This window comes from Scleropages formosus, chromosome 15, assembly GCF_900964775.1.
Source record: "Scleropages formosus chromosome 15, fSclFor1.1, whole genome shotgun sequence".
Lineage (NCBI taxonomy): Eukaryota > Metazoa > Chordata > Actinopteri > Osteoglossiformes > Osteoglossidae > Scleropages > Scleropages formosus.
The window spans coordinates 15,603,917-15,676,005 of NC_041820.1; the positions used below are offsets into that span (position 1 = coordinate 15,603,917).

At 42.7% G+C, this 72,089-nt stretch overlaps 2 protein-coding genes across 3 annotated transcripts; one reads left to right on the forward strand and one right to left on the reverse strand.

The window, feature by feature from the left end:
* Window positions 1-10,302: 10,302 nt before the first annotated feature.
* ak7b (adenylate kinase 7b) lies at window positions 10,303-19,785 on the forward strand. Of its 2 annotated transcripts, none has more exons than XM_018727355.2 (18): window positions 10,303-10,844; window positions 13,167-13,355; window positions 13,556-13,664; window positions 13,772-13,866; window positions 14,032-14,142; window positions 14,543-14,626; window positions 14,985-15,073; window positions 15,196-15,286; window positions 15,382-15,459; window positions 15,660-15,809; window positions 16,015-16,143; window positions 16,708-16,813; window positions 16,987-17,115; window positions 17,216-17,281; window positions 17,452-17,649; window positions 17,944-18,164; window positions 18,935-19,093; window positions 19,301-19,785. In XM_018727355.2, exons 1-18 carry the CDS (start codon window positions 10,716-10,718, stop codon window positions 19,337-19,339), a joined length of 2,172 nt encoding a protein of 723 aa, XP_018582871.1. In that variant the 5' UTR covers window positions 10,303-10,715; the 3' UTR covers window positions 19,340-19,785. The 2 variants fall into 2 exon arrangements, with proteins under 2 accessions (XP_018582871.1, XP_018582872.1); XM_018727356.1 differs by lacking the exon at window positions 10,303-10,844 and adding an exon at window positions 11,732-11,817.
* A 3,206-nt stretch (window positions 19,786-22,991) lies between these two features.
* LOC108919410 (protein phosphatase 1 regulatory subunit 37) lies at window positions 22,992-52,823 on the reverse strand. The gene is made up of 15 exons (XM_018727371.2): window positions 52,676-52,823; window positions 51,918-52,015; window positions 46,587-46,632; window positions 45,328-45,428; window positions 45,039-45,158; window positions 44,593-44,740; window positions 40,939-41,094; window positions 40,637-40,749; window positions 38,629-38,770; window positions 37,959-38,125; window positions 33,199-33,408; window positions 26,251-26,401; window positions 25,784-25,875; window positions 23,499-23,728; window positions 22,992-23,031 (listed from the first exon to the last, which is right to left on the reverse strand). The coding sequence occupies exons 1-15, from the start codon at window positions 52,821-52,823 to the stop codon at window positions 22,992-22,994; spliced, it is 1,962 nt and encodes a 653-aa protein (XP_018582887.1).
* Window positions 52,824-72,089: the final 19,266 nt, after the last annotated feature.

Below are 72,089 nucleotides of genomic sequence, written 5' to 3' on the forward strand. Positions count from 1 at the left end.
TTTGTCTTTGGTTCGATCGTACACTTTCTCGTCACTGTAAATAAACCTCTCCATTTGCGTCCACCGCCGTGTTTCTGCGTTTAGGATAGCGAGGAAAGCATTTATTTAAATATAATGCCGACAGTGTGTGCTTTTTGGTTTACAGTAAAAGTGATTTGATTTGATTTAAAGAAAGGAAGTGAAAACAAGAAATGTGAAAAACTGTAAAATTATGAGAAGATGGTAATCGAAATGTGATGTTCCTTACAAACGTGCTTCAGTAAAACTAAAAAGCTGATGGTCTGTAATGCTCTATGTAGTGAGGTGCTGGACTGTACCGGTCCACATAGTGAGGTGCTATTTTGCCACTCCATGCTCTGTATGATGTGTCTCCTCTTGTCTGTTTCCTGTCTCTGTCAACCTTGTCATCCGTCTGTCTCACTGTCACATCTCTGCCTCCCTAAAAATTCTTTGTCTTCCAATCACCACCTGACTCTCCGTCACCTTCTGCCTCCTTATTACCCCTTCCTTCCATATCACCACTTGATTTTTTCATCAGCTCCCTATCTCCCTATTACCCCAGCCTCCTATCACCCTCCGCTTCCCTATCACCCCGTCTCTCCCACCTACCCATCTGCTATTTATCACTCAAACCTCTATTACTTTCTGTCTTCCTATCACCCCTCTGCTCTTTCTCACTCCCTGCCTCCCTCTCAGTCTGTGTCTTTCTAGCACACCTGGTTCACTATTACTCCTCATCTCCCTATCCACGCCTCTGCTTCCCCCTCACCTCTGTGGCTCCTCATCACCACTCTGCCTCCCTACTACCCCACTGCCTTCTTATGGCCTACAAGCCTCCGTCTCAGCCTTTGGGCTTTCCTTCACGGATAATGTCGGCACCCGAAGATGAGCTCCGACGCGCCGCATCCACATCCTGTTTTTTAGAAACGGCCTGACCGATATGGTAATTATGTCTTACACCTGGGATGCAAATCCAATCACAGGGGAGTGTTTCTGCACTTGTGAGCTGTCAAGCTGATGCATGGGGCGGGGTTTATCTGGGGCTGGCGAGTGATGGGGAGTGTGGAAACATGCCGACCGTTGACAGGCCATCATGTAATCTGGCTGTAGGCTGCTGGGCACAATGAGAACTGAAGCGAGACCAAATTGTCTGGGAATCAATTAGCTGAGTCAAGGAAGGAAAATCTTCTAATATCATGTAATCTCTAATGCAATAGAGTGCAGTAGGGCAGCTCTAAAATCATCCTGGCTTTAGTCTGGAAGTTTCTCAGCATGTTCTGTGACTCATCCCTTGTGTTGGAATAAAAGCATACAGGTGTGTGTACAGGAGTTTATGTGTCGAGAATTCTAATTTAGAAATTAATCTATTAAGGCCATGTTACACAGCCGTAACAAATTTTAATCCATTCACTTATTTTTGGTAACATGCTTAAAATCAGTCATCCCAAAACAAGGCTATAAAACGACGATGACACACCAGTCCATCACAGGAAGTTCAAACATGCACACGTTCACTCACACAGTCCTGTACTTTGGACAATGTCACCGATTCATCTGAACAGTGTGCTTTTTGGATTGTTGGAAGAAGACAGAAGTGGAGATATGGATGTAGAGGTTGTAGGTTATTATACGTAGAGTGTGGTAGAGGCAGTGCCCTGCTGCAGCACTGAAAGTGATGGGATATCACCCTATTCAACCAAAACATTGTTTTTATGTGGTAGAAAGTTATTTTAATTCAGTAGTTGTTATCAGTAAATATGTTAATCATTATACAACCTTAATACCAAGTACCCCTCGGTTCTAGTTATGGGTTTTTCCCCGTGCTTTCTGCTTCACAGCCCTCACCAATAATTTTAATAAACCAACAGCATTTAGTTTACTGTTACAGAGAAGCTGTTGGATGTTGAAAATCATTGCTGTATTGCTTTTTTATTAAAAAAATAAGATGTTTGCCAGTATTGTTTGCTTAAATTAGGTTGCTGTTTCTAACAGGGCTAAAACATGTGAATTGAATTTTATTGGGATGTAGTTGCTTTCGCAAGCAAACAAAAAGGACTAAAATTCTTTCAGGAATAAGTTCATATAAAGTATACAATAACTGTTTTATATTAGTCTATAGTGTGTACCAATAGGGGGGTGTGGCGGTGCGGTGGTGCAGCAGGTTTGGCGAGGGTCTGCTCTCCGGTGGGTCTGGGGTTCAAGTCCTGCTTGGGGTGCTTGCGATGGACTGGCGTCCCGTCCTGGGTGTGTCCTCTCCCCCTCCAGCTTTGCGCCCTCTGTTGCCGGGTTAGGCTCTGGCTCGCTGCAACCCTGTTTGGGACAAGCGGTTTCAGACTGTGTGTGTGCGTGCCAACAATAGCCTCATATCTCAATGTGTTTACTGGTACCACAGAGTTCAGGTCATCATTCAGGATTCCTGCTGGGAAAAGACATGGGTTGCCTTTGTCCCTCAGTACGGTGATGTAAGTCTTCAGATGTTAAAGTATATCAGATAGAAAAAAAAAACTGTCTATTGTGAAGTCCTGGTCAACTGCAAATTCACAAAGTAAAGAACATTGTTTCATTGTAGTGTGTGCGTGTTTCATTATGTCATCGAGTTTTCATCGTATTGTATCATCGTATCCCACCTTTGTAACGGTATTACTCATGAGCTTTTACTTCAGAGCCGATACTACAGCTGCTGTACAGCGCGCGTTTGGGATTTTACGTTGCTTTTAACATTTTTTTTTTTTTTTATAAACTTTATTGATCCCACAAGGGAAATTATTAAATTTATTTATGAGTCTAAATGCTGCTAAATAGATTAGTGTCAGTAGGCCTTTTTTCTTGTTCTGCTGTTACATTTTGCTGTTACGTTTGTTACGTACTGTTAAAATGATGAGTAACATTATGGAAAGCGCCAGTAATCAGAATAGCCTACACACATTACTGAAGGCCATAGGAGCGGGAAGCCGGAGGTGAACCGTTAGCACCAACGCCTCTGGAGTGCCAGGTCCTAGGTTCGAGTTCAACACCTTGCTGTAGTACTCATGATGCTTACTGCGAATTACTCTGGATGGAAGAATGTTGCCCAGCTTTATAAATGTGTCGATTACTAGCTAAGCATTGTAATTTACTTTGGAGAAAAGCATCAGCTGCATTAATAAATGTAATAGTAGCGTTTGTGCTGTTCCCTTACTCCGCAGAACTGGACTGGCTGGTGAAAAGGGCGACATCCTTTTACTCGCAAATCTTGTAGTATTCTCACCAAACTAACGAAACTTTTTCTATCTTAGTATCGAATGATTTTTAAAAATATACTATTTGCTTATGCATAGCGGTAAATAAAACCCTTTCCGGTTGAAGGGCTTGGTGCCGTGTCTGCAGCTACATGCTGGAAAATGTCACACCAGCGGCTCTTCGGAGATATCCGTTTGCCCCGAGTTACGAATGCAACCTTTGATAGGTACAGTGCGAAAATTGCGAAATACTTGTTATTTCCCGTAAGTGTCCAGACTGGGGATCTCTAAGAGACTGCCGCAGTCCCGCTGGTTCTGACCGCCGTCTCACTGGAAGAAATCACCTCTCCAGGTAATCAATGGTGTGGCAATGGTGTGCATGCGCTGGAAGTCAAGGAGAGGATGGACTAGCGGCCGCCCGGCTACAGGACCGCAAGACTTAGCAGGTGGTTGTCCTCGTTAACCTTTACACGCCACTTTTTTGATTCTGGAGAAAGTCATTTGTTTTCATATTTTTCAAATTGTCTCATCCAGCTGTCCTGCCAAGGTATTTGCGTGTGATTGCATTTCATTTTCATCTCTCTGATTATCGTCCAGCTTTAACGATGCCCATTGTGCGCCCACACAGGGGAGCGCTGGCTCATCACAGTATTGTAATTATTATTCATAGTCTTTCAGGATGCCTTTGCTCTGCGGCAGCCCCTGGGCCACAGTTGCTGCTGGGAAAATAGATGTTGACGGTGGGCAGGCACTGTGCAGAGAATTTACCAGATTGAGCAATAAGAGACGGCAAACAAAGGGACTCACTGAAGTCACCCACGAGGGAAGAGTCCTGCATGCAGCGATCACATTAGCACGGTATATGTGTTACTGCACGTTTGTGCATCGGACTGCGTTTTAGGATGGATCGCGTCGGTCCGACTGCAAAACCCATGCCTTCACACGTGTTGAGTGCGGTCATAATGAAACAATAGCGTGCACAGAAATGTCGCCGAACGCTTGCTTGTATCAGAGACGTGTCGGATACAGTCACTTTCTATGCCGCATGATAATTTAAAAAAAAAAAAAAAAAATTAAGAAGGTAATAAATTCTGAAACATGCCGCCTTTGTGACATTTCATATTATTGCCGGGATGCTTCGATGATTCTGTGTTGCCAGGAATCTTCACAAGCTGGAAGACCCCTATTACTGAATTAGTGAATTAGTGCCAGCGAAGCGTAGCACTGCCTCCCTCCAGCAGTCAGCTGTGCACATGTACACAACTGCTCTACACTGCCGTTTGAGTGCGGCTACAAAGCTGGCCCTGCCGCACTGCATTTGTATTGATTTTCCTGAAATTATTACTATTTTACTAGCTCTTCTGCTGCTTTCCTCGGAGGTCTCTCCTGGGTGCTCATCCCTACTGCATCACTGCATTGCATATAGGGCTGGGGAAGTAAACAGCTATGGCAGAAAGGGAGAAAAGGTGCTTTTCTTTGCTCTTTTTAAGGAAAAAAAAAAAGGCAAAATAACAATGATGAGGCGGCAATGACACCCATCACAGATTTTTTGTTTTTTCAGAACATTCACTGTCAGTTACCATCCCTGCATGTGCTGCAGTCCTCTGAAACACAGCATCCTAAAGGGCAGGAGCCAGTTTCTGCATGGGGCATTTAATGCCACACACACACAGTGTCTGAAACTGCTTGTCCCACACGGGGTCGCGGGGAGCCGGAGCCTAACCCTGCAACACAGGGCAAAGGGCTGGAGGGCGAGGGGACGCACCCAGGACGGGACGCCAGTCCATCACAAGGCACCCTAAGCAGGACTCGAACCCCAGACCCAACAGAGAGCAGGATCCGGTCCAACCCACTGCACCACCACGCCCCCGGCATTTAATTACTTTAAAAAAAAAAAAAAAAAATCTAAGTAGCTACGATCTGCCACGCCAGATTCAAGCTTGGCTTTACTGTTTTCCTGCGGCTTGTTACAAAGGACACAGTAGTGTTTGCCAAGGTTAGGGAACAGCCACTCAATATGTAACTGCTCCTTCTCCTATTTTTAGGTTGCTGTTGTGACATTAATAAGTTCTCCTAAATTTCACTCCAGGAATGTTGCATTGCTGCTGACATCAAATTTCCCCGCGATTTAATGAAATGAATTGTCATTGGAAATGGTTGCCTTTCAGAATGGTTCGGTAAGCACAGCCGCTCTTTCTGCTCCAGACAAAGTGAGTGTTCTGCCAAGAACCTGGTCCAACCTTTAATAGGGTATTCACTCCAGAGAGAGGGACTGAAACACAATCACAACCAGACCTGCAGTCAGTGATTTTTATCAAGGCAATTTGTTGCATCTGTGGTGTGATGGGCTTAGCGGGGTGAGGGGAGGGTGGCGGGGGGCTTGTTTGCGGACTCATCCGGCCGGCTTCTTCTCCACGAGAATACAGACGAAACTGCGTCTCTGAAGTGTACGTTGTGAGCAGATGGGCCGATTCAAAGCAGAACATTTTTATATTAGAAAAATTAATCGGTCGCATCTCGGAAAGCACAGCACTCAGCTCAGAAGAATGACACTCGAAGCTTTGGTCTTTGCCTTCTTTTGTCTTTCGAGAGTTATTTAGCCAGCCAGGACAGGCTGGAAAGCTAAAATAAAGCAAGCCTTCCAAGGTCCCTCAGCTGCCTGCACCTCGGCTTTAATCGGTGTTCAGCCGATGTACGACGCGCGCTGTGTCATATTTCACATACCGTTTTCTCCAGCAAGAGCGTTTAGACCTTTCTCTGCTAGTGTGGGGTGCGAGTGGAAGGTTATTATTATTAAAAGTACAGTAAAGGCCTCCCATGCTATTGTCTATATACAATACGGAATGGTACTTTCTATTCCAATACTGTCATAAACGAGAAAGAGGAAGGTAGGGAGGGAAAATGAAAGAAGCATGGAAAGAATGGATGGCACAAATAAGGAGTGACGCTCTAGCAACCCGATTTCCCTCCTAAAGTGACATTTGTTGCATCTTCTGGATTTGGATGATTTTGTACGAGTAAATCTCAGTTGTCCTTTGCAAGTTTGTCTGGCTTGTTTTTTCAGCATTGCTTTTATATACCAAACATCATTTAAATACAAATATATAAATATTCTCCAAACAATTGGCCCCTTAGCCCCACCCAGTGGTTCCGAGTGGTTTGCAGAGGGCTCTTTCCTCGGCAAATGTCAGAGATGGTGCGGAACTAACAAAAAGAGTTCTAATTAGCGCCACGTTTCTCGCAACATCACTTTATACTTTCAGCTGAGACAATTAAAAACACATATTTGCCTACACTGTTTGCCCATTGAGCTCCTTTCTGAAGATTGCTCTGACCTTCTCAGCGTTCAACAGAATGTTTAGCAGGAATCACCCAGCTGTACCACATGTGTACCACAAGTCCATCTTCACTGTGTCTAACATTCAGTGTCCTGGCATGTCTTCATGTACTGGTGAGCCAGGGTCTCCAAGTGCGTCGAAAGCACACATACATAGCGGTTAAGGGTTAATATTTGCAAAGTGGAAGCTGCTGCAATGCCAATAAGTAAGAACTTACGAAGAGATACAAATTTTAAATCACTTTTGTAAAAAGCATCAGCTAAGGAAGCCCAGTAATAGCACTAATATAAAATCGACGGTTCCGCCCTTCTGTCAGTTGATCCTGCGCGTTTTCACTCCGGGGAGGCCGGAGATGGCTGTTTCTCATCAGGCTGGAACAATGGACTCTGGACTCTTTCCTAACCGCTGACGTTCATTCAGCAGCCGCTGATGCTCACGGTAAAATGACACGTTCACGTGCGCCGCACCGAAATAGACGCAAACGGGCCACACGAACAGGAGTAAAACGTAACGAAACGAGCACAATGACAATGTCCTGAGCTCGCGCTGTACGAGCTGGGAGGGCACTGCAGATGCAGTACAAAGAGCCAAGTGGTGGTTTGCTTCTGTCTCCAGCTGACTACCCCCCATCGCCGCTCCCTGTCCTCTCTCCCACTAATCCCAGCTGCCAGTCCCCAGTAGACCTGCTCCCCCACCGCAGTAGACATTAACGTTAGGGGAGGAAAACACGAGGATTCCTCTCGGTCGCCTCTGTCAGGAGCTGCGTGTTTGTGCCAGCCGTATACGGTATAAGTGCAGGGAAGGCTTGCGCCGTCAGGGCAGCATCCATCCCGGATCCTGCAGCTTATCTTTTAAACGCGGCTGCTTGCCGCTTCCTTCTCCGTGTAAGAGATGTACCTTCATTCTGCTCATTGTCTTCCTGTCTCCCAGAACATTTGTCTTACACGTTGCTCTTGTCTTATGGTGGGTGTATAATTGATTATTCATTACTTCCATGAACAAATTTGCCCGCATGCGGTTTTTCGCAGAAATGCAGGCATGTGATGTGATGTGAAGCAAGCGCCTGAGAAAAAATGGAGAAGGGAACGGCGGAAGAAATGCTTCCTCTCTGTCTATGCCATGTCCCAGCCAGCAGTGGACATTATCAGCGGTGAAATGAATGGTCTGCCTGTTTTCCGTGTCCCTGAGGTCTCCGACTGCGGCAGCACTGCAGTCGGCGATGATGTCATCCACCCAGCAAGCGCAGCCGCGTGGTGCTGAATAGCAACAAGGCTCGGCTGTCTCGGAGCATCTGCCGGACGAGGAGCGAATGACAATTTCGCAAGATGGGATGCGTTCGTGTCTAGGACAGCGCGGCAACACGGAGAACTTGGGGGCCGGCGGGATCATATTTTCCGTCTTCAACAGACGAATGCAAAGGAATCGGGCATTATGTGGGAAAATGATACCAGGGATGGAATCCTGCAGGCGGCTGCTGCGCGAGATCTGTTCAACTGTTGTACGTTTCCATTCAGCGAGGTGCATTTCGGCTCCCTTTGGGGCAGGAAGGCTCATCTGCATTCCCGGAGTCTAATTTATTACGTTGTCACCGTGCGCTCTGGCCGCTGTAAGCCAGCGCAGTCCCTGTTACGAAACAAATATAGTTCACCGCGGACTCAACGGGGCCCGCGTTGAAGCTGTCCTCTTAATGCGTCTCCTTTCTGTCACAGGGAGAAATTTCTCACGGCCTCCGTGTATTTCCCGCGTTCTCCACGCGGACAGCCCGGGAGAGAGTGTCCCCGTGAGAGAGAGCGTGTATCCCGCGCGCGCGCTCGCCTGCTTTCGCACACGTGCGTGCGTGTGCGGGCATCATCGTGTGCACGTATGCGCGTACGCGTGTTGCGATTCTGTGGCTCCCTGCCGGGCTGAGCCTGTGAGCCTTTACACTACACCGAAGGTTATTAAATTGCAGAGGCACATCAAAATGATTTATGGTTTCTGATCAAGGCTGCTGGGAAAATGAGTGTGCGTCACCGGCTCAAGGTGACTGAGACTGTATCCTGGGGGTGTTAGGAAGGGGGCGGGTGGGGTGGCGCCGCGGAACACTGTGCCGAAGAGGAATCGAGGACTGACTATCTTCGGGATTGTTTCTTACTGCGTTAGAGCTATTGAATTAAGCAACTGAAGACTTCGGGATTAAATTTTAACTCGTAAGAAAATGTCAGGGATTATAGAAAGGGAGCGAGAGCGACGGGAGACTGTAAATGTTCGGGGGCGTGCAGTCAGAGGCTGGGAAGCGAAACATGAGTCATGACTCACTGAGTGAATATGGCGCATTGGGGAGGAAGGGGATTTCGACCCGCTTGGTTTATCATAAACTTTATGCCTATCGCTTTCTCCTATGGATTGACGCGTAGATGCAGCACGTGCTCTTCCGTTACATTTACGTTTTATACGCGTGTGCTTCGCAGGGTACGATAATGAAATTATGCAGGGATACCCTTCCTTCGCAAACACGCAAGTTTACAATCTGGGACACTTTTTTTTTGGCGCGTTCTCCAAACGGAGCTGTTTTAGAGGTCATTTTCAGCACCGCAGACCCCGACACGTTCTGTCAAGAGCTGCGCGATAACAGACTGTGCACGAAACTGATTGGGCCGTAACAAATATTAGCTGCAGTACCAGCAAGCTTTTCTTCCAGATGTTCTTCTCACGCGTCCTCATTGTATCATCAGCATCGTCGTTGTCCCTATATTTATTTGCAAATAGTTGTACTTTCTTCTTCTGCATTCCAGCTCTCCTGCGAAACAAATCACGGCAGTGTGACCATAGTCATTGTCTGAGATATTAAAGCAGTACACAACACCGTATTCATCCGTGGAAACCTCTGATAAACACTCCCCTTTTCTCCAAGTAGGTGTTAAGATGCAAATAGTAATAAATGGAATAGTAATGAATAATTCCGGGTGTCAAATGGCTTCTCTACGCCTTAATTTGCAATACAGTCCTACCATCTATTTAATTCGGTGTAGGAGTCAGACACCACTAGCAGCCCGTCTGCGTTCGCAGTGACTGCCAGCTTTATAGTGAACACAAAATATTTCTATTCCAATCATGGTTTCTCTAAAACACATTTACATGGCATGCCCAGCAGAGCTGAGACAGTTGTTATGGAAACAGTAGTCAAGGTCATGAGTGAAAAGGACTTGAAATGGAGCAACAGCAGGTATTGAGCAATAAGAGGAGCGCTGTAAAATAAGCGTAAATCATTGTGCTTAATGCACTCTTTAATAACACTTTTTTTTTAAACCATTGTACCATCTTGGCTACTATTTTGGCTTGTAAATAAATGGAAGAAAACCTTTTTTTTTTTTTTTTTTTTTGCAGACTGGTTTGTACAATGTGTCTTCAGCCTTTCAGGCAATTTATAGCTTCGGTACTTTATTTACAGCAGCACCCCACTTGGAAGTCATGCATTACATAAACGTGCTGAGGATAAAAACTGTAAATAAACCCATACCGTGCAAGGATGGCATTTTACCAGACTTTTTTTCTTTCAGTCACAAATCTGATTAAAGGCTGTTTTGAAAATTTTACTGATACTGAAACATGGAATGCTAGTATCTGACCAAAATGTCATACTGCAAAATGTACAGGCCAAATAAAATGTCATATTTTACCTAACCCTAATCCCTGGGCGAACACTGCCACTTTACGATTCTGTATATGCAGGTGTGCCATGGCTGTTCGTGAGAGAATGGTGCCGCCCCTGGTGCAGATGTGGAAATGCAAATCAGTGTGATGTGAGAAAGGCTCTGCAATGTTCAAATTCAGGTACAAACGGCTGGCCGGAGTGCAGGCCCTCTGAACCTCCACCTCTGTCCAGAGTGGCCACTCCCCATTGACCCCGCTTCCACGCACAGCCTTTTCATCCCGCTGATCTTCACATCTACTCGGAACCTCGCCACCCAAATGACAACCCCTCCTTTGCAGAGCCTCCCTTCCGTAATGACCTTCTCACCTGTCCTGGGAGCTTTCTCCCATCTCTGACCTCATCTCTAAGAAACTTTCCCCAGCTGACCTCCATGTCTGCGCTGGACCTCCACTTCACACCACACCCATCTGTCAGTAGGAAGTACCTCCCAGTGAGCTCCACATCTCTGTAGAACCGCCCATCCCAATGACCCTTACCCTCCTCGGAGTCTCTGCACCGCAACTGACCTTCACCTCAGTACAGAGTCTCCCAACCCCACTGAGCTCAGCTTCCCTTATTGCCTCTCTGCCTGCTGTACTCCACACCGAGACCGTGGTGAGGCAGGACTTTTAACAGCTATATTATCATTAAATCATGCAGATTAATTGATTTTCCCTTCTGAGTCTCTTTCGATTGTGCAATTCACATGATTCCTTTCACATACCAGTCAAATTCAGTTTTGATCTGGACTGGTACTAGGAGTAGTTTGCCCTCCTGGAGGTTCAGAGGACATCCAGCTGTGGCTTCATACAAATTCATACATGGTTGCTGCAGTCAATCTTTTCCATCAATCCATTGTCAACAACCGCTTGTCCCGAGCGGAGTCGCGGCAAGCCAGAGCCTCGCCCGGCAACACAAGCCGAAGGGAGAGGGGACACACCCAGGAGGGGACGTCGATCCATCACAAGGCACCGGGGTGCACTTGGGGTAGCAGGGCTCGAACCCCAGGCCTACCATACAGCTGGCACCAGCTGAACCCGCTGCGCCACGCCCCCCTAATCTTTTCCCAATAGTAATTTACAAGTTACCTCACCTTAACACACATATTTTGTTCACTTCTTTGTTTCATTGATAGAATAGATTATGTTCTATGGCCACTGTCTGAGACTGAAGCTGGGTATTTTTCTAAATATATATATGTCTCAGACCAGGATTTAGTCAATTTCCTTACTCTGGTTTGTACCGCCCTCTAGTGGTCATAACGACCCTTCTGTTACACGTGGTTTATTTGCGAACATCTCTGACAATCAATGGGCAAGGAAGTAATACGGGCTGGCACTCTTCACCGGTCTGCTTCACTCCTCACTTTTACAATAATATAGTCCACATTTAAATACTTTGATACGGTCTAGAAACTGAGCGCGAACGGAGAAACCCGGAATAGCGACAACACCTGCGGTTGCCTAGCAACGGAAGCGCAACAGAATTGCGAAGAGTGGCGTCCGAAGAGAAACACATGGGCGATCGTGGTGCTAAACGTGTTTTCTTAAACCACATCGATTTATATTCCTCAAAATGGATTGGGAAGGTAAGACACTGCGGTGTGCTGTTACCCTTTGTGTCCCGATTTTAACAGCAATTATTAATATTTTAAAGCATAGAGCCTGGTAATTGTTACTGATAAATTGTTACGAGTAAAAGTACGGTACTGTCACCAAGGAATTATTTTTTGTGGTATCTTCACGTGCTTTACATTGTATTACTGGATGCCGGGATGAAAGTCGACTCATATCTTTGTTCTCCGCGGTTTAATTCAAGGTTGATCGACAGCCTTACTCATGAATTCATGATGCTTCATGCACGTTTACAGTGCCCTTATATAATCTTTTAAAAACCATATTTCACACGCGTGCCTTACCGAGATGCTGAACTGCGTTGCGACATGAGAAGTCCGTCAGTTAGACGCGGGTGGCGCGGGGGAGCAGCGGGTAGCGCTGGTGCCACCGCGCCCCTGCTGTGGGTTCGAATCCTACTCAGCCTGTATACAGTCCCTATGCCCTCTTCGTATTCGCGTGGGTTTCTTCCCCAAGTCATGTGCTTTCAGACTAAATTGCCCCTGGTGTGAGAGTGTGCGACTTTGCTCTGCTGTGAATGGCTGTAGTTAGATCACAGGAGTGTGTTCACTGTGTGTCCTATTGGGCGAAGATGTTCAGGAAATACATGGGCCCATCGAGGGAGCCTGAAGGAGCTCCGTTTACACTAGAGTTACACCGTGCACTCAAGTTCACTGCAGTCGTAGGTATGTGTCAGGACACCGAAAGAACACAGAACGCATGTTGCTTCAACACCAGTCTGCTGTGAGCGTATAGTATATCTATATATCATTTTTCAGCAGGGGTGTGGTGGCGCGGTGGCTTTGACCTGTTCCTGCTATGTGGTGGATCTGGGGTTTGAGCCCCACTTGGGGTGGCTTGCGGGGGACTGGCATCCCATCCGGGGTGTGTCCCCTCCCTCCCTCGGCCCCGTGCCCCGTGTTGCCACTTAAGGCCCCGGCTCGCTGCAACCCCGCTCGGGACAAGCGTTGTAGACATCGCATTGCATTTTTCAATGCTTTATCTTGTGGCAGCATTATATATCATCAGATGTGGAACCAGCATCTTTGCACAATGCTGTCTTTATTAATGTGTAATTGTACTTTGTTAAAGAGTGAAGAAGGTTTCAGATTCCAGGCTTTTGTAACTGGACTATATACAATATATTTCTTAAAACAATAAGAACACATGTAGACACTCGAAGGCTCAGCCCATGCCAGAGAAGGAAAACTCATCCCCATGAAAATACACTGACACCTCCAACCAAGAAAACGTCCCTCTCCTTTGTGGTTCCACTGAGGCTTCGGCAGTGCGGTGACAGGTAGCTCGTTGTCTCTCACACTAGTTTTTGTCCAACTGTGTGGCTGGAGAGTCCCTGGAGGAAGCTGGAGAGGCCGAGGCGTCGGAGGACGAAAGGAGCTCTCCTGACGCTCTGGGCAACGTCAAAGATGGAACTTTTGAAATAGTTGGAACTCTTCTGAATGAAGACAAGAAGAAAGATAAGAAGGCAACATTTGCACTGGAAGAATATCTAGTGAGTAAATGGACTCAGGTCTACAGTATACTTTTAGTTACCTTAGTCCTGCTATTTTCATTCTTCTGTGATTGACCAGGGTATTAAAGCAGGCAATAATAAAGTCAATGAAAGCAAACTTTGTAAGTACTTACGCAGTATATTAAGAGAAATTAAGTAAATCTAAGTATTGCTGTGCCACGAATCTTATTACTTTGCAGGCAGTGACCCAAGAACAACTTCTGCCACACCTTATGAAATGTGATGTCATTATTTACAATATTTCTGAGGATGCTGATCAGATAGATGAAGCCTCCTGGGCCGTTTCAGGTATTGCCCGGCAACGTTTACGTCATCTTTTTCAATACTATATTTTGTTGTTTTCAGGCAGTCGGTATGCCTTGCTAATGATTTGTGCATTGTGCGTTATTATTCAGCCCTTCATGCCGAATTGGACAATTTTGATCATCCAAAGATGTTCATTTTGGTATCTACTTTGCTGACCTGGGCCTTGAGCAAGTCACTCGACCCAGTAAGTTATTGTCTGCGTCTCCGTGTTGATCTTGACTCCTTCGAAGTGAAGAACGAAGTACGCATTACTCCTACTAGGTGCTGAAACTGTTGACTTGAGAACCATATTAAAGTGAGATGCTGAGCTGATTCGGCATCAGTCAGACTCACCGTATGACTTCTTCAGGACGACCCCGACGTCCCCTTCACAGAAGAGGACTATCGGAAGAGACGACCCCATCCCAACTTCAAAGATCATATTTCTGTGGAGAAACTCGTGATCAAAATGGGCAAAACGGTAATGAGGCTCTGATTAGAGTCAATGTAAAATCTACTTCACTGACTAAGCTGGTGCTTAATACCCTTATTTTGTATTTCTTCTTAGTCGTGTCCCTCTGCTGCTGCTGCAGTTGGTGTTTCTGAGAAGAGTTGGGGATCCTGTCCTTTGCACTCATGTGTTGCACTTTTAAGGCACTGGGAGTTCTCTGCATTTGTTCTCTCTGCTGGTTCCTGCAGTTTTATACCACGTTTTTCAAGTTAACACAGTACATAGATGTATGATGTCCTTAGATGGCCTTCTTTCCGCTCCAGCAGCACAGGGACGAAGGGTTGTGATCTTTGACGGCGTGGAGGTGAGATGAGCCGTGCTAGGAACTGGAATGGGATTGTCCTTCAGCACGCTTTGTGTTACCTTTCAGAACAAGTCTAAGCTTTCTACCTACGTTGTGGCTTCAGGACTTCAGTATGGAATGGGGGAAAACTTATTTCATTTCTTTTTTAAGGTACGGCAAAGTCCGAATACATGTTCGGTGGGGCTGAGGGGGGTTACAGTGAAAATGTCACTAGTGCCTGAATACAAAATACGTGGTTCTGAACATAATCACTAAGACTGTAATTACAGGTGCAATTTTTTCCGATAGAGCATTCAGACTGTAATTTTAAGATCAAACTCTTATTAATAGCTTATAGCAAACATGGAAACATAGTTATTGTATGTATGTGCAGGAAGGGTTAATCACCCAAAGTCATCTGTATTTTGTGATTATTACTTACTTTGATAATAGGTTCTGTGTGATCATTATAGTATTTTGTATCCTCACTGGTATTTTTTAGTACATTCAGTTCCTGTTTTTTTTGCAGATGTCTTGGCTGGGAGAAGTTTCCAGGATCCCTGTGTTTGGACCAGGAAACAACATCCTTCCCACAATTCATGTGAATGACTTGGCAGGGTTGGTCGTAACATATTTAAAGAAATGCCACACAAAGGCAGAAGTACCGCATGTGTTGTGTTGTAACGTGAAACCACTGTAATGAGCAAAGCTTTGCGTTTGTTGTCCCTCCTCCTTTGCAGTCTTCTCCAAAATGTCATTGACCACCAGCCAAAGATACATTACTTAGTTGGTGTGGATGATTCCAAGAATTCTTTCGAAGATATTGTGAAGGTGCGGTCCTGCAATACCTCGAAGTTTGAGAGGGTGGTTACCGCTGAAAGCGATGCTCTATGATAACTGATCGATTATGCACTTCTTGTCCGCAGGCCATAAGTTCAGCGGTTGGACCAGGGAAAATCCAGAACGTTCCGAAAGAAGATATTTTCCTCACGCAGAATTTCACGGTGTGCAGTGTTGTGGAATATGTGGTTTAACACAGGATAAACATCCGTGGGATGATTTTACTTTGATTTTTGAGTTGCTGCCTGTTAATCTGAACACAACTGATTGACTGATTTAATCGTCAGTCAAATGATGTGATTTTAAAATAGGACGAAGAAGCAGAACTAGAACGCTGAAAATGTTTCCTATTTTCTTTTTTCAGCAAAATGACATTGATTCCTTGTTTATGAACCTAAGGATAGAGGCTATCTTTCTGAAGGAGAATTTTAATCTGAACTGGGTGTCAGAAACTGGAATTGTTGAAAACATTGACCTCATTGTGGAGGAATACAGGCGCACAAGAGGACTACTGGTAAATGCATGAACCAGCAACAAAAACTACAATTGCGACAATCAATTAGCCTTGGAAGCAGAACATTTCAAGAAACGACCGTGTTTGAATTGATTCATTTGATCACAGAACGTTAGCCCTGCAAAGATGTCTCTTCATTCAAACGATTTTGTTTGAGCAGTTAAGAATAAGCACAGATCTCATTAGTGACTAATTTCTCTTCCAGCCTCTTCGCGTTTGTGTCTTTGGGCCTCCGGCTGTAGGGAAAAGCACTGTGGCAGAGAAGATCTGCAAGCAATACAAACTTCATCATATCAAGCTCAAAGACACCATCACCGAGAGTATTGCACAGCTGGTCAGTTCATCTGTAATGCATGCACACACACTGAGAATAGCTGGCTTCACAGCGTGCATGTTTAGGAGATATACAGAGATAAGTTTAAATTGTGTGATGTAAAGCGCACACGCATACGCTAACTGAAACCGCGTGTCGCGAGGCGAACCGGAGCCTAACCCGGCAACACGGGGTGCAGGGCTGGAGGGGGAGGGGACACACCCTGGGTGGGATGCCAGTCCATCACAAGGCACCCCAAGCAGGACTTGAACCCCCAACCTGTCAGAGAGCAGGATCTGGCCAAACCCGCTGCACCACCGCACCCCCCTGATGTAAAGCAATGCTAGCATTTTTTTAAAGTACTATTTTTTTATACCCTGCGAAGGACCGGCGTCCTCTCCAGGGTGTATCCCCCTTCAGCCTTACACCCAATGGTTAGGCGTTAGGCTCTGAATCACTGCAAACGTGCTCAGGATAAAGCGCTTATTGAAACTGAACTGGACTAGTACTTTCCAGGCCTCTCATGCTGATGCTTCCTTTAGAATATTTTCAAGAGCAGACACCTAACTGCTGGGTTAATTTCAGGAGAACCACATTGGAATGGAAGATGTAGAGAGTGAGAGTGATGAGTCTGCAAATGAAGCGCAAGAGTTCCTGGCGACACTGAAGGAGAACATGGAGCAGAATGCAGGTTCGGAGCAGCGGTGTTCAGCACAGAACTCAACCATTAGTCTTGTTACGGGGTTAATAAGGAAAAAAAACGAATATGAGTTTGGAGACTCTGGCAGGAATTCCTTGGTGACATTTATTTGTGCATATTTCATGTTCCAAATTTCTATGCAAGGCTCATTGCTGTGTTCTTAGGTCGTCTGGATGACCAGTTTGTTATCCAAATAATGGCAGACAAGCTGCAATCTCAGCCGTGCAAAAACCAAGGGTTTGTTTTAGACGGCTTTCCTAAGACTTATGAACAGGCCAAGGAGCTATTTGCTGGTAAACCATTTTCATAAATTTATATCACTCTAAAATCACTTAAATTGCTTTAATTCCTTTTGGTTTGCAAATGCCAATATTCTGCTTATTTCATATTCAGCCAATGAAGACGAGGCCGAGGAAACAAACTCCAAAATTCCCACTTTCAACAAAAAAATGATCCCAGGTTTGTCAGAAATGGGTAAACAGGCAGAAGAGCTTCAGTCTTCCTGCCTTCTGACTGGTGGTGCATGTCGTGTGGATGTTATTAGGTTCTTCTCACAGTGATAGAAAACACTTGTGAAGACCTCCTTGATTTGTTGCTCTGTGTAAACAGTGTTGTGCCTTGTGCTGTAGAGTTTGTCTTCTCCCTGGAAGCCAGCGATGCCTTTCTGATCAACCGTGTAATGAATCTTCCCGAGAGTGTGGTCCAGGGGACACATCTTGCTCAGGAGCCCTTTCTCCGGCACCTGACCGCTTACAGAGACGTCAACACCGAGGATGAAACAGTGCTCAACTATTTTGATGAGCTGGAGATTCACCCTGAGCAAACTGGTAGAGTGGTAATAATGTGAACAATATGTGAGGAAGCAGGAGCACTTGGACTGCTCACACTAGCTGATCTTATCCATTTTTGTTTGAGAATAGTTTAATTCATAGCATTTTATGGTAAACCGAGGAGCCCATGACTGCAGAACTAAGACCAGAACTGGACACTGTCATTCTGTATACTAGAGTACTGTTTCCCGAAACGTTATCATTAGTGTATTTAACCTGTTCCAACTGCTCCTCCTGCACGGATGTAGCCAGTCAGTGAGTTCTCAGGAGGATGTTTCACGGTGTCTTCAGAAATTGCCAGCGATGATGACATAGAGTACCTCGTTGTGATGGAGAAGGTCTGCAAGATTCTGGGAAAGCCTAGGAACTATGGACCCACCAAGGAGGAGCAGGAGCTGCAGGAGCAGAGGGCAGCAGCCGAGCGGCTCAGGCAGATGGAGGCTGAGAAAGCTGAAGCTGAACGCAAGGAGGCTGAAGAGGCGGCTGACAGAGCTGCCCGCTGGGAGGAGTGGGTGAGGGTCGGGAGTGGATGTTGGTCTGCTTCGCATGGGTCCGATTTCCATGCTTTTGCTTTTGAAATGCAACAAGTAAGGTAACCCATAGAGATGTGGGCTTGAAGGTTGCCGGTTCAAACCCAACTCCCCACTATTGCTTTAGTACTCTTCAGCAAGGTATTTACCCTTAGTCTGTTCAGTAAATACACCGTTACAGTATAAAAAGTTGTATTTAAATTCAGACACGTTTTTCAAAAATAATAAACAATTCAGAGCAGATAAGATCGACAACAGAGAGAAGAGCTTCCAGCGCAGGCACGCAACTAATGAAAGTACATATAAATAGAAACGCAGTAATAAAGTAAGTTTATTTTGATAAAAATGTACTGTATGCAACGTCAATAATGGATTATATAGCTGGAAGTGGGTTTTGCATGTAGTGTTCATTTGTGTCATCCTTTCTGCATGACCCTACATTACTCTTTTAAGGGTTCCTTTGAACTGACAAAAACTGTCAAACTTGTCCTGCTCATTGTCAGCTTGTGCAACAGCTCACAGTATTAGGTTAGTTGGATTGGCTGAATTCTCTGTTTTGTGTGAGCTTTTAGCTTGATCATTTACGTGCACCCAGTTTACCACATGCACATTTCACATGCGTTAATTTACATCACTGACAGCGGACACGAGTGATTCTTTCACGTCAATCACATATTATTGATTTTATGAATGTGATTGACTGGAAAGGTGTATGTTTTATACTTGACAATGAGTTCTTGCTGTGTCCCCAGAGCAATCGCCTGGCAGAAGTGAGGCAGCAGGAGGAGGAACTTTTAGAGGCCCAGTCCGTCCCTCTGCGAAACTACCTGATGAAGAATGTGATGCCAACTCTGACCCAGGGGCTCATCCAGTGCTGCAGGCTCAAACCTGATGATCCAGTGGACTTTCTGGTACATTAATCCCCTCCCCTTAAAGCATCATCTGAAGAGAAAGCTGGAAAGCATTGCAAATATAATAATGATCATGCAGAACCTACATGAAGCGGAAAGGGGGGAAATAAATGATATACAAAACAGACAAAATGAAAACAGCAGAAATGATAAAATAATGGTCTTACTGGAGAAGTGATGTAAATGTTCTCTTATGTTTTGTTTCAGGCAGAATATCTCTTCAGGAACCGTCCTGAAATTGACTGAAGTGCCGTTTTCTTGAACTTTCATAGCTTTATACGTACGGCATATTAGCATTTTAGTTCCCTAGTTGATATCCATTTCTATTTAATTGTGACTTAAGGACATTCTCGAAGGTAGACAGGTGAACTCACAAAGTGTCCTTATATCGACTCATCTATCACCAAATTCCACCTGTCCAGGGCAGGGCTGGAGACTATCCTGGGAGTACAGAGGATGAAGCAGGATACATGCTGGATGCTCAGTTGCAGGGAAATCACACACACTCATACATACACACAGCAAGGGAGTGTGTGTCACCAATTCGTCTTTGGACTCTGGGAGGAAACGGGAAAAGGCAAAAGAAACCCATGTTAACACAGAGAGAACATGTACAGTCTACATAGACTGTATCACAGCGAAGACCAGGTGTCCTTATATGTTTAATAAATAAAATTTATAAAACCGTATAATACAACCATATAATTAGTAAAGGTTCAAATGAAATAAAATCATGTGAAAATTCTGACTTGTTTTTCTTCCCAGCCGCATAGAGGTTAAGGATCATATCCAGCTGGTGTTACTGGGGTCTAGAAACTTATCCTGTGGGACCGGAATTAAAAGCCTAGTGTTTAAATTCTTGTAAGGTTTCTGGTTGTTCAGTCAAACGGGAAGCTGTACTGAATTTCTTATACAAGTGCAGTGCGAGTTTTGAGGATGGTGCTGTTTTACTAGGTTTCTCTCCTAAAACAATTACAGAAGAAAAAATTAAATTGTATGTAAATACAGCCCAAAGGATTACTTATGCAAGAGTACCTTAAAGGTTGATATTTGACTCCAATTGTGTCATCTAACATGAGGCCATGTGTTTCAGACTGTCGGGTGAATAGGGATGGGGAGCTGTCAGTAATCCTCCGTTGGTTAGCTGGATTCTGAGGAGATCACCATGTAGACCCAGGAGGCCCAAGGGAGTGATGAGAATTACTTGCACTTCTGCAAAGACTTCTCATTCATTGCTAGGAAATTGTTGATATGGATTTCTAAAAGACCTTGTTGAAGACTGCTGTTATGAAGGGTGCTGCATGGAGCAGTGCTTGTAAGGCTTTTGGTGCTGTCATTGTGGTAGAGCCAGAACCTGCAGGTAAACAACTGTAAAGAAAGAAAGGTTAAAGAAACTGGCCTAACAACTCCAGATGTTACAGAAGTGCGAACAGGCTACAGAACCCATGGTGGCGCCAGTTTCAGAGGCAAAAGCTATCATGTGGAAAGGGCTTGGTGAGACTATGAAACATGTCTTTTGGATAACCCTAAAAGGAAAGTAGAATCTTTCCTGCTCTGTCCTCAGCAAGGGCAGGTCTGCCTTGACCTCAATTAGCTGTGAAAGGAGCACTTTAAGGAGCTTCTGAACCCAGATGGCAGGCACTTCTTGGAGGAGGCAGTGGCACAAGTCACTGAAGAATCAGGGTTCATCTCATGCTGAGGTTACTGCAGCAGTGAGACAATTCCGTTGTGGCAGCACCGCGAGAGTGCATGAAATTTATTCAGAAATACTGAAAGCACTGGATGTGGTTGTGGTTCCTTGACTAATGTGTTTCTTCGGTATTGCCTGGATGGCTGATACAGCACAACTGGACTGGCAGACAAGGGTGGTTCTTTCCATCTTAAAAAACAAAAGCCAGGGTGCCGGAAATGATGCTAGGATAATTTTAGAGCCTCAGACTGAGTAGGGGCACATTCCTTTCTGGCAGTGGAACAGTGGAGCTTTGCACACTGGTAATGATACCCTATATGTTATGGGAATTTGCAGACCTGGTCCATATAAGCCCTGTTGACTTGGATAAGGCCTTCAGTTCTTGTGTTCCAGCCAGCTCTGTGGGAACTGCTACAGGAGCATATGGTGATAGGGCTTCTTCACCTCTAGACTGGCTGGGGACTGACCTGTAGCCCCACCCACGGATTTTCAGGGCTGAAGATGTGAAACATCTCCAGCTTTTGATGGAAGACCTTAGAGGCAGCAATGATTTTCCCAACTATATCACATCAATCAGAGAAATTATCTCGATTCCAGGTATTGGCCTGGACTTGGGACACATTGTTTGCGTGGAAACCTGCAAAGCTTCAAAGGACAGGCAACTGAGGCAGTACAAAGCTGAACAACTTTGGTGGACAGATAGAAGGATCCTTACCATCTGTGTCTTCATGCCTTTGTTCCATCCAAGTGTTCTGTCAGTTGCACGTTGGCCTCCTGCTGGGCCATAGCAATGTGCAAGATGAGTTGGTAGTTTGGAAGAGAGAGAGACAATTCCAGGCCTGTCTGTGTTCGGACCCTATAGCCCCCAATGGACGTCATCATCACCTGGCATCTGTCAACACTGACAGCAAAAGGGTGTACTGTACCTCTTGTACCTATAGCAGCCAGAGTGAGGGGTTCACTGGAATAGAATTCAGGACAATGAAATGCCGTAATTGCCTGGAGATTAGCCACTTTGCCAGGGACTGTGTAGGCTCTCACCGTTGCATTGTCTGTGGCACCGTGGATAATGGAACAAGGAGTCCCTCTCCTGCCATGACCGATTTTCAAGAGAAAGAGGATTCAAATAAACCAAAGAAGGGAAAGAAGGGAAAAACAGTCCAGAATTTGTTGGAGAGTGACGCTCTTCCTGGGCAGGCTGGAAACTCTGGACTCTACGTGGCGTCCCCAAGCAAGGACTCCCTTCATTAAGGAGGTTGTTTAAGTCCCAGTGACAGCATGTGTCTCATGGAAGATGGACTGTGTGAGGTGTTGGAGATGCTGTTAACTGGAAGGGGGATGAAATAGCAAACAAATAATTTAAGTGATTACATTAACATTTATACTTATTCATTTATGAGATGGCTTTCTTCAAAGCGACGTGCATCTCAAGGAGCAATACAGAGAGTGCATTAGGTCAACAAAAGGAGAGGTTTGGATGCAGACAAATGATTCAGTACAATGCAGTTCATTTGTCACATTCCGCCATATGAACCAGCACACATCACATGAGTAGCTGCATAAATGATTAAATTGACACTTTATACTGTTTTATTGTTTTAATAATTTTATTGGATTTATTACCTTCGTTTTATTCACTAATGGCTCATTTTAAAGTTTTAACTCTAAATGTCAGGGGCTTAAAGAATTACATGAAAAGAAGTGCAATGTTTAACCAGCTTGCATCCACTGTATTCAGCGCATGTTTTGTAGCAAGTCCACCCGTGGGATGGGCAGGACCTCGCAGTTGGAGGAGCAGTGAGTTGTGGTGGAGCGAGGGTGGTGTCCACCGCTCGGGCATGAGCTTTTTCTGAGGGACCACACCTTTGAATCAAGATGGATTTAAGGTTGGACCTCATGTGGGGAGGTGATCATGTATGAGCTCTAGGAGTCTGTGCTCCACCGGAGGTCAGGTCCTGCACTGCCCTGTTGGAGGCGTTTGTCTCACTCTGCAACAAATAGGCCCCAAATAACAGGTGGAGAATTTAATATCTCTCATGAAGGCGACCCATTTAGCATTTCATAAGATTTATTTGCGTTTTTGACTTTGCTCCAGCCCCACAGATCCGGGCATCACCTCATGCAACAGGCGTGGTTGCTTGGATTACGCTTTACTGTCATCCTCCGCTGTTTTTAACAAAGTTCCCTGTGTCTCCAGCGGCCCACGGATCACTTAATCTGCACTGTGGCCACGATGTGTCTGAGGCCACTGGGAAGAAAAAAATATTCAAGGAGTACAAACATCTTTTTGTGAGAATTTAATGTTGTGGCAGAAATCTGATGATTTTCACCTGTCTGTGGCTGCCTGGTGCGAGGGGTGTGAGGTGAAAGGCAAGACGCTCACGCTCGACAACTGTGTCGGTCCTCGAGGAGGAACTCCAGGGGATTTGTTCTTGTCATAACAAGGGAGGACTTTGGAGAATAACTGTACACCTATGTTTTTCATAATTTAAGGCATTTTTTCATTAATTTAATAATAAGATGGACTTTTAATTCTTGTACAGAACCAGCAAGCTACGTTTTTCGTAGACACGGCCCAGGTGCTGTAGGTTACAACTAGTTTTTATGAAAACCTTTTTAAAGTTAGGGAAACTGACAAAGAGGAGTTTTACAGAAAGTTAACACTGTGTGTTCCTGAGGAAACCCTGGGCAGCGTAGAGAGCTCCGTCACTTCACCTGAGCTGTGACGTGTGCTTGATAAAATGAGCAGGCATGTGGCGCCTGGGCTGGACCGCCTTCTGGGGAAATCCTAGTCCACCTTTTTTGGAAATCGTGGGGCCGGATGTTCTTGAGCTTGCCAAGGACGTGCTGAGCAGAGGCATGCTCACCAAGAGCGTGCAGACAGGGCTCCTCTCTTTGGTGTTCAAGAGCTCCTCACTGGACAACTGAAGAACATGATGGCCAATCTGGACCATCAAAGTCAGACTTAAGGAGTGCAAGAACATTCGATGACATAGGATTTACATGAGGTCCATGATGCAATTGTCTAGCCAGAGAACCAGAAGGTCCCACTTACTGTAGTTGCGATGGATCTGAAGATCTGAAGGTGTTTCATTGAGTGGACCACCATTTCCTGTACGAAACCTTGAGCTGGGTTTTGAGTAAAATTCCTGGGGTGGGTATGCATGTCTTCAGTGTTACTTGTCATTGTGTGTTTTCTGTCATTAATTTAAAGGTCACTGTCCAAGGCCTGTTTCTGTTCCATAAACGCTACTTGCCATAAAGAGGGCTGTCCTGCAGAAGTCATTTACAATTTGCAAAATCCCTCAGAGCTCCATTAGCACCACAAAGTGGTCTAAATTCCAACACTAGGTGGAAGCATAAGCTCAAATTTGGAATCATCCAGAAGGCAGTTTATTCTGCAAACTGTACGAGTTGTCAGTGCGGCCACAATTTGATGACATTTCCTGTGCAGTTTTTCATTTTCAGTGAATTAGACTGTATTGACTTCCTTTTCTGCACATTTGAACCCACACAACCCAAGTTTTGATTTTCAGATATTCTGCTATTTCCTGTGACTGGAATCAATGCTTTAGAAAAGTTTTGTTGCTTAGGAAGAATGTGAACAGCTAAAATATATATCCCTGTGGTCTGCTGGGAATTGCTGAGTTGAAAAAAGTAAAAAGCAATTTTAGTTTGAATAAAATGAGAATTATGAATGCAATAGATGAGTGCTGAGAGATCAGATTCTATTTGTCCTAATACACGTATTCGCCGATTCATTTTGCTGTGAGGTTTCTGCCGGTGGGATCTCAGAGCAGGATGCTGCCCTGTGGGACTACATGGAACCACCAGAAGCAGGCTTATGGTTTGCAACCATCTGACTGTAACTCAGAGAGATGGAACTCAGAGAGGCGGGGGGAATTTGGCATCGTAACTCGAACCTCGGCTAGCTGTCCCTGCCACAGACGGAGCGGGGTGCCGGCTCAGCCAGGGGCGGAACACACCCCGCTGCTTCCGCACCTCGTAACAGATCATCTGCAGCATCGTCCTGACAGGAGATGGAGCTCATCCACAGATACACAGCTGCCGAGGCCTGGCAAAGACCACCTCACAGGGCTGCAGAATACTTGGAAGAACCCTCTCGTGGGGCAGGGTGCCTGGAAGGACCCTCACATGGGACTGGGTGCCAGGAAAGAGTGTCAAATAGGGAATGGTACCTGGAGTGGACCCCCCAGAGGGGACAGGATGTCTGGCAGAAGGACCTTCACATGAGTCCGGGTATTGGGAAGCGCCTTAACACAGGCGGCAGTTTCCCAGAGGTTCGTGTCGAGCATCTCTTATGTCACTTGTTAAATTCAGGCGGTTTTTCTGTTGGATGACAAAGAAAGGGGTTCGGCGACTGAAGGTTTGCATAGAAGTGAATAACGTGGTAATGCCTGTTAATCAAGGCAGGTGCAGTTGTCTGGATGGCTGCTTAAGTGGTTTTCCCTGTAGCTGTGGGGGGCTTTTACAGTAAAATATGATATAAATGAAATATCTGCTTTTCAGTTAAAACACTGACTAATCCGTTCTCTAAGCCGTTGAGTGAGTGCAGGAACGAGCTGGCCGCCAAAATAGCAATCTGCACATTAACTGTGCTTCCCAAATTTTATTTTTATTTACCACTTATTATTTTAACACAATGAAAACAATGTTTCATGGACCAGACAATGCAGACAATGAGTAACATCTGAGCAAACGGTTTAAACAATGCTGAAATAAATACTATGTGCACGTGTAGTAACACACCATACATTCTGCTCTCTGGGACATCAGGAATGTTGTGGTGGGGACACACATTGCATGTGCCAAACAGAACAACACGCCTTTCTTTTAAATTCAGGCTCAGAGCTAATGTTCTCATTCCATGAAGATTCGCTATTAAAAATTCACAAAATCGTGCTGAGCTGAAAAATGCTCAATGAAATGAATGTAGTAATAAGGGGTGGTTAGTGGTGGACAGCTGTACACAGACCCACCAAGGACTCCAATTCCAACCTCACCCCGAAGCCTCCACCCCTGTTAGAGTTGCGCGAACGCACGCCATGGGATGTCTTTAGAAGGACCATTCCTAGGTGGAGGAGACACCCAAGCGTGCTCAAAAAATTTGTTTTATGGAACGTGAAAAAATCTTTTCAGACTGAATTAGACTGAAAACAGCGGGAAGATGCATTTCATTACAGACTGAAGGTCCGCATTTGTAAGCGATGCGAGTTCCATGGTTGCCACGACTGGAAGTGGAAAAAACTACGGTAACATAATGGCATCGACTGCACGTTCCAGGCCGGCAGTCTGCGCAGCTGACATTACTGGTCTAAAGTCACTATCATGGCTGGCTGGGCTTCCTGGCTTTGAGATATCTGTGCTATCATTCCTAGCATTGCTGGGGGGAGTTCTTGTTCTGGGGCGGCTGAGCTGATGTGGTTAATGTGGTTGGGTGTATTACTTGGATCTGAGAGAGCTCGGTTAACAGCATCGCTGTTGCTGGGTGGGTGGCCTGGTTGCGAGGGTGTCCGTTCACTCCCGCCGGCGTTGTCACGGCAGCGGTCAGATATTACACCCAGAAGGTTCTTCTGCATTGCAACCAGGAACTCCTCCTACGAAAGATCCAAGACAAACGAAAGCAACCGGAAAAGTTATTATGATATGTAACTATGCGTTCGCTTAGCTTTCGGAGCAGGTGAACGCATCAGAACGGGACGGCGCAATGAATGAGACTGAGCGGCGCGACGAGACGTAGCCCGGCCTTCGTTTTGTCACGGCCTCCTTCGACCCTTGTCCTTGGAACGGTGGTGGGGGAACAGCTCCTGTCTGGCAGCGCTAGCTACCCGCCCGCACACCCTGTGCCCCCGGCGGAGGGAAACCTGCTTCACAGCCGTGTTCGTACGGAGATTGATTACGGAGCTGTCAGAGAGTGGCAGCTGGACAGGCTCGCTCCCCATGAATGACAGAGGGCACGTTTCACTCCCCGAGCCAAGAACAGCAACGCCAGCGCTGGGTCGCACCCTGGGCCAGCGCTACCGCAGGGTCCGGCCAGCGCGCAGCTACCTTCTTCTCCTGCCCCAGATTTTCTTCCCTTTTCTCTTCTCCGCTCGATATTCTGTCTAGGTGGATCAATGAATTCGCATTATTAAATTCATCATTTAGGGATTCAGTTCAGATTACCTTTTTTTTTAAAATTTCTTTCCATATATCTAGCAAACTGCAAAGCAATTGCGCTTCATGTAGAGTAAACGATTCCCTTACATTTTATATTATTCCAAGCGTACGGTGTGACTTTGTCTTATTTTATTCAGTATGCTGTGATGTGACTCCATATAATTATTTGACGTAAGTAGATCGTGACAAAGGGGACGCTTTCATTTCTGCACAAACACGTTACGTGACGACGTCCAGTCAGCGGGAAAGTGTTTCACTGCAAGACCGCGGGAAGCGTGACGTGCGGCGAACAGAGACTTTTCTCCCGCTCACCTCTAGATGTCGCTGTTGCTCTCGGAATGAGTTCGCGACGTGACCCGCTGAAGTTCGTGGGTTCCGTTTCCATTGTTGCACTGAAACGGACCCGCTCGGTGTATATACGCACACACACACACGCACAGGCACACACACACAAACACACACAAGGTGCGCTTTGTTTAATATGTCAGCATACGTGGCCATATTATGAGGCTGCATCTAAAATCGACTCTGCTTTTCAACTTTACAGTATCTGAGCTTCCCCCCTCCCATCACTGTAATTTCTTAAATATATACACACGTGTGCGTACCACCATCGTTGTTTGAAAAAGTAAAGCCGGCGTAATTACTCCGAATGTATCACTTACAAGACATTTCTCATGAAAGAAAAGGTGATGTTGTTGCTTGCACTCGTAGGCCTCCTGCTCTGAATGGGTGAGCGTGGCGCTGCGGAACATTTTTTTGTGCAGCGTTACAGCTCCGCGAGCTGGCAAATAGTGTGGTAAAGTGCAGTAATCTGCTGAACAGTGCCTGTGTTACACCTGTGTCACGAGCTGGTGACAAGTGCACGGTGTGACGCTACAGTGAGTGGGTGAACTCTCTGTATGGTTTCGTGTTAAAATGACTGGGCAAAAAGACTATCTATAACAGAAGGGTGAGCTGTAATCATGTCAACCATGAAGATTAAAATGGTGGAGAGCTGGTGAAAAGGCTGCGCTGTTTATGAGTATGACGTGTTACGAGCTACTCGCTGCTGTCTCACAGCGCCTGGGTGGTGCGAGAGGACGTGGGTTCGATCCCCGTTCAGTCTGTGTGGAGTCTGCATGTTCTCTGGGTACTCTGGTTTCCTCCCACACTCCAAAGTCATGCTGTTCAGGTTCCCCCATAGTATGTGAGTGACAGATAAAGTGTGCTCCACTGATGTATGTATGAGTGACCCAGTGTAAGTAGTGTATCTAGCAGTGTAAGTCACCATGGTGAATAAGGTGTGTGGGCTGGTAACACTGCATAGAGTTCATTGGAAGTTGCGTTGGAGAAAAGTGTCTGCTAAATAAATAAATGTAAATGTATGTAAATTTGTGTATTATAATGAACTGTTAGGATACATAATGGAGAGGTTTTTTTTCAGCTGTTACATGTCTGTGAGGCATAAGAGCAAGGTGAGCTAGGCAGTGTAGTAAGGTGAGCCTGTGTATGGAGCACACAGAAGAACAGCATGGCGAGTGGATGAAATAATTCATAACAGTATAGAGAGCTGGTGAACAGAACAGGATAGTGAGTTGGTCGGTATGGAGAGTTAGTAAGTAAATCTGTACAGTATAACAGTGCGACGAGCTGGGAAACTGGCTGTGTGATATAAAACTAAAGTAAATAACGGGCTGGTGTAACAATATTGTACGCTGGCAAATTGTCTGAATGGTATAAGTGAACTGTGAACTGATGTAAGTCCTACATCAAGACCTGTTGTTACTTTAATTTGAATAAAACATCCATCCATCCATCCATCCATCCATCATAACTGCTTATGGAAATCAAGGTTACAATGCAAACACAAATTACTCTCTCAGTCACTCAGTATCAGCAACTGCTTGTCCTACTTCATAGTCATGGTGCGTAAGAGTCTGTAGGATGTGCTAGGCTAGGTAGGGTACACCATGGATTACATGCCAGTCCATTACAGGGTACTAGCATAAATTACTGAAAATATCTTAACATGCAATCGGAATAGAAAAAAGAAAAAACTGCTGAACTTGCAATTGATAAATGCATGTGTTAATCTGATAATGATAACAATTTAACCCTCATGTAGTTACCACTGTCCCGTCTGCCACTGGGGCTGTTTAAGCTTATCAGCTTGATTAGTTCTAACATGGATCTTTAAATTTATAATCAATTTAGATGTATCGTCACTTTAACAGCTGTGTGAAAACTCACACATACCTATAATTAAAGTGGGCTTTCTTGCTGAAGAGTCTTGATTTGGAAACATTACCAGACAAGTGTGCAGCCCACCACTGACACCTCCTGGGCATCTTCAAGGGCCTTTGGCTGCCTTGGCACTAATTTAATAGATTTTCACAGCTTTGCATTTAAATATCAATGTACTGAAAGGGTCTTGGCTTCTACTTTATGGGTTGCCACACCACAGGGAACTATATACAATGTAATTAAAAGCACTTGTTTTAGCTAATGTGTCCACAGAAATGGTTATGCGTGTTGCAAGGGCAGACAGGCCAACGCTGTTACAGGTGGAATGAGTGACAGTCATTCTGAGTTGGTGTCTTGCATTTTCAAATACTGGGATCATTCTGATGACCTATACGTACTACTAAAATGCTCAGCGATGAAATACACTTATGCGTGTGTACTGGGGGTCCGAAATAAAACACACTAAATGCTAATCATGGCAGCTCTATACCGAAATACACTATTTACCAGCCATAGTGCCACTAAAGTGAAACGCACTGTTCGGAAATTGTAATATCACGCCTGTGAAACCTTGTGTACACCAACCAAAGCGCCTCCGCACACCGCAAAAAGTACAACGTGAATGTCGGAAGAACTGCAACTTTGGCACGACTGCATCGCTGACGGCACATGCTCAGAGGAAAGCAGCGGATGCAAGGAGTGATGAAGCAGTGTTGAAACAGTGAGGAGCACCTTTGCTTTGGGATGTGCCCACTGAGCCGGTAAAGAGAGCCACCCAGCACTTGCTGTCGTGCCACAGTGCCATCTGCATGAGAACATGTCGACCACAGTAATCCTCTCGCTGCAGGTTGTCATGGAGACTGATGGTGAGGTGGGGTCATGGCAGGTGTGTAGACGGCATGGAGGGAGTCACCTGTGTGGAGGCCAGAGCGCTTCCAAGGGGACTGGGGTTAGTGGCGAAGATGCTGAGATTGCGCAGCCTGTTCAATACCTCGTGTGACTGCTATACTGCACCCATGATTCACCAACTTGCCATACTGTTCGACTGTACACACTCCTCACCTAATTGCCATACAACCAATATGATGGCCATAACTTCTAAAGGCAATGCAATTTATTTACAAGATGGTCAACAAATATGAACACGTATGTGATACACATATGAGACGGATGTAGGTTTGGCTACAGAATCCAAACTTGGATATGTGAACTAAAGACCTCTGTTTCTGATGTTCTAAAGTTGTTGCAAGCCAGTGATTTTTTGATATGACTCTGTTTGGTGAGATATTTATGTATGTAAAAGACCTTTGCAGTGTATGGGAGGGAACAGCAAGTTGAGTCCATGCCTGGATTCCCACGAGCTCTTCCTGATGTGGTAGTAAGCACTGAAGGACTCCCCTGAGCTCCTCACGCTCTCCATGAGCTCCTTGGGGTGCCCATTAGCTTCTCAGGGTGTCCATTAACTTCTTGGGGTGTAAGACTTAATGCTGAAGTTCTGTTGCTGCCAAACTGCGCATCTTTACTAGCTAATGGCGAATGACTGTCAGGTTATTAACGAAATTGAGGTCTTTTGCAGAGCATTATCTGAGCGACTGAGAAAAGGCATTTCTGTTCAGCCTGTGTAAAAAGTTATCTACAGTTGGAATGTTTTTGGTCCACTTTGCTCATTAGGTGCTTTTAGGAAAATAGAAGAAAGGGAAGTAAAGAGAACACCAACTCTGGCTGAGAAACTTGGAGTACTCCAGATCATTCTTCCCCCAGCCTGCACTACTGTGAAGCAAAGAACCAAAATAGCTAACCATACCCTGATCCATCTTCAAATAAGCGCCTGTGCCTCAGCATTTAATAAATACCAAAACAACAATAGTTATAAGGCAGTGGCGGGGCAGGTAGAGCTTCTCGTCACCATTTACTGCTGAGGAAGTTCATGCATATTCTGGATATTTCAAGGTTATTTGTATGTGCCACATTAGTGTGACAGTGTGTTGATAGTTATATCAATGGGATTTAAGCAAGTGGTTTATTTTGCATGTTTAACTAGTGATGTTTTGTTACCTTCTCTGAATGTCTGTGTTCCGTGTTCCCCTTCCGTTTCTTTCCGTTTGATAGGAGGGTTGTGCTAAGTGCATGTAATTTGCTCATAAAGAGCTGCCATGAAGAACTTCCCTGAGTCATCTGTCGTCACAGTAATAAATATAGCCCCAAGCAGCAATGTCAGGGTCATTAAAATGTGGGAACCAAATAGATTAAAGCACTTCGATGATAGTTCTAATAAGTGTCAAGTGTCATTGTGTTGCACTGATGTACTGCTGCACACTCTTGACTTCTTTCAAAATTAGACATTTTAAAAGGGCGTTATAGAGGCATTTCAACTGATTCTTTATGTATCATTGGCTTGTAGTGGCCAAATTCATTCAAATGGGTGCATGATTTTGATAATGGTCTTATTTTTTTCCACATGAAAGATTTGTGTTGATATATTCATTGAGGAACAGAATGCAAGATAGCTGCCATGGTAGCCAGATCGTTTTAGTTACAATTATGCTTATTAGATACTTATTCACTTTAAAGCAGTAAATGCAAAGAAAAAGAAATAATAATTGGAAGATGAATCCTGGGAAGCCTAACAGTCTAGGAGCAGAAGTCATCTGAATGATTTGGAGATGGCTGAATGTATAAGCAATTTTCATTTTGGCTGTAGTAACCATGTATTTATATGCATAAAATTGAATCTAGGCTCTGAATGTGATTTCACTTGCTTGTGTGATTTTTTTTGGCTTGTGCAGCATTGTAAAAATAAATAGCGTTGAGACTTGGCCCAATTTAAAAATTGCAAAATGTACCAAAAATACTGTTAATTCACAAGAAAATGCTTGCCTGATTGTTTAACATAGCAATCTTGGAGTTTTATTTATACATCAGATTCTCAAGAACAATGTAATTTGAAGTCATATTTCAATTTGTAGATCCAGTGTCAAGAGGAATCCGTTTTTATGTGACCACTGTAGCCCAATACCGTATGGCCATGTGAAACAGTGGAACAAAGCAAAAAATCCAATACTTACGACTACATATATGTATGTATGATACAAAAAGATTCCCAGAAACATTTTGTCCTTTTTGTATATTCTTGTAGGACCTCTTACAAAGGCCTGACAGTTCAAATTCTAAGGAGTTGTAGATTTTGAAACTGCAGTTTTTCAGGTTCCATTTGCTACCATGTTTTCATCATATTTTGCCACATTTTTTTAAAAGTCCGTAAGGAAACAGGTAAGCTATTCAAACATTCCACCAACTGCTTGCCATGAAACTTTTATGGAAAGTGAGCCAGTGGTGTTCAGAGATATAACTGGAGAAAGAAGAATAAAAAGAAATAAGAAAAAAAACCTGAAAAGACAGTTGGGTGAGAACATTATTTTCTCAACAATATTTTCTGCCTGGTTATAAAAAGGCAGTAGAGTCCACATTCCAGAATAGCTGTACGTACGAACGTAGCTGTAATGAACCGATATTGATCCCAAACAGAATGTGGACATTTCTACTACAGTTGCTGTGGTGTAACAGGTGTAGTACAGAATCTGTACACATTTAAAGGTATCACCCCTCCACGCTGCTGCTCACCAAACGTCGCTTGGATCACACACCACATATACATCTCACATACGTACTGATCTCTGATATACGGCTGTCTACGTCCAAGTGATAATCTGGCCATGGCTGCCAACTCCTACCTGTCATCTAAGTTGAACGTTCTTCTGTATGTAGTTGGACAACTGTAACGAGTGGCTTCTATCTATACAGCACAAATCCAGTTTCTCAGGAGCCCATATATTATTCCTCTGAGCAAAAACTACATTTCCCCATTTTGATTCACTCAGCAACTGAAAAGCAACATGTCACAAGTTCCTTGTAAAAATGAGTTGTACCAAATAAAAGCGAATCTGATTGAGTGATGGCCCGTTACTGGACCATTCCTTCCTCATGGCTCAGCTCTGCTAGTGATGCTCACAGCAAACTCAGAGGTGCAGTGAACAGCTGGCCAACCCTTGCCTGCCTGGACACAAACCCAGTCTTTATTAGTGGTGCCAGAATGCCAGCTGATCTGTTCTCTGGGCCCTGTCACAGTGATGTCTTCATCACTAACCACAGCCGACGCCAGCTCCTGGCAGCTACTGGAGGTGACAACAAATCCAATTATCTCCCCTCCATGGCGCCCAGGCTAGCAGGGTGCAGTAACAGGGACAGAGATGGCTGCAGTCCCCCAAGTGTGAAGCGTCCTTACTGACCCACGGATCCAGCTGGAGGGACCAACAAAGAATTCTGCCCTGAAGTTCACTGTGGCTAGAACAGTAGAACTTTGCCCCAAAGTCCACTTTGGCCATTGTGGACGGAATGGCAGAATTCCCTCTTGAAGAGCCTTTTGGCTTGAATAGCAGGACACGGCCCTATGCCGCGTCTGGAATGACAGCACTTTGCGCCAGAAGTCCACTGTCACTGAAGAAATAGAACCTGGCCCCTGAAGCCTGCTGTAACCAGCAGGATGGAATGTGACCTTGAAGCTCGCCTTGGCTGGTGAACACCTGTTTTGGAGAAATAAGTATTTCATAGCAATTTTGACATAGTCATGGATGAGGGTCAGAATATGAAACGTAGCTCAGCAAACACAGCTCACACCAGTTGGTGTGTTCCTTAAACTCCTGTTACTGATTAATGACTGAAAGTTAGGCCCGGTCTCAAAGAAGTCGACACTGCGGTGCTGGACTTTTCTCATTCATGAGCAGCACATAGCAATTGTCTCAAGACAAACGTATTCCTACACACATAAACTCAGGCACAAAAAGACACACACTCTCTCTGAGGCACCCACACACTCGCTGATACACACAAACAAACATATTTTCTTTGTCATTCTCTCTCTCTCTCTCTCTCTCGCTCTCTCTCTCTCTCTCACACACACACACACACACACACACACACACACACACACACACACTTCCTGAGCTGCTGTGAGTCACACCTCTGACAGCAGGAGAAGTGCAGCTATTAAACTGACAGAAAGACAGATCAAATGTGACACATCAAAGAGTGGAAGCTCAAGAAGTGAGCAGCGCGGCAGTACACCCACTGCGTGCAGGGAAAGGGGGCCCACAAACACGCTCCGCACGGTCAACAGCACCACCCTGAGCCCGCCCCCCCCCCCACCCCCACTCGGAGCCCCCCAGGACCGGCCCAGCCAGGCCCCTGTGCTACACGTCCAATGATTGCACTTCCCAGCACAAGCACTCAGAGGGGCTAATTAATGCCTCAATATGGAAATGAGTAGCGCAGTAAATTACACAGCCGGCAAATGGGCCTTTTTCTTTGAAAATGTGTCAAGAGTGCATGAAGACTCCACAAGTATTACATGGGGGCTCCATCCTGCAGCTTGGCGGAGCTCAGTCTCCAAGGCGTGCGAGAAAGGCTTCGCTCACCCCCAGCCCACCCATAACAACAAAGCTTCCATGAATCCGCCTTCTTTTTCTCTGATATTCAGTGCAGTGCTCCATGCAAACTTTAAGTGTGAATATTATGACCAGGGTGCTTTTCATTCTTGCCTGCTTACTGCTGTTACTAAACATGCTCCTTGCTTACTGAGGTGCTAAACATGGCAGTGTGGTCCTTGAGATGTGCACTAAGAGGCACTGGAGCCCCAGCCAGGAGCCTCTTCCTTCTCCCCAACAAGACCATTCAAACTTTTCTTTGCACACATTATAAATATTATATACATGTATGTTACAAGCATATATACATATGCATTCACACGGCCCTGCAGTAGGTGGAAGAAACGAATTAGCTTATCTAAAATAGAAGAATATAGTTTATATCCATATGTTTTAAAGCCCAGATGTGAGCTATATTGCATAGCATGACACGGAAACATATTTAACCTTCTTCTGTAAGTAGAATGCTTGGAAGTGATGTTTAATATGTTGTTCATTAGTCAGGTTGACAGGCCTGTCCTGGGAGGGACTCAAGCATGTCTGAGCGGCAGGCTAGCGGCCTCCCAGCGTTGCTTCCATCAATATTTCAAATGAGTAAATAATTGATCATCACACCAAACCGGATGAAGATCAAATGCAGCAGCTTAGAGACAAACATTACAAACAGAGATGTAAACAAAGACACAACAACCTAAATGTAGCTGTGGTGACACATTTTATCGAAACTGCAGATTAACAATTGAGGTCCACAAAAAAGTGTCTTGAGAAACTAAAAAGCCTTAAATTCCCAGGAAATTTTTCGAAGAACTCCAAGGAAACTCCCAAGCATTAGACAAAACACCAGTAGAGAGGTTACCTGCAGTTTTCTGGAGTTAAAACTTGATTTAGAATAACTGACTCACTCATAATGAACGATGACGACAGGAACACATATAAGTTTACAGCTGCCAAGGTTAGGTTAGGGGAAAGAGCTTTTTCTCCAAACTTTTTCTCTGAAGTTGTGAGCCCCTTGGGTAAGAAAAGATGCACTGGCTATCTTGCTTCTTGTGATCTCCTACTTCATATTTAATAACCTCTGCTGTTCCGTTCATCCAGGCCATTTGGTTTGAGTGTGTCTACTTTTTCCAAGCCCTTTTCCTTTTTTTTGTGTTGGTTTCTTCTCAAGGATTACGGAGTTCATGTGTTGTAAACTTTATGCTTATCTATTTTCTTTTATGGTATATGTGTGTTATGTTTTTTTGCCAGTCTTGTAAATGTGACTTCCTTATGTATGTAAGTTTGCATTCCTAACAATAAATATCATACTGTATATGGCAGTTTAGGATGCATGGGAAAATTACTCTGCCCCTGAAGTAGGTCTCTCCTGAATAATGAAAACAAATGTCACAGTTAAGAACTGAAGTAGCTCTTGCAGGAAAAAGAATTGTAGGTAGTATCAAGATTGAAGAAAATAAGCATCATTAGAAAAACATGTTTCAGTTTGCTGTTTTTAATGCTATCAGTTGTGGTATAGTATAGCTCTTTTTGGGCCCTGGTTTTATTGTGGTGGAATATATGCCCACATACGTTGTCTGAACCACTTGTCCCATACGGGGTTGTGGGGAGCCAGAGCCTAACCTGGCAACACAGGGTGTAAGGCTGGAGGGGGAGGGGACACACCCAGGATGGGATGCCAGTCCATCACAAGGCACCCCAAGTGGGACTCAAACCCCAGACCCAGTGGAGAGCAGGACCTGGTTCAACCCACTGCCCCACCATGCCCCCCTCCTATGCCATCAACTTAGAATTTATTTTGTATAGAATTACCAAAAATAATGAATGCAAACTTAACGATTGCACATTAGCATGAACAATACAGGAAAACATGTTTACAATTTGTCAGACAACTAAAAAATTTGTCATAGGGAAATTGTGCACAAAATGACCAGAAGTAGCTATTAGTTAAATTATTAGTAGAAGAACTAGCTGTCTTTTACCTACCAATAAATATTCGGAGAGAACTCATTCTTAACCTTCCATAGGAACTGGAATTCTTAGAATATTCTGAGAATATTTAATCAAAAAGGCTAATTCAAGTACACTGGGTCCTAAATTTCAGAACACAGTTGGGACAAGAAATCTGTTTGTAACTCGACTTCGTACAAACCACTATGTCACAATTACTAATATAGCCATCCCTTGATTTATTCTCAGGCTAAGTTCTGTATTAAAAAAAAAAAAAAAACCTCTAAAAATCTATAATGAATTCGCTTGCATTTGTTTATTCCATTTTTATCAGCCACCTGTGTGACGGGCTTCTGTGTTCCATAAAGTCCATTACAGGACTTTTATTTTATTATCTGTTATTAACTTAATAAAACTGTCTTCTTTACCTACTTTTTGTTTTCAGACATTTTAATCTCCACAGCCTCTATTCAATGTATTCAACTTCTATTCAATGCCGACTGATTCATCACATAAACGTGTGCAACATTCATCAGCATCAGACCACTTTCAGATTGCTTCATTAGCTATATAATCAATACAAATGTAATCAAGACATATGTCAGCTGATTCTCTGGGTAAGTTAAGTATTGGATATAGCTAAAACAAATACAAATAAAATAAGACTTTTTCACATTTTTATTAATTGAAGCTATACTATAATTTAAATACACACACACACACACACATTTTCTGAACCCCTTGTCCCATACGGGGTCGCGGGGAACCGGAGCCTACCCGGCAACACAGGGCGTAAGGCCGGAGGGGGAGGGGACACACCCAGGACGGGACGCCAGTCCGTTGCAAGGCACCCCAAGCGGGACTCGAACCCCAGACCCAATGGAAAGCAGGACCCGGTCCAACCCACTGCGCCACCGCGCCCCTCTTTAATTTAAATATATAATCATAAATATAATAAAAATATATTATCTCCACAAATTCAGGACCAACTATTGTTCACAAACACGTGCAATGTTCATCATCTTGTTATTGATCACAAACATCAGGAACACCAGATACCAGTTTTTTTCAAGGTGGAAGCAACTCCAGTCCCACACTTATGTTCCGTTTGGTTGCGCTTTACTGTTAACTAAGAGCTGCATGTAGAAACACAAGGTGTGCTTGTTTCACAGCAAATTTTTTAAAATGTATAACTGAAGAAAATGCTATTACAAGTACATAAACTGAAAAAAAATGTTTGCACTTTCGAATATTCATAACTTTTATAATGTGAAGACCCAGTGTAATAATCAAAAAAAAAAAAACAAATTAAGGAAAGTAGATAAGTGATGTGATTTAAACTAACCTCATTCTCTTTGGGTTTGTGGTCCACAGCCACCCTCACCAGTGAGTGATTGATCTTCAAGGCCAATGACAGGGCCATCAGACCACCAGTTCCCACTAAGTTTTCCTGAATATCCAGTTGTTGGATTTTCCGACTTTCTGCAATGAACTCAGCCAAGGCCACCACACCTGACATGAAGATCAAAGATGTGAAGAACCTAGTTTTATACTTTCAGCAAGCAATTGCACACTATACCATAGAATTGCTCATATAAATGCATTTTGAGTTTCTTAATAGTTAGCCTCAATTAGTGCATGTTTTTCCACAAAAAAGCAACTGATAATAAGGTTGTATTTTTACCAACTTTTCACAATTATGCACCCATTTACATAGCATTACTGGAGTAGTTCAAGGTATGTACTTTGCTCAAGTGTACTGCAGCAGGAGAAGGATTTGAACCAGAGACCTTCATCCACTCTGCTACCTGCTGCCTCCTGAACTGTTATGTATGGAGGGCTATAGTACTTCTAAATAATACTAAAACAGTTTTTCACTATGGTTTATGCATAAATGTTAGTGGTCTCTCAGTGCAGCTCTCTGCCTGGAGGTATGTTCAAATTAGTGAAATTCAATAATCCCCCAAAAACAATGTTAACTAATCAAGTATATACATCATGGTAAAACAGTGTACCTTCACAGGTGATCTGCGTACAGGCCAAGCAAAGCTGCTGGAGGGAGCAGCTGGCAATGAGCGAATCCTTCAGTCTTTGAATTCCCTGGTTCTGTAGATTGTTATTTCCGAGGTTCAGTGTTTCCAGCGTTTTTATTCCAGGCTAGAAGTTCACATGTCAGATATGAAGGCCTACATTAAAAACTGAAACACTTTTTAAGATTTTACAATCACATGAAAATGACAATGTGTTCACATTTCTTTGAGGACAATTTTTCTTAGTATTATTGTTAAATTGTGTCAGCCTATACTTCACTGGCCTTAGACGAAAGATGTGCTCTAAAAAGCACATGTAGGTTGTAGGAAGCTGCCACACAGGGTTACGGTAGGAGTTAGGGTCATGGTCAAGAGAGGAAAGGTCCAAGAGCCCCTACACTTTATAATACTGCCTTTGTCTGCTTCCAGTGGCCAACCTCAAGATTTTCCTCAGACTTTGTTTGAAGCAGGACATATGCAAAACCATTTCAGGCTTTCCCCACTCTAATGGGGAAGCACCATGTTTGCTTTGAGAAGTCTGTGTCTCCCCTCCCAGTTAGCAGACTGATGTAATGTTCCCCAGGAGTGGAGGCTTGACAGAGGCACTGGGGACAATACAAAGCAATTACTGTCATGCCAGCATTGTCAGGTCTGGTGCACACTCAGCACCCATGAACTGCTGGTATGGGGATATGGCGATAAAGCTACCCTCACTAAACTAGGACTGGAGCTTCATGCAAATACAAAGTCAGCCTCTTCAAAGGGAATGCAGAATTAAGCATTCCTCATCAATATTCCACTAATATCCCTCTTTTCCTCTTCTGACAAACATATATGCTCATGTTTTCTCTATTTTTAATCTACAAGCTATTTATTTTCCTCATTTCTTTGTACAACAGCATTCCAAGGATATTTCACAAGTATAGCAAGCTTGCTGGAATAACTAACTGATAAACTTAGTAGAGCATTGCTTTTAAGGACGTTTTATTCCTTTCGACTTTGTGAAAAACTTAGTAAATATCGAGTTCCGATAATGCACATGGGCTCACTTGGAAACTGAAATAAAATTTTGTGTGATTTTAAAACAATCGTTATAACAGTAGGAACTACTCATTTAAAACAGATGGAAAATACTGTTTTATGATCTGATCTTATTTAATGAAGTCTTCTGACACTGTGACAGTACCATTTCTGTCCCTCTAATCGGCTTGTGCTTTCTCTATTATTTTCTTTTTTGAGGAAACCCCAAAAAAAAAGAGAAAGGTTAATAACAGCCCTTCCAGCGTCATATTCAGCGCGACCAACCATTGGACTAATTACGATCATTATGGTCGCAGGGATGTCTAGTTATCCTTCTTAATGACAGACCACAAGAGAAAAACTCAAGAACACATATCTATTATTTAATCAAACTGTTCCCATTTAGTGGCACTGAAATGGAAAGAGCAGCTTTATTTTTGTCCCAATGGATCAGCGTGGAGAATGCAGAGGCCGAGAAGGAAGACAGCCAGCCTTTCATTTTTATCCTTTTAACTTCCACTACCTTTCGGAACAGGTGTAGTTTATTCTGACAATCAGAACAGCTGAAGAAAAACTGATATGATTAGAGGTGCTTTAAAAAAAATCCAGGGGAGCTCCTTCAGTCTTCGTCTCTTCTCATGGAAACATAACAAGGAGGGCTGTTTTCCATCAGCACAACTGGCAGCTCAGTAAACAGGACAGTCAACAATACAAGGATCACTACAGTCAACAACTCAAATAACAGCTCTCAAAAGCTTATCTTACCACACTACCAGTGTCTTTACCAAAAAATCAACCAACATCACAGCCAGCAGCATATCCAACAGCAAAACCAGCAATGTGGTCAAATGCCCAACCACTGGTCCACTCATCAGCCCTAGCCAAAACAATACCACAATTGAGGGCACACAGCTGAATTTATAAAAAAAAAAAAAATTCATTTGGTGTAATTGTGTGGATGATGAACTCCTACCAATACGGTGGCCAAGTGGACCATGCCCTGCTCTGTTAAATAGTTGCCACACAACAGAAGCGTCCTCAGATTGCTTTTCTGAGCTCTTAAACCTTCACAGATTTCCTCCAGACCTGCTGGGAAAAACAGACCATTATGGTGAAGACATCCACAAATTCAAAGTTTGAAAAAGTTCAGCTTTCAGCTTATCAAAAATTTAAACTATTTTTAATATACACTTTTATATGTCATACAGCATAGACATTCATGTTATACACATCTTTTTAGTGCATATAAGCAAGTACAACATATAGTATTGTCACCTGGATCAGATATCAGATTATTGCTCAGGTCCAAGTACTGCAGACAATGGTTGTATTTCAGGAGGTCTCCCAGCTGCATTGAGTCTTGGAAACTGTTGAGCTTGTTGTTGGCGAGACAGAGCTCTTCTAGCGAAGTGTTTTTCTTAAGCGTACCAACTAAAGCAAAATATTAAGACAGGACATGCAGTAGTAAATGGCCTCTAAATTACTCTCATAGTAGAGTTGCAGTGTGCTGTAAATGTGTAGGTATAGGATGCAAACCTACTGTATGTGTAGAAATATAGACGTGTAAGTGCAGCAGCTGATGTGAAAGCATCAGTGTAAAATAATTGGCAGCCTACACTACGGGTATATAATTTGAGGTATGGGAGTGTATTATGAGTTCAGGAGTAGGTGTACGTGCCCAGTATGTAAAAAGAAAAAAGTACACATTTCATCCGATTAAAGAACATATACACGTACCATGGCTGAGGATGGACAAGCCTGTATCTGATCTGGATCTATTGTTTTGAGGAACACAAAGGCTGTGGAATGAAAGGGGCTTGCTTCATAAGTGTTTTCTTCTGGCCTAGTTTAGCATTAGTCTGTGCTGTTTGAAATGAAGTTATGTCTTTATTGTAAGTTGTTCAAACCTATGACAGCATTTATGCTTGTGATTCTTGGGGTCACACAATTCAGAAAAGTACAATATATGTATTTACTCTATTTATTCTTACTATTTCTGCATGTGTGTCCCTTTACGATTGCCTGCTGAGTACCACTGTTTTAGATGTATCTGTTTGTGGCCAAACAGCTCTGGAACCCCTGATCAATGGAGTTTATTTTCCGTCAAGCCTTTTGGTTGCATGTGGAATGCCAACATTGTCATCATGCACAGTAGGAACCAAATGGACTGATCGTTGAGATTGATTCTGGTGACTCCACTGTGTAGACCGCCAATTCGGCAATCAAGGCCTCCCGATCAATGGCAATGATCTGCGGCTGACCCCCATGGTGAAGGAGACCGCTGAGCAGAGCCCAAATAGAAAACGGATCCAGACACTTAAAGAGACAGGCGACTGCTTCAGCCTCAACATGAACATTCCCTCCACAGGCATCAGCACGTTAGCACGTTAGCACATTACCCTTTCCTCTGACTTATTTTCGCAACTTCTTCCTGACTGATTTATTCATCTTCCTTTATATAGACCTAAACTTAACAGACTCTTCAACTACAAGATTAAAGGAAGATAAAGGTGTTAGGGCTGATATAATGTTCCCAGGTCAATTTGGACATGTTCTTTTAAACAAATGAAGGGCATACTGACAACCTCAGCATCTTGGGTTTTGTAATATATAAAGTATGTACTTAAAATGATTTTCCAATTCTCTTTTTCAAGATGTTGCCTAACACAGTGGAAAATCATCTAAAGACCAAAGAGCGTTTGTACTGTGTAATGACATATAAAGGCATTATTAATTCAACACCTTCTGTAACAGTAATATTAGCCTTAAAAATTACTTCATATCACACTGTTAAATCAGGTTATGAAGTTACTGGCTACCGCGATACATGCAGATTGGTGCAGCAGTGTGTAAAGTGACAAGTAGAAGATTAGAACATCTAATCCTAGGTGATTCTTGCTGTGAGGTTAGGGGCCAAAATCTGGCATGCCTTTCCACGCTACCCGTCATCTGTTCCTGCTGGTCAGGCCGGACCAGGCCACAGATCATGTGCTGTCTCAAAGACCAGTGAGGGCATTAGTACTTGCCTAGAGGACTTGGTTCAGGCATTTATTATCTCATCTTCTGACATTAGATCAATACTATTTATATCACCTGTATTATAAATTAATTGTAATTAAACAAAGAATGAAAGAACTTCAGCATTAAAATCTATTACCTGTGACTTAAGAAAGACTTAACAATACTCAAATCTTCACTCGTAGTAAAAACATACAGGCCATGAAACATGCCTAAGACTCTTATTCATCACCCAAGGCCTGTCTTTCAATTTCCCTGGGACAGTTCTACATTGTCTTTGTCCTTGTCTTGGGCTTCTTCTTAAGTATCCTTTACTCACTCAAATTCAGGTGATATAGACAGGGCTGGAGTGGAGTTACCTGCTGCAGACTTGGCCATAGTGTTACTGCCAAATGAAGAATGAAAAGCTAATGTATCCGTCATACCACCATACACAAAACAAATAAGCTATTCCACGTGACACTTTAAGCAACGATGCATAAAAAGAAAATAACGCATTAAAGAAAAATCAACTACGAACCATTTAAATTTCTGAAAACATAATTTGAAATTACATCTGGAATCTTACGTCACATGGTCATTTGTTCAGGAAAATCTTGACACATAAAGATTGTACTACATCAAAACTGAAGTAGTTGCCTCAGAAGGCCACTGGTTTCTGGTACCTTGTTGATCACCTCATCATCGTCCAAGGGCATAAGAATCTTTCTCTGGGTTATGCACATGATTGCTTCTAAGTGCTCCTGGGTAAGAGAGTTCTATAGTCTGTTATTTTTATAAACTTGAAAGTGGAAAATTAGTAAAAGTGCTGCTAAACTAAACCAAATATCTCTGGAATACAAAAGAAAAGGCTTATATTTGAATAACTGACTGCAATTATATTTTTAAATGAATGAAATAAGAGGGCCTTAAAGCACTACTGCATATCTTATCAGCGTTTGTACTCTTAATAACACTGTACTCACCTTAAGTTGTCCTGTCATGTTTTACAGCATAATTCTGTAATACTCCAGCTTGCATCTATTAATATAAAGTAACAGCATCTAATGCCTTTGAAGTATTAATTTATTGTGCTATATTCACAGTCAATGGCATGACTGTGTTACTATAAAGAGGAACAGAAAAAAACGCTACCATATGACTAGAGAGATAGAGCTATACTTAAAATATACCTAAAATAAAACTGACTGATGGAATTTTTCCCTCCAAAAAATTATTGGGAATATTGCATAGATGGTCACCAGCATCCAACCTTTGTATGATTGTTTGGGTTACCTGATATTTGAATTGTGCACCTACTGTAACACACTGAGTGCAAGCTGCACTCTATACTTTACAATGTGTACCTGTTATGACTCACCGATTTTTAATTCAGAATATATATATATATATTTGTTATTTATATATTTATAATAATATATTTGTTATTTTGAAGCACTTTAATGCATCTCCCTTCAATGATTTTTTTCTTTTTAATCCTGACTTTTTGGGCAAAACCTTTATCATTTCTCTTCATGCTGCTGTTGGTCTCTATCTTTAATTTAGCCAGCAACTGGGAAACGTCCTCAAAACATGAAAATCTCACAGCATATCGTCACTTTGTGATCAGTAGCTAACCAATCGCGATTCAGTTTTAGCTGTACCAATTCGAGAGAGCCCATTCCTTACTCGGTTAAATTATCGCAAATACAGACCTGGCTGCCCAATGAATTTAGGCTGTGACTCGTGTGAAACTGTGCGTGTGTGTGGGTGTGCCTCAGAGCAAGAGAGGCAAAGGGGTTGATAGTGAAATCAGAAAGGCCTTTGCTCGTGTTGGCCTGTTGATGTGAAAAGTTCTGTCTCCCAAAACAGTGGCCCACCAGGAAAAGTCCTGAGTCCCGATTACCACTCCAGCACTGGATGCAGGCCTACCCAGAGTGAAGAGGGGCCTGCCACTCAGACAGCTGTTCTCTAGACACAGGACAGTCAGCCTGCTACAAAGGAGGGCGCCTGACAGCATTCGTGCGATGTCATCCAGGAGAGGCATGTTGCTGACATCCAGCCTCCGCAGGCAGCGGCTCTGCAGGAGGAGTATGTATCATCCCACTCTTACTACAAAATTATTCCAAACCCACTCCACCTTTATCCCAAAAGCATCCCCACCCTCAAAAAGTGCTCCACTTACATCAAAACAGCTACCCCAACATACCAGCCCATTATAACCGCAGTGCAACCTCAGCCAACCCCCTGCACCAAACGCACCACTGCACAATACTTTGAACTTACTATTTTTATACCTAATGAACCCCAGTGGATTTAGGAAATGCAAATCTGCCTACATAATAATAATTAACCAGGAGTTAACTGTTGAACTGTACCTGCTGAATCAAATGAGATAGAGATTGCCAGCCCCAAATCCCAATATTTGTATTGGAGGATATATCAAGATGTGTTGTTGATTCATAATATGAAATCATATCCAACAATGAAGATGCACCCTAGAAAAAAGGAAGACATATTTCACCAACACGGAAAACTAGTAATCAGCTGAAAGGTCAAGAGATGTCCAGGGGTGAATAGTGATGCTATACTGCAGTTGTCCCCAACAATATATATTCTCAGCATCTGCTTAAAAACATTTTCACCCAGTTCTTTGCATGCACTCACATTCTCCTCCAGTTGAGTCTCCCGTAGATTGATGAAATCAAACTGCAGTAATTTTAGTATGTCTTCAAGAGACTCACACGAATGGTAATCTAATCGTTCACCTGAAAAAAGCAATCAGAATTTGTGTAATTACGATTTCTTCACAGCCAAATTGCCCATCTCAGTGAGCAGTCTATGCTTTTAGAAGTTGGAAAGTCAGGATAATAGCAAGCCAGAACAGCTCCAAATGTTTGCGCTGACTTTTCAATACTTTAGCTATCTCTGCACAATTCCCTGCAGAGAAAAGAAGTCTGTAAAAGAGGTTTTGGATTGTACAAAAGACACACCCATGTGTAACCCTTACATCTGATACCCCCACCCCCACCCCCACCCAAATTGCCTAAACTGAAATTAAAGACCAGATGATTATTCAAGAACAGATGACTAAACAAGCCACTTTAATGGTCACAGTAGTCTTGCATTCATTATATCAAAAGTTCTCTAATCATAAAACTCTGATCTTCATGACTTGGGAGATGACCAGCTTGCTTAGAGCTGTTCATTAGAAGATAATTTATTCATCACAAGAATATAACTAATAAAATGAGTGTACAATAATCACTTATCTACCAAATAGGGCAATATGAGATTGAAAAAAACACGCTTCTCAGGGTGCAGAGAAATGACACATTTGGCACTTTGTAAAACTTTAACAACTCTCTTTCAATAGACCAACAACAACAAAAAAATCATTCTAGTTTTCTATGCTTTGTACATGTACACCTGAAAATGGTTTTAAAAAGATAGCTGTTGCGCTTCCCAAATAGGTTTTGTTGATATGGAAATAAATATTGATCTTGAGATTTGTGTGACTGAAACCTAGAATACTGCTGTACAACCGCAGCTACAAACCAGAAATGTAAACTATTATTGGTAAAGTTGCTGCACTTCTTTGCAAATGATTAACAAAGCTGTTGTTTAAAAAACTCATTTACTAACTGATGTACAATTGTATTGTGTTTGATATGCATTATTTGTTTGCATATACTGCCCCATTTGTAATGCAGGCAGAATGTGCAGGAGGTGAAACTCCATGATTTATCATCTTTGAGTAGCACTAGACTTTCATCTATGAAGTATTTACTGTGCCATCTGTATCATGAAGAGTCCAACACTATTAATGGTGTGGTGTTTGCGGTTAGAACTTCATAACTGTGTTAACTGGTGGCTCAAAAGCATGTACATGTAGAGTCTTTCAGAGAAGCTCACTGGTTTCTTACCCTGCAAATCCAGCTGCTTGGGGTGGCTGCATTCTGCAGTTCCTTCCTGGAAGCAAAGAAGCGTAAGACCTGACACTCTTCAACATTCACAAGCATATTTCCAACAGAATTGCATCCTTGTAGACTTTTCAGTGACTTTTTGGTAAACACCAAGAAATATCTGAAAACATCAAATGACATATTTGTAAGAAAAAGATTTGGAAAGAACAGCAATGCACAACTCTGCAAGAATGCTAAACACATACATTCCCAGTTTCTTCAGTTATCTGTCATAAGTTTGTGATATAAAAATATTTCTAATACTTTGTTTGATGATAGTTGATTCTTATCTACAAAAGAAAAAAAAAAAAAAAAAACATTATTCAGCTCTTGTATGTGTCTATAACCAAAAACTGGTACAATGGCTTGTGAAAAATGTATACCTTTTTCATACAGCAGGGTTATTATTCAGTGTAGTGACATTTTTTTAAAGTTATAATGTTGTGTTACTGCCACAATGGGTATTTTATTCTGTATGGCTTGTACCAGACGTCGCTGGGGCTTTGATTTGAAACAAAGCATACTCATCTCATTTCTGTCCCGCAAAATGAACAACTTTACAAGCTCTCTTTTCAAAATTTCGGTGTAACGGCTGGTGGCTTTTGATACCCAATTTTTGATTTCTGGAATGAAAAAACATTATAACAAAAGTTATCCAGAGTGTATCGGCTTTTAAAAAAGAAAAAAAAAAACGCGCACGTGAACCGGAAGTACAGTTATGTTCTGTAATTGGCTTCCTCTTCCTGTCACGTGTTTGCTTTGTGCAGTTGTAGTGCAAGGATGAGTGCTGAGTAGTGCAACTCGCAATAAACTGTTCTCTTCTTCGCTCGGTGAGAAGTTATACGTAGTTCATTGTAGTAAGTTTTACTGCGTCGATACAAGATTGTTACCTTGTGCAAAGATATTACTGCAGAAATGCGTTTCAAACCCAAGACATCTGAGTCTTTAAGAATAAATTATAAGTAACTAAATTCATTGTTTAAGTCTTATAAACAGCTTTAACATGAACACCATGACACTGACATAAATAAAGCCTTAAATTCACAATGAAATTAATATTGTCTATTAAGCATCAGTTAACAAAGCTAAGCAGCGTACTTTCCATGTACTTTTCAGAGTGAAAGACACAGGCAGTGATCATTTGAACATTTTTTTATGTCTTAATTATGTCTCCTTTCACAGTGTGTGTTCACTCTCACCTGCATTTTGAACAAATAGGTATTGATAATAAGTGAAAGAAAAAATAACAGTAAAAGACAAGGCAGAAAAGATCATTCTTGTTACAATTATTATAAAATATGTCGGTCTTTTCCTTGTTGTGCCTAAAAATACCTTTTATTTTGGTATTTTAATTAATTATTGGTGGCATATTTTTCATTTGGGAACCAATTATTTTTTTTCCATAAGAAATAATGGTAATCTGGCAACCTCACAATGGGAATTTGCCTAATGTGATAATTTTAGGCTTATATTAACTCTATCATGTCAGAAAAAGGTGTATTTATACAAGAAAACAAAAGCGCACTTACGTCATCAAACTCAGTTACACCCTGCTACACATGGATGTACCATCAAGTCGAATTCGTATCACTCACTCGCATGGTCTCCAAGGAAAGGGAGGAACAGAAGTGGTTTACCAGTGCCTTCTTCCATGCACGTCAGGGGGATGCAAACACGGATTGAAACATGCAAACCCCACACCCACAGATCCATGCAGGAGCTGTGAGACTCCAGTTAACCCAGTGTTTAACCCACGACATTCTTGTGCATGCAGCTAGATACTAGTTAAAATTTAGTTAATATTTGCTGTAACATAGCAATTGAAAACATCAACGAAAAGTGGCTTAACCATAATGTCATCACAACATGCTAAACTGCTGTACAACAATATTTGGCTTTTTATTATTATGTTTATGTGCAATCAAGGTCCTTGAAATCCTTTTATTCTGGTGTTGCACTATTGCATTATCTCTTGTCATGGTCTAAAATCTTTTATAGTATTTTGAAATGACCGATATAGTGTATGAATACCTGGATACAATTATTTTAATTTGGGTGAATGACATGTAACTTGGATTAGGGCTACAGCAAGCTGCCATTATGTTTTAGAGAGCTTTGTAGGAGTCATCCTGTTTCTCAGCGCATCTAGCCATAGTGCTTGTGTGTTTTAGAAATGCCTTAGCATTTCTAAGAGATGGTGACTATAGAGACAGCCACAAAACTGTGTACTGGGTATGAGAGAATAGTAAACAAATAAGGACACACAAAAGTAACACGTAATGGTTAATAGCAGGGTTGGATACCCCTGGCTTATGTGCTTGACTTTCATGCATACTTCCTGGAGCATCTGTGTTGTTGAATTTTGCTCAGGCTCTGTTCATTTTGGGTGGCTTTGTGGCTTTGTAAGAATTACAGAAGAGCTTTTTTGCCACTTATTAAGTTTTAAAAAAATCATTCTCAGAGCACTCTCTGCCGTAAAAGCTCCCAGGGGTTAAAATCAGCTGCATATTTCCTTTCAGCATCTTTTCAGCAATAAAGGATAAATTATTTAAAATAACACGACCTTTTATCTCACACCCTTTGAAGGCAGTAAATTAAAAATGTAAATTGGAAGCTAATTAATATGCAAATGTATTCATTCCCAGTTAACAATTAGCAATTAAACCTGCAGTGTCTAGAAAGAGCATAGACAAAATTAGTAACTTAATTTATCATTAAAAAATGAAAACGTACACAAAATTTTAATTGACTTTCAAAATATTTTCACTTTTTTCTTTGTTCATCTGCCCTGATTTTAAATTCAAGATAGTGCTTTCCTAGCTAAAAACATTAATTGGACCCGTAAAATGTGTTATAACCTTAAAAGGTTGATGTATATGTGCATTTTGGTTTCAGTGGACTGGAGTAATGAACATCCCAGTGTTTTTTTTTTTTATCAGTGACAGCATCCACTGGGTCCAGCTGACTGTATGCATATTAAAGGTTATTGAAAGACCTAGAGTTCCTCATATCACAGGGTCCCAGAGGAACAAGTTAAAATGCCATCTTGCATAGGATCTTACACAAGATTCTGAATATATCTTGCTGTAAGTGCAATGTCTCTCAGATAAGGAAAAAATGTGCAGCATCAAGAGAGGAACAGTCTGATTGCATCACAAACATTAAGCACAATATTATGCAGTAGTTAGTTAAATCTGAGAACCATCTGACTGTCATGCTTCTCTCTTTAGTCACGTCCACTGTCATTAGATATTTTCCCTCTTCATAGATTTGTCCACTGCCAATATCCACTCTTCTCCACGAGTATGACCTCTTCAGTGTGAATTTGCACATGTAACGGTGTATTTGGTCAAACATGTTCCTAGAGTGGCCAAACAGTTCTGACTAAGCCAACCATTTGTGTTATACTCGAATCAGTTAATCATAAATGACTAGTACAAACATGATGTTGGAGTCCCCTATGGTCTAGAATCCAGTCTTCTCATGGGAATCCACAATCAACATGGCTAACCACAACTAACTTTGTGCCATCATTGTTATTACAATACACTAAAGTGCAAATTTCTTGCACTATGTAGTACGGCTGCACCTTGTTGTCTCATCCATTTCTGAAATGGAACAACATTAATGCTAATCAGAGCCCATAGAAACAGTGCTATTAATGGACTTACTAACATTTATGCTGCAGTGTTCTTGTGCTGCACCCATTATAATGGCACAGGAAAGAATCCATGCTCTCAGTCCTTTGCAGGAATATTTTTTAACCCACTGGAGAATAAAGTTACGTACGTAATTGATTTCTCTTCAGTTCATTCGGCTGAGTAATCAGTAAAAATAATAACTGATATATGGTTCATTAAATGAGTCACAGACAAGCAGCTAATTTCACAATTTCCCCTCTGCCAACAATGGAACATACACACTAAGTACAGATAGTTCCATCACTCTCATTCCAGTCTGAACTGTAAAGAGCCATCAATGAGTTCGCACAGTTAAGAAACACTATTTCCATTGAATGTTCCCTTTTAGAGTACAGCACCCTAAGAGCGCTAATAAAAATGTATGCTATTTAAAGTCATCTTATAGGTTTTGCAGACATAAGGAGAAAATCTGTACCACTGAGAGTCACACACTGTTTTATCCAACGTAACGATCACTGGAATATGCTTTTTGGAGGCTTTATAAAGTGATAGTAGTCCAGATCTTCAGTCTGCTAGCGTAGAGGGCAGCTCTAGGTCTGCAAAAATTCAGAGCCATAAGCTTAGTGCTCAAGCCCATTATTGTTTACCCTCTTATGAAGACGTAACCAAAAGCAATACTCTTTTATCTACTTTCCACATTTCAAAGGAAAGTGAAAGCCCAGGGGTACAATAAATGCTTTAAATAATCTTCCATGGCCATCCTCCAGGGAATAGCTGCTTCCAAATACCTAATTTAATAAATATGCTCTTTAAGCTGTGATTCCCATTTTGCATACTCTTATTATGAATTCACTCTCTGCTTCAGTCTAAATATTTCTCCTTTTAGCTACTGCTTAACTGTAACATATTTTACTGTTTTAGGGAGACCACCTACCCTACTTTGCAATGCATCTGAGTTCATTAGCACCTCCAAGAAAATACTCTATGTGCTTAATGTAAGCTGTTTAAGTCTTTCATTTTTCAACAAGTAATTCTCCTTGATCTATTCCCTAATTTATGCAGATCAAAAATAGACAAGGCTGGTAAAAGCAAAATAAAATACATAAAATTAATTAAACATGTGTGAATGTCGTAGCATGGGCCTGTCTCTGTTAGCTTTGTTATCACTTAAATAATATTATTAATTTAATAAAATAGCCAAGTTACCTCATTTTTATCGTTTGGTTTGTGGCTTGCAGCAGTGTCATTATACATCATTTCCCTGCAGTGATATGTATAACTGTTTTGTCCTCAGTTTACTCGTTTTGATATATCAGTCTAATCAAGTATCCAAAAGATCTCGTAGTGTCACAGCATGTGTGTCTGGAAGCCTGCCTATCACTGTCTTCACATAACATGGACCATCGAGCCGAGGAGTTACTGTATGTGCTCCTTTGTAGAGCAACACAATCCTCTTGCTAGCAGCCCATGACTCACAGCAAGTGATGGAGCAATGGGGATGTATAGCAATGGACATCAAATTTGCATACCTGATTGCATACTATGCTTTGAAAAGTGCACGCTAACCACGTGAGCAATGTGAGAAGTCCCCGACATAATGTAATAACTGGGATGTAACTAACTAAGGTAGTGTGTACTCTTGGTACCGTACCTCAATCTGCTTCAGGACTTTGGATTTTGGGTCCACTTGGTGTTTCAGACATCTCTGTTTGTAAGCTGACGTCACCTCTTTCAGTGTCACATTGTACACTAAAACAAGAGTACCTTCATTAGCAGGGAGCTTGTTTGCAGCCTGGAAGATCAAGGTATTAGGTTTCTTAACTGTTACCATTATTGTTTCATTACTTTTATTGAAGCCATCTTTCCAAATTTGACCTCTTTATACAGCTAGGTATTTTCATGAGAGCAATTTAGGATAATTATGTTGCTGAAGAGTACTACAGCAGTAGCAGGAAGTGGGGCTCAAGTAACAACCTTCAGTCTACGTGTCCATGTCCTTAACCGCTTTCCTACTCGCTGACCCAGTACAGATGAAACTTTTGCGTGTGACGCATGTCCATAGATTATGTCACTAAACTCAGCGGTTCAGTAAAACTGTATCCATAAACAATCCGAAAAGTTCCAATTCAAAATCATGTTAACCTAAATTCAGTACTTTAAGGTGTTATACACTATTAATGTATATTTATCCAAAAAATCTGTTACTTTCCATACATTAATACGATGGCGAGAACATATGCATGCAAACTCCACATAGTGAATCGGATTCAGAGCCATGTTCAAACCTACTGCTCAGGAGTGTGAGTCACCAATTGCACGAGTCACAAGTTGAATCTACCAGGTATCTTCATCTAATTAATAAAGTGGGAATGAAAACACAGCGGTGGCAGAGATGGAACGCAAGCTCACCAGGTCTCTGAGTCTCCGAGTGCTCCACAAAGTCTGATACCATGTCTTCATCTGGGGGGAATGTCACACGCTTTTTGCCTTTACGTTTCTTTGAAAAGTGGTCCAGAATGGAGAGATTCTTTTCCTGGCTGTCCTCACCTTCATCCATTCCTCAACTCACCACATGTAGGTATCAGTTGGAGTCCATCTGAGCTACTAATAGGAACTGTTAAATCCAGTTGAGGTCTCAGCAGCCTGTCATGTCACTGTGTCAGTCCACCTTTACTTGACCAGGTATATATCCTTTAAGTTAATTTGATAAAGGGTTCACACCTACAGTAGCTAATGAGTAGATATTTCCATATTCTCATGACACTGATGATAAAGTCTAAAAATCATTCGGTCTACAGTGAGCTTCCAAGTCGCAGCTGCAATAATGAGCCTGGCACTAGGTATTGGAAAAGTCCTTGCCTCTGTTCAACACTTTGTTAGCCTGGTACAGGATGTCACAACATTAATTATTTATCAGTCCGTCTTCTACCATGCATGTGAAATTCAGTATTTCCATATCAAATAGCCAGATAAAAGAAACCAAAGCTAAGAAGGCATAAAGTTCATTTGCACAACATATCTTGTATTAAAGGAACTTCCCCTAACAAAGGCTCAGACAGGCCTGTGAGGTGTATGGGGAACATCGATGGGAAAGGCTTCTTAAGCACCAAATACTAATTATTAATACAAGGACAAAAACTAACTCTTCGAAGTATTGTTAATTGCTCCACCAAATATAGAGCCTGTAATGAAGATGTTGAATATGTAAGATGAGAGCTTTGAACTTTTAAAACATAGAAAAAAACTTTGACTTATCTGCTTATAGGGGTCATCAAGCTCTTTAAATATAAATATTCTTTTCCTGGACTCATTTTACTGTATATACAGTTATTTACCCTTGTATACAGCTGGGTAATTTTACTGGAACAATTTTTACAGCAGGTGCCTTGCACAGGAGTACTACAGCTAGAAGTGGGATTCAAACCTGTGACCTTTGGTCCCAAAAGTAGCACCTCTAACCACTGTGTCACCAGCTGCTCTTGTTTCTTCATTATGTTTGATTTTTGAGCCAAATGATGTCTGTTGAAACAGGGAATTCATAACAAAGTATACAGTAAATATGTACAACAATGTTGTTTTATAAAAATGATTTATAAAAATATTTCTGACATCAAAAATTGCCTATGTAAGCTAAGGTTTTAAGTGTTGTGCCCACCTGTATACCTCTGCCCGTTTGGTGGTCCTATGCATAAACGTTCCAAAATCAAAAAGCACAACGGTTTTTGGTTCTGGCTCCGATGTGGTGGAATGCCCCTCGCCTTTCACTCAGAACTACTGAACCTCTCACCATATGTAAGAAGGGACTCAAAATTCACCTCTTTCGGACTCACCTCTACCCTGATCTCGTAAGTGCTCTGTAAATGTCTATATGTTTCTTATGTTTAACAATTTTAAATAGCAATTTAATGATGGAAAAGCCTATATGCAGCTACTCGTGTGATGTATAGTGGTTCATAAGGTGGAACCTTATGTGCCAAAGAATCATGTATCTGCATCCAGATCTCCTTCAGGTGATGTAAAGCACTAATTGTATTTTTCACTGAGATGTACGTTGTTTTTGAGAAAACCGTCCGTCAATGAATAAATGTAAATGTAAATGTGAAAAGCCAGAGTACAGTACAAGTCAGAGGTACTACGAAAGGGGAGATTTATGAAGAGTTTTCTATACTTTCATTTTCATGTTTTGATAAATGACCGTAGAGGACAAAACTCAAACTGCTCCAGTGTTTCGTCTTTTGAAACACAAAAATTCCTGTGATCAAAACTGTTCTGAAGGGGGGCGCGGTGGCGCAGCAGGTTTGGCCGGGTCCTGCTCACTGGTGGGTCTGGGGTTTGAGTCCTGCTTGGGGTGCCCTACGATGGACTGGCGTCCCACCCTGGGTGTGTCCCCTCTCTTTCCAGCTCTGTGCCCTGTGTTGCTGGGTTAGACTCTGGTTTGCTGCAACCCTGTTTGTGATGAGCGATTTCAGAAAAGATGTTCTGTATTACCTATATATCTAGGCTAATCCCCACTGTGATACTTCATGCAACATCTTTTAATGAGCTTTATTTACGATACCGTGTTAATGTGTAATTTGTTCCTTGTGTGATGTGTGTGGCGCACCTTTGCAAAGCCCCCTGTAAAATAGCATCTGGCAACATCTGGGAAGATGGCAGAGAAAGACTAAACTTTCAATTTTTTTAATCAGTGGTGACTGATTTCTTGCATGGAACTCAATGTAAGATACATACGTGCATTTGATTTTAATTTATGTTAATCAACAACTGAGCAGTGTAACATGTCTAAAACATCATTTCTGAATTACACGATTTAGTGTACATAACACTTCCCCGAGGGCAAACAGGTGTTAACGATGAGCCCCACAAGGCCTCAGGCACCACGGTAACACAACTGCCCCTCCTTTCCCCCGCCACTCCAACCAATCAGATTGACACTTTGGAGGGAAATTGAATGGTAACACTAGACGCACTGCGACAAGCCAACATTTTTTATCCGAACGAGCGTTGGTCTGACATGGAAAGTTTTGTGTGAAATTTAGGTGACTGAAACTGCTGGGAATAGCATAATTTAAGGCCAGTGTGCCAAATAAACATGAGTATTGTTCCACGTATCTTAACAAATCACCTGAAGGAAGCAGTTTGTTCAGCAGTCGGACCCATGGCCAGGTGGACCTTATTGACTGATACCTCTGTTATGCAAGTACCAGTCACGATATTCTGTAGCAACAGTCAAAGTGTTGATCTGTTTTGCCAAGTAAACGTTGAAAAAAAATCTGCTGGTGCTGTGTTACATGTCCTAGGTGAAAAAATAATATTGAGGACCTGCAGGTTGTGCTTAACATTTCTGAGAAGGGCATCACCACATACAAGGTTTACAGGTTACATAATATGCAACCTGGACAAAGTCTTGGACTTATTTTAGAAAAAGCTTACCATTAATGCTATAATTATGAAATGTACTGTTCTGTGTGTAAAAAGGTGATGGAAATAACATTGTAAATGCGCACTGTCATTTTAAAAATGTATGTGTAACCCTTGAGAAGTGGTTAATGGGTCAGGCTGTGGGCTCATTTCCAACTTAAATAAATTTTGACTTACATAAGGCTTTCCAGAATGGAACCACAGCATGAACCACAGCTTAATACTTTTATTTAACCTAATTTAAATTCCTCTCTTCTCTAGTTGCTTCTTGTTTGCCTTCAGAGGAACCCACATGTCACGGTTGCTCAAGAAACCTTCTGTGGACCGTACTGAGTTCAGAATCACAAACCAGTCTCCCTCATTTTCTTTCCAAGACCCTTAAATGTGCAGTACATAATTGGCAATAATTGGAGATCTGCTCTTATTGAGCATAGTTGTACCTTGAAAACAAACATCTGCCAAATGACCTGCCAAAGCATTGCCGAGCTCCCATCTCCACTCCTAGTCTCTCTCAGCCGACTTCCTGTAACTACTTCTACCAAGTTCAAGAATGTGGTTACATCCTGTGAGACGGTTTAAGGATCTCCTCCTCAAAAAGTACCGAGCCTGGCCTTTCCACACACACCAACAAGACTGCTGCACTCCTTCCTCTCTGACCAATTGGTGTCCTCACAAGAGAGCAAAAGCTGAAAGTCTGCAGGCTTTTGATTTTGGCTCCATGTGGTGGAATGAATGCCATCTCTCCTTGAAACTGCTGAATTCCCTTCAACGTTTGAGAAGGCCTCAAAACACATCTCTTTTTTTGATCCCCTTCTCTCCTGACCTCCTAAGTTCTCCATGAACTTGCATGATCACCTTTCTATTTACTATCAGCTCTGTGATATTGAACAAACTGACTGCTTCAACAGTCATGTATCTGCATCTAAAATCTTGTCGATTGTTAAATGTGCTTTTGTTTTTTGTGAGTTATGTATTGCTCTGATGAAAAGCATCTGCTAAATGAATTTAAGTGTAAATGTCCTTTAGGGCAAGATTTCAACGCATAGGTTATGACCGACAATGTGTTTGTTGATATGTCATCCTGAAAACCTGACTTGATACTGTAAACAGGTTTTTATGGTTTATAGGGATTAGCAAAGAAGTTAATAGTGTGTGATATTGCTACTCATCTTCACATTTGTTTATAGATTAAGGAATGGCTTCCTAATACTGGAGTAAAGTCCAAGAGTAATTGTTATGACTAGTTCCACAACTTGGGAAAATGCTTGTTTAAAGCAACAGATGTAATGTACTGTATATCCATTATTTGGCTCTGATTGTACCTCTTTTTTGTGGAGACACTGATTATACAACAACAATCAACTCGAAATTTCATAGCTGCAAACAAGGTATTCTGAGTATATAGAATGAGTTGGAGGTAAATATTTTACTTGGGAATGGATGTTTCAGTAGTCACATTTTCACAGGTCTTTTATAACACAACTATTTCTTCATGACAGTTTATCAGGTGCCTTTTTGTACAAATTCCAGGGATGGTCCTTGTTCTTGGAATTCACCAAATGGATTTTGGTGTAAAGCTTATGTTGAGTTTTTGGACGACTTTATTTATTATCTACTCATTTGTCCTTCGACAAATATAAGAAGAATATAAGTTAAAGTTACAGACAAAATGTGCCATTGTCAAGTAGAGCAAAATTAACCATGTTCTTGGGATCCAATAGAGAGGTTAGCTTTGTTGGTCTGTCAGCACCCAAGATCACAGAGCTTTGGCAGATTGGCTGTTAAATTATAGTTTGACAGTGAAAAAGGACAATTTGCTCTGCTTTAAGACAAATGAATTTTTTTTCTAACTTGAGCTGTTTTACTCTTAGAATTATTTGCGTTTAGTGCGTTGACACTGTGTCTTGTTGCTGCAGTTTATTACTTACCACTCGGTGACTTTGTGGCTAAAATTTGTGAGCGATAAATAAAATTAAAGTTGCTTGAAAATAAACTCTAAAATAGAAAGTGATTTTTGAAGACATGGCAGCAATACAAGCATGTTTGTGCCCTTAGGCTCTTGTCTGCTGTGTTTATGAAGCCCTGTGGTTAACAGGGGACATGACCTGGCACATTAGCTACTGCGTTCACAAAAAGTAAAGCTGAGTGTGACTGTTTTCGTGACTGACTGATGTGCGGCAGCAAGCAGCAATGCACCAGTATCACTATTTCTGCTCTTCGCTCCGCATGACTCACTGGATACCGAGGAAGTAAGAAACTCCTCTTTTCTCACTTCGATGTATCAGTTCAGTCACCATTCACTTAGATTTTTGCTTTCAAGAATAAACAGATATTTAATTCAGGTTATTTATATATGGCACTCTTTCTAAAACCACTGCATCGGATGGCTTGTTATATAATGAAGGCAATCAAAAATTCCCAAAATATAACTCAAAGTAGTCAGCAGTTGGGCAGCGGTTTTTGCAATGAGATTTGGGTGAAGAGACAGGCTGGTATGAGTGACCTCGGCAAAGTTCCTCTGGAATGTTTACTTTAAGCTGTGCTGTGAAAGGAGATGAAACCCGTTAGGACCTTTTCTGGCTAGGGAGACTTTACAGCATTGACCACTGGTGCTGACACATTCCCCATCAAGGTCAAAACTCATGTTACATGTTTAGATGATGTTTTCCCCAAAGCGGCTGACAGTACATGCCATGATTTACACAACTGGAACAAGTTAAGGTCACCTTACTCAATGGTATCGTAGCAGGAGGTGGGAAATGAACTTGCACCCACCAAACCCAGAGGCAGTGGCACTAACCACTGCACTACCTGCCACCGCAACCAAACCTCATCATGCTTTTTGCATTCTGACTGGTTAGCAGTGAGTATTATGTTTCAATGGCTTTGGAAGTTTAGCCTTCAAAATGAATCTATATCAATTGCACTTAATTTTTTTGGTGTCACGATGGTGCAGCTGGTAACTCTAGTGCCCCACAGCTCTTGAGCTGTGGTTTCCAGTCTGGGTTTGAATCCAGATCTGTCTGTGTGGAGTTTGTATCTTATACCCATGTTCATATTGAATTTCCTCCACAAGTCCAGACACAAGCAGAAAAAAATGATGGTAAACCACTTGCAAGCTGTCCCTCACAATGAAAACCATGTTAGTTGTTGCCATGAGATGATATTGACTTACTCTAATTTGTTTAGATAGCAATGATGGCGTTAAGATGCCTGAACACTGTAAAAGACTGATAATGAAGAATGAAGAAAAATTAAATGCCTGCCAAATGACTTCTGGTAGCCTGACTGGTGTTGCCTGCTCTTCCAGGTGCCCTTTCAGCTTTGACTGCTTTGACTGCTTTGACTGGTTAAGTTGCTTTCATTACAAATTAGGCTGACAAGTCGGGTTCTAGGTGCCTGTCTAAATCAAGAACTGATTATGCTGTCAGTTTGGTATTTACATGCAACATGTTGAGGTTCTAATCTTGGGTTAAATGGGTTAAAATGTCTGGGAAAGCACTGGTTGGCCACGTGGTGGGAGAGGAAACAATGGTGGCACCTCCTGGTACAGTATTAAGAAACAAACCCATGGCTGCAGTTGTACACTGATGACCACCAGATCAGCTGCCTGAAAATAAGACTGTTGCTTTTACCTTAACTGACTATATCACCTTATTAAAGTTGTCTTCTTAGTTATAGACACTGCCTACACATATCTACTGGAACACACTACAATGACCTTGAGGGGTCGACCTCCACTGGTAACTGTATCCCCCCAGAAATTTTTGTTTTTTTACCACTTTTGGGTTGGGAGTCTTTTGTTTTTCTCTCCTCACTTGACAGTTGGCTTACTAACATACTGTTAGCAGTCCTTTGCAGTCTTAGTTTTTGTTGATCAGTTCTGCATTGCTAGTGCTCAACTGTTGAAAAGAGTGTTACCTAAAAATAATTGAACTGAACTGAATTGAACTGAACTGAACCGGACCGGACCGGACCGGACTGAAGACCTCCGGTCTGGGAGGATATCTGCCTAAAATGTAAGGCGTGCATTTTATCATTTTTTTCTGATATAAGTTGAACTATGTCCTGAAATGGATATTCAGTTTTCAGGAAATTTGATCAACATTAATGGTAAATCTGATTTAAAATATAGAAATAAAGCACATTTCTTACAGTATGATTTCACAGTGGGATCAAAGTGTTATTTAATTTAGGCAACAATTCCAGTAAATGTAAAAATATATAGCCAGCATTTTGGTTAGATTATTTCTCTGAGCAACTCAACCCACTTTGTTAGGCTAACGTTTCATTTTTAACAGGTGGTTCTTTGGATGACAGTTTAAATCTCTGGATATTGGAAGGCCTCATTGGAAAAGAGTACCATGTGACTAGCTCGATCTACAATGTCTTTATCTCGTTTTTGTCTCTTCCCTCACCTCCCTTTTTCTTGCGACAGGTCTGAGTGTCTGTGTTTATTCCCTGCTAATGTATCACAAATTTGCTGACACGGTAACCTTGGAGTCGGCGCGGGCCGACAATCACCGAGTGCCATTGCCGCGGGGAGAGGCACGCTCGGTGCTACCCACAATGCTGTTTGCATATGGAAGGTGGCACCAGGGAGCTGGCCTCCGCGAGCCCAGGGGTACCTGCCCACTGCAGTTAGTGTATGTAATTATCCAGCCAATCTGTTCAGCTCAGTGGGGGCCGGACTGCAATCATGAGGCAGCAATTGGCAGATACGAAGAGAAAGGAGTGGAGAGGAAAGGTAGCTATGACAGTTCAACCTGGGGGGGCTCATTATATAGTTGAGATGAGGAAAAGAAAGGTTTGATTGCTGCCGTTAAGTGCGTCGTCGCTGGTGCCTTGTTGATTTCATGGCTTGAGTTGTTTTATACTCCCGTAGCCTACACTGGAGGTTAGGGTTTGTAGTTTATAGAATGGTTAATGAAGTATTGTGAGGCAGGGCTTTTATTAGATACACCAATTCGATGTTTAAGGGAGACAGTTGTGAAGGTTCTTCAGAATTTCCATTGCAGCCTATTCTCCCATAACATTATAGCAGCGGGGGGTTAAGTAATTGTGTACAGGAAGGTTGAAGCTTCGGATTCAGCGGAGGGAACTATTGTTGTATCCATGAGTAAGGTAACCGAATTACTCCAGCACATATCGTGCTGTAGAAACAAAATAAATAAAGAGCCAAGCAGATGTAAGTGTTCCTTTATAAAGAAGTGGCTGTGATTGGTGTTATGAAGCATGCTGCTGATTCATATTTTTAGGTTGTAAATCTTTATGTCGGAGTTAAATATCAATGGCTCTGCAGTGTTTGAGAGCGGGGCATGTTAGATGCATATTATTGGAGATGCATATTTTTCTTTTGCTCAGGAAGCCTTTAATCGCTTAATTGAATCAGTCTTTGTGCTCATTAGATATCAGTGACACCGTGTTTCAGGTGTCTGACATTTTTTTATTAAGGATGCGAGAAGTAATGCTGAAAACCAGAACTGGGCCTGTTATACTTTGTGATGATATTTTTTCACTTCACTTGATATAGATGGAGTACTGTACTCACTTCTTCCCATGCTGAGACCTCAGCTTCCACCTTCCACCTTCCACCTGCAGTGCATCATACTGTACAATGTAGTCTACAGCTTTGATTTATCTATTTTTTTGTAGACTGATACCTGGGTTTGGCATAAACCCAGAACAGGCTTAATTCCAGTTCATTAAACTGTTGTAAGTGCAGTTCCTTGCCTTCAGTGGTCTTTGTTTGTTTGCATAGACCTTGGGTGAAATGAGTTGGAAGTAGCTAACAGATGCTCAGCATATTCCATTTTACTTGTTCACACTCTTCACTTAATGTTTTGGAATTTATTACTGATTTTTTTTAAACTGAAAAATCAGAGCAGGATAGCATGAAAATAATGGTGAGCGCAGAGCAAAAGTCTTTCTGATCCACTGTCAGAATAATATTACGAATTGAAGTATTAATTTGAGCTGCGCAGATTTCGGAACTGCGGATTTTTGTAATATATAAACTAAGTTAAAAGATGTTTTACCTGCTTATGGTTCTTTGTGGCTCTAATACACTTGCAGTGAGAATAGCAGTGTATTTATTTTACTTTGTCTTGGCAATGATTTGCAATTTTACTGTAAAATTTACCCAATGAAATGCGCATACGTGTCGGAGCGAGACGGCATCCGGGACCAGGTAGGAGTGGGTATGGAACTGTCCTTACAGAGCTAGATGTACGTCAGATGAAGACAGGCATGACCTGCTAAACTCATCATTAGAGGAAGATCTAGGGTGGCTGGGAAATGAAAATAATATTTGATAACTGAATTAAGCCACACTCTCTTTGTAGTCTCAGTTTTTTTTTAGGTGTCTGCATGTGTTTATTCTTCGCTATCTCTTCCAAAGTATTTACCATACAGCGCGAGGGCCATCCGCACGGTGCATTCCCAGTTCAAGCACGGTAATGAATGCAATGTAGGTTAGGGAGGAGGACCGATGAAGGTGGCTCTGCAGTGGGCTCTGGTGCGGCCCACCTAGCTCTTCTCCCTCCCGCCGTATCCTGCCTGATTGTGCGTGAGCTCTTGTTTCCTCCTCTCCAGGAGACGCAGCTCGTTCTTTGATACCTGAGCTGGAGCAGGCGAACGTGTGGCAGGCCCCACTAAACACGCGTCACCGGAGTGTGGTTCGCTGGAGCTCCTCCACCACTGGATCAAACGCTCCGCTCAGGCGCTTCTGTAGTGTCACTCACTTCCCCATCATCCCGCTTCCTCCCCATACACACGTCTGCTGGGACTGTGATTAAAACTCCAGTGCTGTGATACTTGCCAGAAAGTGCTACTTTGTTAATGGTTTATCTGGCTCACTTTCCACATTTTTACAACAAAATAAACAGCGAGGGCTGTTTTTGTTCTACCGTAGTACTTTGGTTGCAAACCCACAATAGCAAAGACCCCCGATGTCGCCTAGAAAAGTCATACTCTGGTTTATCTTTGTGTCTGACACCGCTGTGAACTGGCCTGACAGTTCTTGCCAAATTCCTCATTTCCCGATTCCGTCTCCAGGAGGCATAATTAAACGTGATGTACATAACCCAGATGAATCTCTATAATTTGTGGAAGCGTTACACATTAGAGCGCTTTGACAAACTTTCATGTGTAAATGTGACGGTGGCGTGTTCAGGCTTATGGTAGTTAACATGTATAAATTTAAACTGAGGGCTGAATCAGGCATTTTAAGTCCTTATGCTAAATTATTTTTAATGTTATACGCAGCTGTTCATTTGTGTGTGGTTTTTTAGTAATCGTCAGTTTGAAAAAAGGAAAGAAGAAATCACTGCAGTGACACTTTTTGTTTGTATTTGTACACACACACACACACTCTCTGAAACCGCTTGTCCCATACGGGGTCATGAGGAGCCGGAACCTAACGCTACAGCACAGGGTGCAAGGCTAGAGGGGGAGGGGACACACCCAGGGCGGGATGCTAGTCTGTTGCAAGGCACCCCAAGTGGGACTTGAACCCCAGACCCACTGGAGAGCAGGACCCACCCAAACCCGCTGCGCCACCATACCCCCCTTACTATTTGTAAATGAAAATAAAAGAGAGTATAGAGCCCTTTGCACAGGGCTGTGCTGTAGGCTATGGCCTGGCGTGTCCCCTCGGTGCTCCAGCGCTTTGACAGGCTTCTGCAAAGTGGTGTACGTGCCCCAGATGTGGCAGAGTGTGAGTGTGAGGTGTATGTCTTCATTAGCATGGTACCCTTTACTTGTTTTCCTCCTGCTGGGACCTGTGGCTCTACCCCGTGTTGCCCAGTAGGGGGCACTAGCACACAAAGATTGCCAAAGGGGACAGTCACCTGTGTGTGAGGGCGCAAATCGTTCCTTGGGCCATTCAGTGTCCGGCACCTTTGCCTAGTCTATGTAACCCTTGTGCATTTTGTTTTATCCCTTTTTTTTTTTTTGTTTTGGAAGGAAAGACTGAATACCCTCGCAGTTGTGCTTCATCTGCTACAGTGTCAAAATATCGGTTGCTGCGGTGACCAAGCTGTTTCACCTGATACACTCATCGCTCCTTCCTGCGTTCACAGAAGGGGTCAGCTTCTGTCTCTGGGTTCAGATGTTTAATGTTTGACTGGTTAAAGATGCAGGATATATATAAATATATATATATATATATATATATATATATATATATATATATATATGCAAGGTGAGGTATGACCATGTTTACCTGGGTCACCAGCTTGCATGTACAAATGCAGCGATGTTGGGCTTCATGTGTTCGGTCGGGTCCCCTAACCATCCACAGCCCTCATCTCTCTGGATTTAGCAGAGCCATGGAAGCTCTCAGGAGAACAAGGATCTTTTTTTTCATCTCTCAGGACTATACCAAAGGCACAAATATCGAAGGAATATAGATGTTCTTCGTGAAGAACCAATAGAGGTGTTTGGGTAATACTAAAGGAACCACAAGTTTTCTTTTTTCAGGCAAGAGAATTTAGCAGTTTATTTAAAAGTCATTATTTTAAGCCATTTCTAACTGTGTTATTAATTTTGAAAGTTGTTTTGACCATCAGAACTACAGTATGAATTGAATTAATTGAAAATACTCTATATATACAGTGTATGTGTGTGTGTGTGTGTGTGTGTGTGTGTGTGTATACATATGTGTATATATGTTTGTATATGTTGCATGCCAATGAAACAAATAAACTAAACTTGATTGAGGTTGCAGGCAAATTTTCCAGTAAATTTTTTTTCACTGATTTCATTTCAATGCTCTAAAATTATTTAAAACTGTAGAGCAGATCAAAGATTATTCGTTTGCTGGGCATAATCACTCTTTATTCTTTTACTTTATATTTTTCCTTTTCTCCAAGTCTGTTGAACATGAACATCCATGTGTCACCACTATCACATACTTGTAAGAATAATAGTATATTTGAAAATGAAACGTCTTGAATACAAGCGGCATACTTTTTTCTTAATCTAATTGCACCCACTGACTTTTGTCTTTCTCATTCTATGCTCCCAATGCACATTTTCTCAGTTTTTCTTTGTTGTCTTTGTCTGTATTTGATTGCACTGCTGCCATTTTCTGCATCCATTCTCTAGGAATTTGGAGATGATAATGGAGGTAACACAAATTTCACTGTTATTATGTTCTTATTTATTCTCTCCCCCAAAACAGATTTTGGGTTAAAAAGAGGCTTTTTTTCCATTCCGTTATAGCGCATTTCTTATTGTAGTTGTGTGTAAATATTAGAAAACAGCAGGTTCTCACACTGCGAGACAAGGCGGAGCAGCAGGGCCGAGACGCGCTCTTATCGGCGGCATGTTCACACTACGCGTCCTCCTGCTGGCTCTAATCTCACAGCGGCGCTGGGAACAAAACTGGACAGGCATTTATTGTCCCAGTTGGGGGTGCTTGACGAGAGAATGTTAAACACTCCACTACCTGCAATTTTCCAAGACCACAGTCGACATGATAAAATACAGATATGCATTTAATTCCTGTTTTAGAGGAAGCAGAGGAGAAACACGCAGCAGTAAGCAGCAGGACCTGGGTTCTGTTTCTTTCTTGAGTTTTGCTGCGTTTCTCACTGTTTATACGTACGCTGCTGCGCGCGAGCGCTTTTCGGGAGAGCGTGCGTTTGGGCATGCCGCGTGTCCGGCTCTGTGCGGGTGCGCCCCTGCGTACGTACATTCTGCCCCTGAAGGTGTGCGGCGCACGCCTCTCTGCAAACTTTGCACGCACGTGCGTGAAGCAGACCTGAGAGGTATTGGAGTGTGTGACGGCGCCCGAACGTATATGTGGATCAGAGGGTGAGATGATGTGTGTGTGTGGCTGCGTGGATGAGGCTCTCCTCAGTGTGATGCGCGTCAGATGTGTGCGCGCGTGTGTGTGTGTGCGAGAGCATGGTACGTGTGTGATTGCATGTGAAAGGTGTGAGGCGCGTGCGTTAGCGTGAATATGACAAGGAAGAAGGGTGTGTGTCGGGGGGTGGGGGGGATGTACTCAGCCTTGGTGTGGCCGGTGGGAGACATGGAGTGCTTTCTGCTGGAATTCGTCCTCCAGGCGATGGCCTCTCCAAGACGAAACTGCCAAAGCCAGTCCACAGGCCAAATTGAAAGACTTTAATTCGATTTACCCTTGGCACCATCGAGAGGATTTAGTGGTCATCAAACAGACATGTTTATCAGCGCAAGGGCTGAGGATGAGCCTCCCTCCCTCTCTCGCTCGCTCGCGCTCCCATCCTTGCGCTCACAGCCCAATTCGCTCATCCTGCACGCTGCCTATGAAGACTCTTCCCGTTCGGACAAGCGAGGACCGCTAAACAAGGCGAGACAACCGCCAGTGACATCGGAGAGGCAAAAAACGGCCGTGGTCTTAATTAAAGTGACATCAACACATATCTCCTGTACACAAAGCAATGCGTGATGAAGTGGTGGTGGATGTTCTAATGAGCACTGAAAGAGTCCTAAAGAGGACACTCAAACTTGTCACGCTCCATTTTACCAACTGCCTCCCCTTAATTGTTGTCTTGTAGCAACTCAGCATGCAACGATAAATATCAGCAGTGATAGACATGAATTGCCATATACTCAATTAGGTCACAGTTGCCTGTGACTCCACGCTGGTAGGCCATTATCCACGTAGAGAGGTTATTCCTTTACGAAATGTTACTTAATCACAAGGGTACGAGGGAGGAACGCGATGCAACCTGTTGGAAATTTAAAGTTCGAGGGTTGCGTGTTGAGCCAAGAAGCAGCAGACTTTGTGAACCCAACACTGTTAGCCACCATTGACCTGGAGTGAGGAGTGAGAAACTCTACGCTGTTTAACGTACCTCCCAGAATCACGGTTGCGCGCTTCTTTTTCATCCTGTCAGTTCTCTACCAGGTTTGGGCCGCAAAGCACAACCTTTCGAGTTTTGAGTCGAGGTGGAAGTTTACCGTACCCTGTTGTCTCCAACTCAGGCTTGATAAGGTTGCGTTGAACTGTGCTGATTGTATTGTAGGAATTATGTGCAGCCACATGGTTAAGGTGGGACTGTTTGGTGCATCATTCACTACGTTTACTTTACATTTATTCATTTAGCAGATGCTTTTCTCCAAAGCAACGTACATCCCATAGAAAATACAATGCGTTCGTTACATTAGCAGAAAGAGAGACTTAGATGCAGACGTGTGATTCTTAAGTGTAGTTAGTTTGTTTCTTTCACCATACGAACCAGTGTTCATCATAGGAGTGGCTGCATAAAACTTTATCCGAATTATAATATAATAATTGAATAAATATAATAATTACATAATTGTCATATTATATTATTATTATTATATTGCACTATTTGCTGGCATAGAAAGACTATTTGCTATTTAAGAAACGGTGACAATAACAATGGTAAGTTTGTGTATTTTATACATGCAACAACATCATTTTCTTTCAGAAGCAAAAATTACTATGCAAAGTGTTCAGGGCTTTTTTCCAGTCAGTTTGTCTTTAGCTTTGAGGATAACACTGACTATCTAGGGTTTTGATGTTTGGCTTCCCTCATAATTTAAATACGTAATGACATCTAAGTCTATTTATGTAATGAACTATTATTATTCAGCCTTAAAAATGTTTACAGTAAGTGACAACATGAGTTCCACATGTTCCTTTTCAGCTGTCGCTACAAGAATTTGATTTGTCCTGCTTTCTTTTTGGAATGGATACACATTTGATGTGCTGGAAAGACTACAATTAAATGAGCTTCTGCTCCTTCTGGTTCAGTGCTCTAAATATCAGGGATTTGATATTATACGGAAATTCAGCTCTCTAGTTTGAGTTTCAGTTGCCTGTTCGGGCAACTTGGGGTGTTGTGCTCAGGGGTGGTGTTGCCCACAGAGAGTGCTGCCCTTCCCAAGAACAGTGGTAGCCGTAGACAACAGTGCCTCAACAAGTAACCGTGGTGCCCGTGGACAGTACTGTAAACTTCTACAATTCTTTGTTAAAGGTTATTAGTAGTTCTGAACCAGAACTGGTAAAAGGAGAAATTGGTCATTCACCTGCTCTGCTGTCTTATAATGGGTTATTCATCTATGATGAATGCATGTCAATGCATCTAATGATGATGGTGATGATGATGCTGACATCTATCAACCAACAAAGTTGTCCTAAATAAAAATCAATTATTACAAGATTCAACTTTCTACTGAATTTCCATCTCGATGTTCATATTTTCCATTTGTCCAAGCCTAAAATAAATCACATTGAAAATTACTATGTTTTTAAGGTATGCTGTAAAATGTTTTTTTTTTTTTCTTCCCAAATCCACTGTTACATTATTGGGCTTTCACAATGCTGAGATTTTGCACTTTCCAAATTGACCACATGTACCATGATGTGGCTCTTTGGAGAGTACTTCTCTGGGTGACCTCAGACTTCAATGGGTCCTGGTCTTCTTGTTCTTTGTGGGTGTAATTAGACATTGGCTGTGGTTCAGATTTCATCAGAGCCCATTCACCAAAACAAAAACCTTGCAGTGCTGTGTCTCACCCTGACTGGAGTAGTGGACTATCTTGTTGAGGAATGGGGTCGGCACCAAGCTTGTCCATCTGTCACTCATGGATCAAATAATAGGGTTTCTGTCTTGGAAGTGAAGATAATTACAGTCTCTCTTCCACTCCTGGCCCTATGATATTAACCTTGTGCTCCAGATCCCCAGTGGTGCAGGGTTTGCCAGATGGCCTGTGTTTGATATCTGATCTGGGATCAGGTCAAGTTGAAGTTCAAGCCAAAGTGAAATAATATGGATATAATTCAAACTAGGACGTTCCTATATGTTTTTAAAATGACATGAATATTTCAGCAAAGCTGAACAGTTTCATATATAGAAGAAGATGGTAGCCAGGAGGAGACAGTAACCTATTTATATACATCAGTTGCCGCCTGGGGAGTCAGTGGTGGGTAAAGTTTGTGGAGCTTCCAGGGTGTGAGAGGTGTTTTCTGTTATTCAGAGAGTATATTTTGAAGCATAGATGAAAAAGGAAAGCTATTGAAAGACTAGGCAGATGGAACTCTTTTCACTCCTTAGCCATTATAACATGCACGGCATACCTTGTACTGTGTCAGTGCTAAGTATAGTGACAACATGCGTGCCCGCATATCGGAAATGGTGAAGATACGTACCCCGACGCAAAGGCGGCTGAGAAGATGTGCATTTCCACATGAGTGCAGAGTACCGAGCACTGGTGCCGCTTCCTGTTGTTTCAGATGAGTATGTCTTTTGAGGGGTGACACTTAGGCATGCCACCTATCACACGGTGACTTCAAACATGATTACATGGAAACGGGGGTCCAACATGCCCTCTAGAGCTGCCCTCCCCTTGTTCCTATTGCAATGAAATACTAGACAGACCTGGGCATCTAGAAATGACAAAAGCGGCCAACTGAGGGAACAGTTGGACTGACAAGTCACAGTGATCCCTATGGAGGATCTTCACTAGAATGTTTGTGAGATGGGCTTGCTGCACCTTTCATTTAAGCTGAAGCATACCGTTCTTTTTCCATATCTGTTAAATAATTGCATCGCCTGAAAGGTTTCAAGTCTTCCATGCTACAACAATGTCTCATTGCACGTGTGCTTCAGACAGGTTTAAGACGGAAGATAGCTCCGACATTTTGGTACAGCCGCTGCTTTTGATTTTCAATCGTATATTGCGGATACTTGTGTAGATTGTGTTTTTTCTGGACTAGAACCAGTCTCAGGACACTGCTGTTCAGAAGTATGTTAGGTGTTGTGACGAACAATTCGCTGAATCACCAGTGCCCTTCATGTGGTAACACATGTAAGTGCAGGGATCAGCAGCGTGCTATGTGCGCCAACACGTTAAATCTCCGCAGTGCCCTGCGTGTGCTGCGGGTCTCCATGCCAGCAGTGCCCTGCGCGTGCTACCACTCTCAGTGTCAGCAGTGCCCCATGAATGCTGCCAAACAACAAAACCTAGTCTCCTAGAGAACAAAGCAGACCTCCTGTGGTGCTGCTTCTCGTCTTGCTAGCAGGGAGCTGTGGGAGGTCCTGGGGGTTTGCCACGGTCTCACTGCTTGCTGTGGTGGCCCAGGTGTGGCTGGAACCTCCGAAGGCATGCCAGCATCACACGCGTTGCATTAACGTGAGTTGAATCTGATTAATGTATTCTCATTAATAATGGATACCGAGGTAGCACCTACATGTTGCTGGGACCTCGTATGAAGTACTTCATAACTCTAGTGAGTGCTAACAAAATCCTGCATTTGTCAGATTTGTCACTGCATAGTCAACATGCTGGCATTTTCTAGCATTTACTGGTTGATTTTTAACATGTAGGGTGAATCCAGCTTTTAATATGGTTAAGGGTTTAAATAGCTATGGCTTTGGTCACGTAATCACATAGTACTGTAAATTCTTGTGCAAATGGAAATAGATATTATATATATTTAGTTTCTTGTGTTTCCTCAGAATAAGGTTTTATAAAACGAAACAGAAATTACTTTGATTGACCTAAACCCACATTACGAGAATGCAAAGGCCCTGAAATGGGAGGATGGGTCTATGTATGTTTATGGGTGAAGGGGAAGTAGATTGATGACCTCACTCCTTTCCGTGGCTTTAATGAAGTGGGGACTGGGGGACTTGCTCCCACTGGGCTCTGGGGCCTATCTCCAAGCCAGTGCCTAGCATATGTGTGTCTCTGACCTAGTTGTTGGTCCGAAAAGGACATCGGGCTCTTGTTTGTGAGGCAGGAACATATCCTGTACTCTGCTTTGTAAACAAGTACTTGTTTATGAGCGAAAATGGACGCGAGGTACGTAAGGGAGGATGCTCGGATTATTGCCACCTCCTGTTAATTATTTCCTAGGCCACTTGGCTAAATGCTAGCCCCTTTGAGACACTCCCCAAATAGCCCCCCCCACCGTACCCTGCCCAGTGGACTCCTGAGCAACATCAGTTTTGCCAGCGTATGCTATCCACGCAAGCACCGTTGCTGCTCACAGTAATTGGACACTCAGCCCCCAATTAGGTCCCTGGCCCAAAAGACGACCATGACAAAAACAAGGCCGTTTTGCAGTGTTTCAGTGGGACTTCATTAGTCGGCTGTGCAGGGGATCCCAGGGGATGAGGGGACACAAACACAATAACAGGCCAGCTCCGCCAAGCAGGGCCCTGGTGCCCAGAGAGAAGAGAGGCTACCACTCAGCAGCGCTCTTGTTTCAGCCCTGCCATCTACGTGCCGTTCATTAGCAGGATCAGTTTGTGTTTTAAATGAAAAATGGCGAGTGAATGAAACATGGAGTGGCTGTGGCTGCATGTGTGCGCATGCCCTCTCGGCCACTGGATCGGCCTCTCGCTGCTTGCTTGGTCTCCGCCATATGCCTCTTAAGTAATCGCATGCCACTTGATTTTCTTTCCGCTGTATGTATGGCACGAAGATCACTTTGAAATTAGCGCCCAGTAATAAGGAAGCGTTCCAGTTCTCCCATCACAAAGACTAGGGGCTGGCCCATCGTACGTCTGCTCGTCCCATCACGCGCCATTATTCAGCCTTCACTGTACACTGCTGTAACAGCACCGAATTAGACACAGAGTTCTTTTGAAAAATGAAAAGAGAAATAGCTCCTTTTCATTTGAAATATGTTTAGTCCCAACTCCTGTTTCTTTCTATCACCATTTAGTTATTTTCATCGGGTTTGAACAACCAGATGTTAGTTTGTATGTCTGCATGACTGGTCAGGAAATACTGTCAGGATATATTTCTGAGAATCTGACTTTTACATGAGGATAATTGTACAGATTAGGCTTTTAAATAGTGATAGGGGACACGACCCAGCATGCTGGTTGTCCTCAAGCTGGACACACTGTGGGTCCACAGAGTATATCGCATGGCCCACGTAAAACAGCACATATATGGACAAACATAATCAGTCCAGGCTGTCCACATCTGATGGCGGGTGTGCATAATCCCCTTAACTATTTCAGAGACATAAAGCTGTCATGCCAGTGAGCTATAAATCCTGTTTATTGCTCTGTGAACACTGCGTGCATAACTTAAACTTACGTTGGAGAGCTTGTCCTACCTATGAGGTCTCATCCTCCATTAAAACTGCATTAGCTGGGCCCTGTGCTCTCTGCTTATGTCAGGCATTCAAATTGTCAAAGCGTTTCACAAGCACCCAATCCCAAGCCAGGTGTTCTGGGGCCACGCATTAAATTTTGTGGGGTGTCTTTTGGGGCTAAAAACACTCGGCACTGATTATGATTGAGAGGTGCCATTTTTGGTGTGCTGTTCAGAATTTGAACCTATTGCAGCAAATGAAAGCATGTTGTACCTTAAACTGTACTTTCACTGCTTTTCTTCCAACACAGTCATGCAACTTGTTTCTTTC

Excerpts from the sequence above, each read along its gene's own strand:
- ak7b (XM_018727355.2), top strand. The coding sequence starts at position 10,716 with ATGACCCTTACCCTCCTCGGAGTCTCTGCACCGCAACTGACCTTCACC. Across the intron at positions 13,665-13,771 it reads AGCCTCCTGGGCCGTTTCAG|CCCTTCATGCCGAATTGGAC; the intron begins GTATTGCCCGGC and ends GTTATTATTCAG. Across the intron at positions 19,094-19,300 it reads ATGATCCAGTGGACTTTCTG|GCAGAATATCTCTTCAGGAA; the intron begins GTACATTAATCC and ends GTTTTGTTTCAG.
- LOC108919410 (XM_018727371.2), bottom strand. The coding sequence starts at position 52,823 with ATGGATGAAGGTGAGGACAGCCAGGAAAAGAATCTCTCCATTCTGGAC. Across the intron at positions 45,429-46,586 it reads CAAGCAGCTGGATTTGCAGG|GTGAACGATTAGATTACCAT; the intron begins GTAAGAAACCAG and ends TGCTTTTTTCAG. Across the intron at positions 40,750-40,938 it reads TAATCTGATATCTGATCCAG|GTCTGGAGGAAATCTGTGAA; the intron begins GTGACAATACTA and ends TTTTCCCAGCAG.